At 43.9% G+C, this 66,909-nt stretch overlaps 2 protein-coding genes across 3 annotated transcripts; one reads left to right on the top strand and one right to left on the bottom strand.

The window, feature by feature from the left end:
* Positions 1–401: 401 nt before the first annotated feature.
* On the top strand, positions 402–10,914 carry LOC109889263 (anoctamin-10). Of its 2 annotated transcripts, none has more exons than XM_020480571.2 (13): positions 402–724; positions 1,288–1,541; positions 1,904–2,077; positions 2,322–2,462; positions 2,835–2,954; positions 3,047–3,682; positions 3,944–3,999; positions 4,986–5,060; positions 5,334–5,498; positions 5,695–5,886; positions 6,111–6,248; positions 7,358–7,474; positions 7,562–10,914. In XM_020480571.2, exons 2-13 carry the CDS (start codon positions 1,292–1,294, stop codon positions 7,568–7,570), a joined length of 2,073 nt encoding a protein of 690 aa, XP_020336160.1. In that variant the 5' UTR covers positions 402–724; positions 1,288–1,291; the 3' UTR covers positions 7,571–10,914. The 2 variants fall into 2 exon arrangements, with proteins under 2 accessions (XP_020336160.1, XP_020336159.1); XM_020480570.2 differs by having other exon boundaries at positions 403–535.
* Positions 10,915–12,599: 1,685 nt separating this feature from the next.
* On the bottom strand, positions 12,600–59,122 carry LOC109889264 (SNF-related serine/threonine-protein kinase). The gene is made up of 6 exons (XM_020480572.2): positions 58,635–59,122; positions 32,473–33,196; positions 23,152–23,293; positions 20,109–20,321; positions 19,753–19,890; positions 12,600–19,571 (listed from the first exon to the last, which is right to left on the bottom strand). Exons 2-6 carry the CDS (start codon positions 33,059–33,061, stop codon positions 18,347–18,349), a joined length of 2,307 nt encoding a protein of 768 aa, XP_020336161.1. The 5' UTR covers positions 33,062–33,196; positions 58,635–59,122; the 3' UTR covers positions 12,600–18,346.
* Positions 59,123–66,909: the final 7,787 nt, after the last annotated feature.

Raw genomic sequence — 66,909 nt, forward strand, 5'->3', positions numbered from 1 at the left:
GGTCAAACATGGTGGTAGTAGTGTGATGGTTTGGGGATGCTTTGCTACCTCAGGATCTGGGCGACTTGCCATCATTGAAGGAACCATGAATTCTGCTCTGTTTCAGAGAAAAATGTATTACTTACTAAACTAAATCTCTTTATCTGAGCAGATGTATTAGTATAAAATAATAGAATTTCCCAATTTTGGAGGGCATACAATATAGTATTGTATTTGAATGATTTATTTTATACAGTCATTTTTGCTAATCTTTATCAAGGGTGTCAATTTCAGACCCCACTGCATATGCAGCCTGCTGTGTGGGAGTAGTTCAGTACTGTGGCGGCTATGGTCTGTGACTCAGAGCTCTGTGGGACAGTAGGACCCAGGGCTGCAGACAGACAAAGGCAGACAGAGATGGGAGGTGCCTGTCAGGGAGGAAAAATAAACGCAGTGAGCAGAGCTCCACACCCTGAAGGGAAGGAGAAGTTTCACTGCATTCCTGTCCTGCAACTCAACTTTGAATCAACCATCTGCAAGGACAGATCCGTAGTGTGTAAGTGTGTGTGTTTAGGTCTGTGTTCAGGACCCCTGACCAGGCCCCACCTTTATTTCAGGACAACTGTGTGTGTATGTTCGTGTGTGTGTTGTCTGTGCTATTGTGTGTGTTCAAACATCACACTGGAGGGGGTGTGGGCCAGCTATCCACATACGCCTATTGACCTATACCTCAGCGCCCTGTCAGGTACCGTACACTCCTTCATACACTCATTATTCTTTACCTCCCTCCTTCCTCCTCTATCTAGCTTTCACTTTCTTCCTCTCGGCCTTGATGTTACATGTTATATATATCTCTGTTGTCAGAGGCAGAGCCCATAGGAAGTTGCTTATCTGCTCAGATGCTGCTACCACACTGCCGTTGCTCTCTGCGGTTCCTTCTTGACGCACAACATAATTAAAGAGACAGTGAGGTGAAGCACTTAGAGCCAAGCACAAAGAAGACTATGTACTGCAGCCGGCCTGGCCCCTTGTTTCTGTTGATAACGTCTATCTCTGGCTACTGCTGCCCTCCCATGTTGACTCAGTGTTCACAACTTCAGATCTCTGCCATCTGGTCATTCCTCTCTGTCCTCTCTATGTTTTACTGCTACCCTGTCCTCTCAGCATCACATGCAAATTGGCCTGCTCTCTAACCTGCAGCCACAACCTTCTATGGCCATTTGAACTCTCCATGTAAATGTGTGGATTACAGGGTGTATAAATATATCACAGATGATGAACCAGGTAACACACACTGCCTCTCTACAGGGAGATGATGACATCACTAGGTGATAAAGGTGAAGGCCACAGGGAGACAACGGCATTGCTGGGTAATGAAGATGAAGGCTCCGTCCAAACCCAGACGAAGGTCCTGAACCAGGGCTCCTGGACGCAGGTCAGCTGTCCCTGCTGTGTGTCTGAGCAGGTGGAGCCCCTGGTCCTCATTCAGCTTTCAGACAACATCCAGCCCGTCACCAAGAGGTGGCTCATCTCCCTGATCGAGGTGCCCGAGAGAGACGGAGGTGAGAGGTCAGGTCAGATAGGATCAGCAGCAGATCAGACGTCTTCAATCTTTGTTGTGTTTTGTTCCAGCTCAGTACTATTGAGTAATATTAGTTTATTAGTTGAGTCTCTTGTTACAAAGTAGTGTACGTACATCCAGTGACTGCTTTATTAACGTGGGTTAAGCCTGACGAAGACCTTTGAGTCAAAACGCTGCACATTACAACTGCGGGAGCATTCATCAGTATCTAAGTTTATTATCTTAATCAGGTGTCAGTCATTACCGGGCTGAAACTGAAGATTGTAGGACTACACCCTCAAAGAACACTGCAGTAGAGGCAATGATAATATGGTTGAACCTCTCTCTTCCTCCCTGGACTAGGCGCAGCGTTGCTGGCCCACCCTGGAGAGGATGAGTGTGGGGATGTGATCGTGGTGTCTGCTCCTCGCTGCACCCTCCTCAGAGCCACAGAGGACTTGGGTCTGTGTAAGAAATACCACAATGGAGACATGGTTGCTTTCTCCTACAATGACAGAGACAACTTCAGAAATGTTGGTAAGAATGTTGGTAATCAGCAGGGAAAGAGTAGAGGGATAGTTACGGTAATAACAGTTACTAACACGACTAGGCAAGTTGAAATTGAACTTGTTGTGTAGATATTCAGCACCCAATACACCTTCTGTTGGAATACAATCAACACATTCACTGTGGTAATAAACTGTAGTAATAAAGATCAAATACAATATGAAATGTAATATATATGACAGTCTTGGTTGACGCCTGTCCTCTGTGTTACCAGATGACATGCAGGAGTTCCTGACGCTAGCGGAGCGTCAGTACATAGTCAAGTATGAGCTGGACTTTCTAAGGGCCCAGAAGGGGCAGAAAATCCCTGGAGTCCCTGAGTCTCAGGGGGTCCTGAAGGCCAGGGAGAACATATGTGAGTCTCTACTCTCTCTGTGTGTGTGTGTGTGTGTGTGTGTGTGTGCGTGCGCTGTTTTAAATATTCTGTTTACCTCAGCATTTTCTGTTCTCTTTGTCATTATTTTGCTTAGCTAAGCTGCTCTGCAGCAGAGCAGAGCTCCATCTCTGGTTGATCATTTCTGTGCTCTCTCCTGTCCTCCCTTACTGATCTGAGAACTACAACACACTGTCCCTTACATATGCTGGATAGTGTTAACAGTGTAATGCATTTCTGCCGAGCTGCTGCCTATGTTACCTCCTCTTCCCTTTCTGTATGTGTAGTAATGGTAGTTGTATTGTACAGCTCTCTGTCCTGTCCAAGCCTATCCCTCTTGTCTCTATATTGTAGGTCAGAAGCTAGAGAAGGCGGGAGTGATAAAGGACATCTTCCCTCTGCATGACAAGCAGAGACTGACAGACCTGTGCAGAAACTGGTACTCTGGGAAGCAGATATGGGGACAGCCTCTTGGTAAACAACAATAACATGAATATAAACATAGACACACATACACAAACTTGTATTCCTTTATCCTACTAATGGTCTCTCTGTCCTTTATGCAGACTCTATCCAAGCCTACTTCGGAGGCACCGTGGGGTTTTACTTCAGCTTTCTGGACTTCTACACCTGGGCTCTGGTGCCCCCTGCTATCCTAGGCCTGGTGCTGACCTTTCTGCTGCCTGGTGGTGGATCAGGAGCTGGAGTTGTGAAGGAGCAGGCTGGGGGGGTGGTAGAGGTGGACGACAGCCCCTCGGTCAGCGGTCACATGGTACAGGCCGTGTTCAGCATGTTGTGGTCCACGCTGGTCATGGAGTTCTGGAAGCGACGCAGCTCCTCCCTCTCCCACCGCTGGGGCTTGCTGCACCTGGCCGAGCGCTTCGCTGAGCCCCGCCCTGGTTTCCACGGCACCCTGGGGATCAACCCTGTGACCGGGCGGCTGGAGCCCCTGTTCCCGGAGTGGCAGAGGCAGCTGCGTGTAGGCCTGGTGTCTGTGCCCCTGGTGGGGTTCTTCCTGGGGATGGTGGTGCTGGGTATGACAGGGTTCTACCACGGAGAGGCACTGGCACAGGGCTTCCATCAGGACAGCGGCTCCCTGTTCTCTGGAGCTCTGCTCTACCTGCCCTCTGTGGCTCACATCGTCTACACCAACATGCTGGGGAATGTGTACCGCACTGTGGCCATGCAACTCACCGAGTGGGGTGAGAAAGGGCACTGGGCGACGGAGAGGTAGATGGGTTAGATAGGGAGGAGGTGAAAAATAATCTGATTGAGAAGAGGGAGAGAGACAATAGGTTTGATGTTGATGAATAATTGTGGTGGGGGGAAAAATGTTTGGGAAAACAGAGCTAAGTTCACCGAAGGGCATAGGCTAATAGAATCATACAGTATGCAATTGGATACAAGGTGTCACAGATTGTTTGTCTGTAACACCTGAAAATCTGTTTATTTTCTTCTTGTAGAAAACCACAGAGAGGAGTCCTCCTTCCAGAACCATCATACCACCAAAGTCCTCCTGGTCAGTCCCACTCGTCCTTCCCCATCTGTCAGTTTATTCCTCTCCTCCTCCTCCTCTTCCTCTTCCTCCTTCCTCCTCCTCCTTCTCCTCCTCCTTCTCCTCCTCTTCCTCCTTCTTCCTCCTCCTCCTTCTCCTCCTCCTCCTCCTCCTCATCCTCCACCTGTCCCTCTGGTCCTCCCTCTCTCTCTGTTCCTACTGAATATCTAAATCTGTTGCATTAATCCCTGGTGCAGAGCTAAATGTATTCTGATACAGGTAGGTGTAGTGTGCAGATGGTATCATCTGTGTATGTATAAGCAGATGTGGGAGCCATTCCTTAGTCAGAGGCAAATCAGATACAGTAAAACAGGATATGTATTCAGTGTTTCTCACATATGCATGTGCTATTTTACCATCCCAAATCATTTTCAGTAAAATGTTTTCAGTGTGAACTTAAATGACTAGAACTAGATATAAAGTATGTAGAAAATATATTGGAGCAATATATTAAAAATTTAGATCACCTCTGGGAACTAACAATCACCAAAATAAAAATGTAGTCATGGCATGCGTCGCCCATTGATTTTGTTATAATGTTTGAGTCACCCAGATAGCATAAGAACATGGCATAAGCCATGGCAAAAATGTGTACTATTGCAGAAAGCTAGTTTTAAAACTGCAAATTGTCTCTCAGCCCCATGTCAAAATGTGTAAAATTGTAGGAAACTAGCTTTAAAACTTTAAAATGTTCTTTCCGCCCAATGACAAAATGTGTAGAATTGCAGGAAATTAGCTTTGAAACTGCCATTTTTCACTCAACCGTATGACAAATGTAAAGATTTGCAGGAAACTAGCTTTAAAACTGTTAAATGTTTTCTCAGCCCTATGGCAAAATAAGTAGAATTGCAGGAAACCAGCATTAAAACTGTAAAATCTTCTCAGCCCCATGGCAAAATGTTTAGCATTGGTGGAAATTAGCTTTGAAACTGTAAATGTCTATTTTTCAGTTTACTTTCTTCAACTACTTTGCTGTGCTATTTCACATTGCCTTCTACAAACAAGACCTTCCACTTCTAAGGAAGGTAAGAGATTTCAGCTGGGCAGCACTGTTTGTTTATGACTGGCCAGAGGAAATTATTTACAATGTAACAGTAAAAATCGCTAATGTAAATAAATGTTTCCTTGAGCTGTGCAACAGAACACATCATGATCTCTCTGTGTGCAGTATGTACTGCACCTAAAGTAGTTGATCACAGCGTGTGTGTGTGTGTGTGCATGTGCGGGTGCATGCATGAGTGCATTTGTATACAGCAGGTAACTATTTGTGTGTGTTAACCAACTGTCTGTGTACCCAGAGGCTTGCGTCTCTGCTAATCGTGACCCAACTGGTGAACCAGTGTACAGAGGTGGTGGTGCCGTTCATAGTGGACCGCTTCTTCAGTGCTCCTCAGAAGAAGCAGCAGGAGGATGACCCAAATGTGGACAAACTCAGAGCCCAGAGAAGCCTGCCCCCTTTTCCAGTAAGTCCATGTAAAATGTGTTTGTGTTTGAACGTTTTCCTCTGTTTCTCTTCATTGTGCTCTTGTCTGACTTTCTTTGTATCTGTGCCGTAGGGGGTTGAATTAAGGTTGGGTGTATTTGCACTGTATTTGTACTGTATGTGACTGAATGTTATGTTTTGGTGTGTAACTTATCGCATCTGTCGCTATGTTTCAGGGCCTATTTGCTGAGTACATTGAGTTGCTGGTGCAGTTTGGGTATTTGAGTCTGTTCTCCTGTGTGTACCCGCTCACCGCCGTCCTCCTGCTCCTCAACAACGTCACAGAGATCAGAGCAGATGCATACAAGATCTGTAAACTGTTCCGAAAACCCTTCTCAGCCCCTGTGTCCAACATAGGAGTGTGGCAGGTCAGGTGGTTTTTAAGAGAGGGAATGTGAAAATGTGAACAAACAGGGAGCGCATTTTACAGCAGATGGAAATGAGCTATGTAGCTAAATCTGGTGAATAAATAGATGTGGTTAATGTCATTTTCAAATTGGTGCCAATCCATGTTGCTGTACACGTGTCTGTCTTTGCTCCTGTCCTTCTATGTGCCTGTAACTATACTTATGTATGCCTTTGTATATTTCAGACAGCGTTTGAGGTTCTGGGGTTTGTTTCAGTTATGTCTAACTGCTGGCTGTTGCTACTGTCTCCTCGGGTCCGGGAGTTCTGTCTGGAGGGAGGGATTAGCGGCAGAAACATCATTCTCTTCGCCATTCTGGTCGAGGTACAGTATGATTATAGTACAGTTCAGTTTCTTGCTCATAACAGTTGTCTTATTCATAGCATATTACTCTGTCATTATCTACCCAACTGTTCATATGTTGTATGTACACTGAGTATACCAAACATTAGGAACAGCTTCCTAATATTGAGTTTCTCTGAAGTATTGCCTCAATTGATCTGTGCATGGACTCCACAACGTGCTGAAAGCGTTCCACAGGGATGCTAGGCCCATGTTGACTCCAATGCTTCCCACAGTTGTGTCAAGTTGGCTGGATGTCCTTTAGGTGGTGGACCATTCTTGATACACACAGAAAACTGTTGAGTGTGAAAAACCCAGCAGTGTTGTAGTTTTTGACACAAACCGGTGCGCCTGCCACCTACTAACATACCCTGTTCAAAGGTACTTACATTTTTTGCCTTTCCCAGTCACCCTCTGAATGACACATACACAACCCATGTCTCAATTGTATGAAGGCTTAAAAATACTCTCATCCCCTTCATCTACATCTAAGTGGATTTAACAAGTGACGTCAATTAGGGACCATGGCATTCACCTCGAGTCACCTGGTCAAATCAAATTAAATGTTATTTGTCACATGCGCCAAACACAACAGGTGTAGACCTTACAGTGAAATGCTTACTTACAAGTCCTTAACCAACAATGCAGTTTTAAGAAAATACCTAAAAAAAGTAAGAGATAAGAAAAACAAATGATTAAAGAGCAGCAGTAAATAACAATAGCGGGGCCATATACAGGGGGTACCAGTACAGAGTCAATGTGCAGGTGTATCTGTGTCGAGGTAATTGAGGTAATATGTACATGTAGGTAGAGTTATTAAAGTGACTATGCAAAGATAATAACAGAGGGGGGGGGGGGGCAATGCAAATTGTCTGGGTAGCCACTTGATGAGCTGTTCAGTAGTCTCATGCCTTGGAGGTAAAAGCAGTTTAGGAGCCTCTTGGACCTAGACTTGGCACTATAAGGTACCGCTTTCCGTGCAGTAGCAGAGAGAACAGTCTGTGACTAGGGTTGTCAGTCATGGAAAGAGCAGGTGTTCTTCATGTATTGTATACTAATACTTAGTGTATATGTGTGTGTTTGTTTGTCAGCATGTCCTGATCCTGGTCAAGATGATTCTTGCTTTTATGATCCCAGACGAACCAGACTGGGTCAGAATCAAGAGGGAACAGATTGAGTTTCACTCCATGCAAGCTCTTGGGCAGCAGGTGAGAGAATAATCATTATAGAAAAGCCCTGACCTTACCGTAACAATCAAGTGTCTGACAATCAAACATCTCCCTTTGACTTTACAGAAGCTCTAAAGGTTGTGGAACCCCCCAGTGGTGGAAAAGTACTCAATTGTCATGCTTGAGTAAAAGTAAAGATAACTTAACAGAAAATGGCTCAAGTAAAAGTGAAAGTTACCCAGTAAAGTACTACTTGAGTAAAAGTCTAAAAGTATTTGGTTTTAAATGTACTTAAGTACAGTGGTAGAAAAAGTACTACATTGTCATACTTGGGTAAAAGTACAAAGTAAAAGTAAATGCTGTACATAAAATTCCTTATATTAAGCAAACTAGTTGGCACTATTTTCGTGTTATTTTTAATTACGGACAGAAAGGGGCACACTCCAACACTCAGACATCATTTACAAAGACAGTAGTTGTGTTTTGTGAGTCCGCCAGATCAGAGGCAGTAAGGATGACAAAGTGTTATATTGATAGGTGCCATAATTCTGCTTGAGTATTCTAATTGTAACGAGTACTTTTGTGTGTTAGGGAAAATGTAAGGAGTAAAAAGTACATTCTTTTATTTTGGAATGTTGTGGAGTAAAAGTAAAAGTAGTCAAAAATATAAATAGTGAAGTACAGATACCCCAAAAAACTACTTAAGTAGTACTTAAAAGTATGTTTACTTAAGTACTTTACACCACTGGGAACCCCTGAGGGGAAGTCCATAATCTGTCTCCTGTTGCCCTTCAAATGTTGGTCTGGACCTGGGGGCTCATTAGAATCAGCTGCCATGGCGATGAGGGAGAGGAGGATCCAAAGAGATGTCTGTCTGACCTCTAAACCTAAATCCTGGAGCCTGCCAGAGTATGCCATGAGAAGCTCTGTCAGTCTCAGTATCTCACCCTGGAGGACTGCTCAAGTCATAACTAGAGAAGTCTCTCATGTCATGGGAGATGGCAGGGGTTTCAAACTAATTTTGGTCCGGGGGCCATTTGGTCTTCATCGAGGTCTGGAGAGCTGCACTGAAAATGTGCTATATTTCCTCACTGTCAAAAAGTGCAAAAAATACTTCTCTATTGTTTTTGAAAATGTTACTCCTTGTCTGTCTAGCTTTCATTTCTGTGATTTTTAGGATGCTGGACACACTCAAGAAACTGTAAGAATATAGGTCCATTAGCATTTCTACACAGTTTCAATGTTGTTTTAGTCATTTTAAAGTATAATGAGTTTGATTCCCACTTTAAAATGTATTATAATAATTTAAAAAATATATATATGTACAGTACCAGTCAAAAGTTTGGACAATAATATTTAAATAAATAATATATATATATATACAGTACCAGTCAAAAGTTTGGACACACCTACTCATTCAAGGGTTTTTCTATATTTTTACTCTTTTCTACATTGTAGAATAATTGTGAAGACATCAAAACTATGAAATAACACATGGAATAATGTAGTAACCAAATAAGCGTTAAACAAATTAAAACATATTTTATATTTGAGAATCTTCAAAGTGGCCACCATTTGCCTTGATGACAGCTTTCTTTCTACAATGATTAGAAAATAGTCAAAATAAAGAAAAACCCTTGAATGAGTAGGTGTGTCCAAACTTTTGACCGGTACTGTATATATATATATATATATATATACATACTGTATGTATACAGTGCATTTGAACGTATTCAGACCCCCTTTTGTTACGTTACAGCCTTATTATAAAATGGATTACATATTTTTTTTCCTCATCAACCTACACACATTACCCCATAATGACAAAGCAAAAACAGGTGTGTAGAAATTTTAGCACATTTATAAAAACTGTAAAACTGTAATATCACATTTACATAAGTATCCAGACTCTTTACTCAGTACGTTGTTGAAGCATCTTTGGCAGCGATTACAGTCTCGAGTCTTCTTGGGTATGATGCTACAAGCTTGGCACACCTTTATTTGGGGAGTTTCTCCCATTCCACTCTGCAGATCCTCTCAAGCTCTGTCAAGTTGGATGGGGAGCGTCTGACACCAATCAAGTTCTAGAAACCTCTCACGGATGGATGATCAATGGAAACAGGATGCACCTGAGCTCAATTTCGAGTCTCATAACATTTCTAAAAACCTGTTTTTGCTTTGTCATTATGGGGTATTATTACTGTAGATTGATGAGGAAAAACATGCAATTTAATCAATTTTAGAATAAGGCTGTAACGTAACAAAATGTGGAAAAAGTCAAGGCGTCTGAATACTTTCCAAATGCACTGTATATGTCAAACCCCCCCATCTATCTATCTATCTATCTATCTATCTATCTATCTATCTATCTATCTATCTATCTATCTATCTATCTATCTATCTATCTATCTATCTATCTATCTATCTATCTATCTATCTATCTATCTATCTATCTATCTATCTATCTATCTATCTATCTATCTATCTATCTATCTATCTATCTATCTATCTATCTATCTATCTATCTATCTATCTATCTATCTATCTATCTATCTATCTATCTATCTATCTATCTATCTATCTATCTATCTATCTATCTATCTATCTATCTATCTATCTATCTATCTATCTATCTATCTATCTATCTATCTATCTATCTATCTATCTATTTATTACTTAAACCACCTGCAGGCCGGATAGGAACCTTTCGCTGGTCGAATCCAGCCCGTGGGCCATATATTTGACATCCCTGTACTAGAGTGAGAGGCAAGGCACTGATGATGAAGGAAAACCAAAGAGCAAGAGCTAAGAGCTTTTGTGCGTTGTGTTAATGCAGCTTCAGCATAAGTGTGTTTGAGACTTCTTGAAATATTGGGTAGCTTTGGACTTTATTGTGTGTGTGAAACATACTATGCAAGTATTTCATTTGCTGTATAATCACACAGGTGCAAATATGCATATCATTTTGTACATTTTTCCCGGCAGTGTGTTCCACGTACACTTTTAGGAAGAAAGGTGCTATCTAGCCTAAAAGGGATCTTCGGCTGCCCCCATAGGAGAACCCTTTGAATAACTATTTTTGGTTCCAGGTAAAGGCCTTTTGGGTTCTACCTGGAACCAAAAAGGATTCTCCTAAGGGGACTTCCCGAAGAACCCTTTTTGAACTCTTTTTTCTAAGCATGTACTTTCACATTATGAGTGTTATGTTATACGCTTCAGGCACATTGCAACACCACTGAAAGCACTTGATATCACATATCTGTGTACTTTTATTTGAAGATGACTATATTTAAACATATGGATTGATGATGAGCTTGATGTTGGAATATGTTATGTTATTACATGTGCATTATCTGTATCTTTTAAAAAGGAAGATTTTTAGAACAGGTGCAGTGTTGGATGAATGTAAACAGCTGGGTTGATGGTTGTCTTTGACTAAATAAACTAAACATACCTAATCATCCAAAAAGGTACTGAAATTCCTTTTCATGCATTTGTATCATTTGACTGACTAAAAAAGAAAACCATGACTGCTTCAGAGGAATAATTATTGGTTGATCATCTCTACAGCACATACAGTTGAAGTCGGAAGTTTACATACACCTTAGCCAAATACATTTAAACTAGGTTTTTCACAATTCCTGACATGTAATCCTTGTAAAAATTCCTTGTATTTGGCTAAAGTCAGAAGTCTAAATAATAGTAGAGAGTGATTTATTTAAGCTTTTATTTCTTTCATCACATTCCCAGTGGGTCAGCAGTTTACATACACTCAATTAGTATTTGGTAGCATTGTCTTTAAATAGTTTAACTTGGGTCACGTTTTGGGTAGCCTTCCACAAGCTTCCCACAATATGTTGGGTGAATTTTGGCCCATTCCTCCTGACAGAGCTGGTGTAACTGAGTCAGGTTTGAAGGCCTACTTGCTCGCATACACCTTTTTGGTTCTGCCCACAAATGTTCTATAAGATTGAGGTCAGGGCTTTGTGATGGCCACTCCAATACCTTGACTTTGTGGTCCTTCAGCCATTTTGCCACAACTTTGGAAGTATGCTTGTGGTCATTGTCCATTTAGAAGACCCATTTGCAACCAAGCTTTAACTTCCTGACTGATGTCTTGAGATGTTGCTTCAATATATCCACATAATTTTCCTACCTCATGATGCCATCTATTTTGTGAAGTGCACCAGTCCCTCCTGCAGAAAAGCACCCCCACAACATGATGCTGTCACCCCCATGCTTCACTGTTGACATGGTGTTCTTCGACTTGCAAGCCTTCCCCTTTTTTCTCCAAACATAACGATGGTCATTATGTCCAAACAGCTCAATTTTTGTTCCATCAGAGGACATTTCTCCAAAAAGTATGATCTTTATCCCCATGTGCAGTTGCAAACCGTAGTGGGTTTTTTTATGTCGATATAGGCCTCATTTTTACTGTGGATATAGATACTTTGTACCTGTTTCCTCCAGCATCTTCACAAGGTCCTTTGCTGTTTTTCTGGGATTCATTTGCACTTTTCGCACCAAAGTACGTTCATCTCTAGGAGACAGAACGTGTCTCCTTCCTGAGCGGTATGCCGGCTGAGTGGTCCCATGGTGTTTATACTTGCGAACTATTGCTTGTACAGATGAACGTGGTACCTTCAGTCGTTTGGAAATTGCTCCCAAGGATGAACCAGACTTGTGGAGGTCTACAGTTTTTTTCCTGAGGTCTTGGCTGATTTCTTTTGATTTTCCCATGATGTCAAGCAAAGAGGCACTGAGTTTGAAGGTAGGCATTGAAATACATCCACAGGTACACCTCCAACTGACTCAAATTATGTCAATTAGCATAACAGAAGCTTCTTAAAGCCATGACATTACTTTCTGAAATTTTCCAAGTTGTTTAAAGGCACAGTCAATTTAGTGTATGTAAACTTCTGACCCACTGGAATTGTGATACAGTGAATTATAAGTGAAATAATCTGTCTGTAAAACAATTGTTGGAAAAATGACTTGTGTCATGCACAAAGCAGATGTCCTTACCGACTTGCCAAAACTATAGTTTGTTAACAAGAGATTTGTGGAGTGGTTGACAAACAAGTTTTAATGACTCCAACCTAAGTGTATGTAAACTTCCGACTTCAACTGTACCCCTTAAATCATCCACATCACAACACCGTGACTGGTTTAATCCACTTTAATAAATAAATACAAAAATAAATGAATCTCATCGAGACATAGTCATAGTTTAAATCAGGGTGAATGGGCCGACAGACAGATGGACACACCTCAGTCAGCTGATTTCAGGCCAGGTGTGGAGGTGGACCAGACAGCCGGTTGGTGGAATCTAAGGCCCACCCCCGTCCAATGACAGAAGAGGAAAGAAGACAGGGGAGGTGGAGTTGGCGTGTTCATATCATATATGTGCCAGCTAAGGTTAGTGCTCTGTGTCCATCACTACACTCTTCTCTTCCACAACGAGGGGGCTGAGACTACGCCATTCATTCTGGTCGCATTCAGTAGCATGGGATTTCCGTGTACCACTGTTCCATGGTTCCTCTGTGCATTCCACTGATGGAAAAGAACACAGCTTTCTGAAGACACTCGTACTGTAACACTCTCCAATAACATTTGTTCCTTGCATAATAGCTAGTTCCCATCTAGACTAGAGTAGGATTTCTGATTTGATCAAGCTGTATCTCTTACAGTAGTAGCAGTACGTTCTCTCAGAAAACACTAGACAGACAAAATGTATACACAAATCACAAGGCAAATCCAACAACATTTTACAGGTATCCTCCCCCATTCGAAAAAATATATACATTTCAATATATTTAACGTAACGTAAAATATATTTCAAATACATGTAGATACATTTGCATCTTTACTAAAATGCATGTAATGCCTGACAATATTCCCGGAAATGCATGGCTATGACATCTAGTCTAAAGGGTGTCAAAGTGGTTCCTAATTGAGAAAAACTTAGCCAAAACTTAGGCAGTTATATAATTTAAATTGTGATGGTGAGTACAAAAAAAAACATTTGATTTCACCTAATTATTTCATTCTGTCATAAATAGGACATGTTCAACTTCATAAAAAATTTGTTTTCCCCATAAAAAAACAAACAGACTTTTAGTAAGTGCCTCTCTTCAGCTTAATTCAATAATAAAACCATTGGGCACTAGGCAGTTTTTATTATTATAAAATGTTTTATCAATTCAAACAAAAACGATACATAATACAATGCTCCACAATATGTCAAAGTGTAGGTCTAGGTCTTGTGCTTCCAATGAGTGGTGTTATAGAGGCTCTACAGAGGATGGTTAGTGGTGTTATAGCGGCTCTACAGAGGATGGTTAGTTGTGTTATAGCGGCTCTACAGAGGATGGTTAGTGGTGTTATAGCGGCTCTACAGAGGATGGTTAGTGATGTTATAGCGGCTCTACAGAGGATGGTTAGTGGTGTTATAGCGGCTCTACAGAGGATGGTTAGTGGTGTTATAGCGGCTCTACAGAGGATGGTTAGTGGTGTTATAGCGGCTCTCCAGAGGATGGTTAGTGGTGTTATAGCGGCTCTACAGAGGATGGTTAATGGTGTTATAGCGGCTCTACAGAGGATGGTTAGTGGTGTTATAGCGGCTCTACAGAGGATGGTTAGTGGTGTTATAGCGGTTCTACAGAGGATGGTTAGTGGTGTTATAGCGGCTCTACAGAGGATGGTTAGTGGTGCTATAGCGGCTCTACAGAGGATGGTTAGTGGTGTTATAGCGGCTCTACAGAGGATGGTTAGTGGTGTTATAGCGGCTCTACAGAGGATGGTTAGTGGTGCTATAGCAGCTCTACAGAGGATGGTTAGTGGTGTTATAGCGGCTCTACAGAGGATGGTTAGTGGTGTTATAGCGGCTCTACAGAGTATGGTTAGTGGTGTTATAGCAGCTCTACAGAGGATGGTTAGTGGTGTTATGGTGCGTTCGTAACCAATTGGGAATTTACCAAATCTGTGAAAAACACACTTGAATGGCCCTCCAACTGGTAACTACTAGTTAAATCAGCCATAAATCCCCTTGTGACAGGGGGATTGGAAGCTTTATTCATATTGAAAATCAGATTTATTGAATTATCCTTGTGGTCTATATCAAAGGGCACTTAATTTCATATAACAGGCTTTCAAAATTCAATAGTGGTGTATAATTTCTACTTAACATATAAAAGGGACGCAAAAAGGCACTATTTTTGTGGAACGACCCAGCACACGTTAAATTCTGCCCGTTGGACATTGGTTGCAATTGCTCTCATCAAGCTTGTTTGTTTATTTGTCATATGCACATTCACTGACCGATAATGTATCATGTTTGTAGTTATTTTTGTAGTCATTTAAATGCATGTATTTTCATGTTAGTGCTTTTGGTATGTGTCAAGTACAATAAATGGATTTTGACAAGATAGATTGTGTAATAGTGGCAGCCTATTAGAAGACTTGGAGGTGTGGCTTGTTGGGGCGTGGCTAAGTCTTTTTAGCCTCTCATGTGACCAATTGACATGACACTTAATGTGTTATGTTGTGTTCTGTGCTTAAATGTTAAGCTTGTAGAATGACAGTTCTGCAGTCTTAATGAGACTCACAAAACTGCATGTGATACCAAAGAGCCTACTAAAGCTTCATTGTTAAGACAGTCACCATTTTTGCTGCAATATGATTTGGCATTTTTTTTTCATGTTTGCCATACATTTTAATAAAAAAATATATTTCATACAAATACATTTAAATGCATGTTGGAATATATTTAACAAAACACTTCCAAATACATGTCAAAATATATTCTAAAATACATCTTTAATGTATTTCAGAGTGCATTTTAAAATACATTAAATACATTTTCTGATGACCTTAACATATATTGTGATATACATTTTATACACATTGATATAAACCTTTTAAATATATTCTGTAATTTATGTTGGAATGTATTTAAAGTGTATTCAATAAATAAAAATGCATTATTTGGCCAATTAAAAAAAAAAAAATTCACATGTATCCTAAATTATTTATCAAAACAAAACATTTTTCAAAAAAAAAAAAAAACGTTATGATAAGAGTTCAATAGCATTTGTAAGAATAAAGTACATATACACAAACAATCTGGAAGACCTGCATTTACTTAGTTGATACCATATCATATATATACACTGCTCAAAAAAATAAAGGGAACACTAAAATAACACATCCTAGATCTGAATGAATGAAAGATTCTTATTAAATACTTTTTTCTTTACATAGTTGAATGTGCTGACAACAAAATCACACAAAAAATATCAATGGAAATCAAATGTATCAACTCATGGAGGTCTGGATTTGGAGTCACACTCAGAATTAAAGTGGAAACCACACTACAGGCTGATCCAACTTTGATGTAATGTCCTTAAAACAAGTCAAAATGAGGCTCAGTAGTGTGTGTGGCCTCCACGTGCCTGTATGACCACCCTACAACGCCTGGGCATGCTCCTGATGAGGTGGCGGATGGTCTCCTGAGGGATCTCCTCCCAGACCTGGACTAAAGCACCCGCCAACTCCTGGACAGTCTGTGGTGCAACGTGGTGTTGGTGGATGGAGCGAGACATGATGTCCCAGATGTGCTCAATTGGATACAGGTCTGGGGAACGGGCGGGCCAGGCCATAGCATCAATGCCTTCCTCTTGCAGGAACTGCTGACACACTCCAGCCACATGAGGTCTAGCATTGTCTTGCATTAGGAGGAACCCAGGGCCAACCGCACCAGCATATGGTCTCACAAGGGGTCTGAGGATCTCATCTTGGTACCTAATGGCAGTCAGGCTACCTCTGGCGAGCACATGGAGAGCTGTGCGGCCCCCCAAAGAAATGCCACCCAACACCATGACTGACCCACCGCCAAACCGGTCATGCTGGAGGATGTTGCAGGCAGCAGAACGTTCTCCACGGCGTCTCCAGACTCTGTCACGTCTGTCACATGTGCTCAGTGTGAACCTGCTTTCATCTGTGAAGAGCACAGGGCGCCAGTGGCGAATTTGCCAATCTTGGTGTTCTCTGGCAAATGCCAAACGTCCTGCACGGTGTTGGGCTGTAAGCACAACCCCCACCTGTGGACGTCGGGCCCTCATACCACCCTCATGGAGTCTGTTTCTGACCGTTTGAGCAGACACATGCACATTTGTGGCCTGCTGGAGGTCATTTTGCAGGGCTCTGGCAGTGCTCCTCCTGCTCCTCCTTGCACAAAGGCGGAGGTAGCGGTCCTGCTGCTGGGTTGTTGCCCTCCTAAGGCCTCCTCCACGTCTCCTGATGTACTGGCCTGTCTCCTGGTAGCACCTCCATGCTCTGGGCACTACGCTGACAGACACAGCAAACCTTCTTGCCACAGCTCGCATTGATGTGCCATCCTGGATGCGCTGCACTACCTGAGCCACTTGTGTGGGTTGTAGAGTCCGTCTCATTTAACCACTAGAGTGAAAGCACCACCAGCATTCAAAAGTGACCAAAACATCAGCCAGGAAGCATAGGAACTGAGAAGTGGTCTGTGGTCACCACCTGCAGAACCACTCCTTTATTGGGGGTGTCTTGCTAATTGCCTATAATTTCCACCTGTTGTCTATTCCATTTGCACAACAGCACGTGAAATGTATTGTCAATCAGTGTTGCTTCCTAAGTGGACAGTTTGATTTCACAGAAGTGTGATTGACTTGGAGATACATTGTGTTGTTTAAGTGTTAATTTTTTGAGCAGTGTATATTTTTAATTCTCCATTATGAAACTCTGTCCAAAAATGTTTATCCCCCTGGGTGTTGCTCTTACATTCAGTTTAGATCCCAAGCCTTGCTACTGTAACACACGTGATATGAACCATGGTCTCCCACGGGTCCCAACGCAGACCCTGATCACGTGACCATGAGCAACCAAGTCTGACAAGTCCACTACATTCACCCCCCTTTGACCTCCTCCCCCACGAGAGATCGCCTCACGTTGGGCGCCAATGTAACATACAGGATATCATTGCAGGTCTCCCTAGGGAGCAACCAGACCAGTAGACCAAGAGGAAATTCCCCCATGGTCCAAGGTCAGACACTGGTTTTGAAGTTCGCAAGCGGGGCTACTTCATCACGTGACCATGAGCAACGCTGCCCGACTCATCTCCTCTGCACTACTGTGTACCACTGAGATTCAACAATGCACCCACATTAGTGCACCAACAATGTCATTGACGTAAGTACCCCCCCGCATTAAATGATACCATGCTTCCAGCTACACTGTCTAGAGCATCATCACACCTTCCATCATGCTGCTAGCTGAGCTAACGAAGGATGGCGCCTGAGGCATGGAGTGTAGCTTTCACCTATACAGCATGCATCATCTTACACATTCCAATTATAGCACTGTACTAGCAGGCCTCAGAGTGACAACATACCATATGCTCAAATGGGCTCAGTTCTAGATAAGCTAGTACAAAATGAAAAGCTATGATACAAGGGCAAATAAAATAGCAATCATTTAAAAGCTACAGTATATAGTGATAGTCTAAGAAGACCACACAAAAAGCATTTTCTATAGTCCAGTACATAGCAGCACAATGAGGTCCAGTTTTTGTCTCACAAAGAAAGCAGCAGTAGACGGTAAGTATAAAGAGGTCAGGGTGGGGGCTACACAGTCTAACTACAATTGGCTGGAACGTGTCTGAGGTCACAGTATGATCATTCCGTTTAGGTTGGACGCAGACCGATAGTTCAGATAGGCTACATACTGTCTGCGCTGTGTTTTGTGTTGAAGTTGAAGTAGATGGAACAGTGACAGGGTCTGGGCCTGGTGTGAGGGTGTCTGGAGTGATGCCCATTCCTACCCCTTGGCTAGGGGACAGAGTGAGTAATGTGGGAGGTATAGGGTATCTACAGGTGGCCCTGCCTACAGTACATGGCAGCAGTTGTACTGGGCGAAGGGCAGGATTTTCTCCTTGGAGGTGGGCTGGATGTTGAAAGACAGGGCCTTCTCACAGAGAGGGAACTGCAGCAGGCGGTCTCTCAGGTTCACGTTCTTCCCCTTGCCAGGATCCAGTCTGAACGTAGGGTCGGTCCCCGTCTCCCTGGGCCCAAGGCGACCCTGTGTCGCATTGTGGGATCTCTCTAATTGAAGCTCCTCCGGAGTGTCCTCTTCAGACTCCCCACCAGGCACTCTCACCTTGCGGGTCGTCTCCACCCCGTCGGGGCCCAGGTCCACACAGTGGTTATGGGGCAGAGAGCGGGGTGAGGCGCCTGGGGTGGACCCCCCACCCTGCACCAGGAGCTTAGGCTTGGACTCTGTGGTGTTGTTATTTTTAAGAATAGCATCTTCCCCTTCTATGATGTCTGGGCTGGGAGTTTCCTGTTGCCCACAACAACACTGCACCCCCCCGAGGCGAGGCAGGAATGGAGGGTGAGCTTTAGGGCTGATCGAACTACCATTGATTGGCTGGTCTGAAGTCAAATGACTACCGAGCCTCAGTTGGTCACATGACATGTCTCCTTCCTCCATGGGCTTCTCCCCTGACTCCATCGTACCCTGTTCTTGTTCCTGTATGGCTGCCAGCTGGTCAGGCTCCATCTCTCTGCTGTCGCTAGAAACCCTGGCCTGCAGCTCCCTGTCCCACTCCCCCCTCTCTGTCTCCAGTGTCTCCTCCACTGAGGTGGCCAACAGGCCTGTTTCCTCTCCCTGAGCTGGGACTACTCTGACTGGGCTCTGTGGAGCCTCTGGAGCTGTGAGCATGGGACTAGACTGTTCTGTAGACACAGAGGTTGATACCAAGCCTATTATATGAGGCAGTGTTTGAATATTATGAAGTCCAACATGTGGTTTGCCTGTCTCTTCCGCCTCATCTTCCTCCTCCTCTTCCTCTTCACAGATGAGCTGCAGGGCTCCCAGGCTCTTGATCTGTGGAGGTTCGTCAGGGGGTGAAGGGCGCAGGGTGAGCCCCAGGCAGGGCTCTGTGCTGTACTCAGGGAAGGGGCTCTCTGTGCGACTTGGCTGTGGCTGAAGCAGCAGGGGCCTGTGGGTCAGGAAGTCCACAGCATCAGACACCCCTCGGCGGGGACAGCCAGCCAGTAGGCCATGGAGCCCCCTCTGCTCCAGATCCAGAGGCTCAGACCGCGGCCTCCTGCAGAAGAGAAAGATATATTAGAAATGAGTAGAGTCCATGATCAGCTAGTTGCATTTTTACTATGACTGACTGACTGCACTGTGTGCCTTTGTGAATCATTGTGACTGACTGACTGACTGCACTGTGTGCCTTTGTGAATCATTGTGACTGACTGTACTAAATGAATGCTGAGTCTTACTGGAGTTGTGATGGCTCGGCCCACGAACTGTCGACTTTCGGGATCTCGCTGGGCTGCTCCTGCTTGTCTCTCAGGATGCGCTCCCCCAGCAGGTAATACGTGGCTGTGATGTGGTTGTATTGATCCGCTTCTAGAGCCCTGGGTGTACCACAATGACACACAATTTTGTTTAAATTTAGAATAGAATATTTTAAAAACAACCACATTTCAGAACTGCATCCACAAATGCATTTCACCAAGTTATCTTGCTTGAAAAGCTTTCAGATCTGAGGTAGAGTACAAAGGAAGAGGATTGAGAGAAGGAGAATATGGGGAGAAGAGGAAGATATAGGGATATAAGATATAACAGTCCTCACTGTTGGATGGCATCGCGGTCAGCGATGTTGCCACTGGTCATGGCGTGGAGGATGATCTCGTGTTCCTCCTGGGACAGGCTGCGGTGGGAGGTGAGGGGGGCGGCACTGTGCCCTGTGGGTGAGGGGTTGACCCCCTGCAGCCAGGGGTGCTTCTCGATCTCCTCCAGGGAGGCACGACTAGACGGGTCCCTCTGCAGCATACGGGAGATCAAACTGGAAGAGCGAGAGAGACAGAAAGAAAGAGAGAGAGACACAGTTGAGAATTCACCTTCCATAGATCAGATACTATATATACACCTCTGTGGCCTCTTGTTTGTAACACCGGGACACGAGTGAAGTTCTCATGCATACTGATTCAGTTATTGACAGTCAAAGCACATAAACCCATTTATCTGCGATACGAGAGTGAATGAGATCAAACTGTCAATCTATTTCATCATCAATATTCATGAGCGCCTGCAGACATCAGACAGTCTTTAGGTGCATCCATGCAGGGCAGGTAATTTGATGAAAGGCATGGCTGAGAGGCATGGCACAGCCTGACTCTGTGCATCATCATGCAGGCTCTGATGCAGGATGGGGACTTTGTATTCCTCTCTATATGTCTGTGTGTGTGTGTGTGCAGAGAGGTATGCAAAGTCTGCATCAGACTAATCTATTTGTTATTGTGACTTTTTTAATGCACTGCAGTGAGGCTGAGAGCTGGCTCTAGTCTGGTGTAGAGGAACAAGTTCCTGTGAATGACCACCAGGGGATGCCACTGCTCCCTCCGTCTCACTGGTAGGCGTGTGTGTGTATGTGAATGTGTGTGTGTGTGTGTCATCTTGCTATTTTATCCTCGTGGGGACCTAAAATCTCCAAAAGTCCCCACAGGGATAGTAAAACAAGGAAAAATCTCCCTCGTGGGGCCATGGAATATGTTATTTTGAGTTTAGGGGTTAGGTTTAGGGTTACAATTAGGGTTAGGGTTGGAATTAGGGTTAGGGTAAGGGGTTATGTTTAGGGTTAAGGTTAGGTTTAGGGTTAAGGTTAGGGAAAATATAATTTTGAATGGAAATCAATTTTAGGTCCCCACGAGGATAGAAAAACAATTGTGTGTGTGTGCGTGTGTGTATGTTTGCACACACCTTTAAGTGGTTTAACCATGCAAGACCAGGATCACCATTCAGCCTAAAGGCTCTATCCTCCTTTAATAATGTCCTATTTTCCCTTATGTCCATTTACACTGTGCAAGTACCCATACTTCTCTGAACCTCCAATAATGCTCTTGTTGTTTGGTATATCCTATTCATACTACTGAAATATTAATACAAACAAATGATTTACACACTGTCTTCCTAACTGACCCATGCACATCTCACAACACTACTACGCAGTAAAGCAAAGCACTTAATACAAAGTAGGAGTAGGTAGGGAGAGAGAGAGAGAGAAAAAGAGCAACAGAGGGACAGCACGAGAGAAAGAGAGATAGCAGGAGAAAGAGAGATAGCAGGAGAGAGAGATAGAGATGGCAGGAGAAAGAGAGCAACAGAGGGGAGAGATAGCAGGAGAGAGTGAAAGAGGGTGAGAGAGAGAGAGCAACAGGGGGGAGAGAGAGATATCAGGAGAGAGAGGGAAAGAGAGGGGAGTGAGATAGTGAGAGAGAGATTGTAGGAGAGAGGTCTGCTTTCGCTCTGTTGATTGTGCCCACAGGACTGTTCTGTTTTGCAAGGAATCATCTTCCCATGAAAAGAGCTTTCATCAGGGCCTTGGTCATATGACCCAGGTTTTATGTTTGAAACTGTTCCTGAGCCAGTCAGTTAGATGTCTGAGGCTCAATCATCTGACTCAGAACCACAAGGTCTGGGAGGTCTGGACTGCGGTTCAGTGGCCGTAGGGGTGTTCTTGAGTCTCAAACACAAATAGCATTGGTACCAAGGGGCTTAGCTAATTCATCCCCTTTTAACACAAAGACAGTTATGTTCAGATTGAACTTTAATAGATACCAGAGCTGGGGTGAGATCTGGGGTGAGATGTAGAATGGAGTGACTAGGTATCCAGGGATTGATCCTAACCACGCAATGAATTACAGACAAGTGGCAGTCCAATACAGCACGGATCTGAACCAACTCACTCAGCAACTCTCACTTTCCTAGAACTCTCATCATTTTTGGAAATCCTGAGATAAACTTTCATTTCAGCCATCTCTTTATTCTACCCACTGGTTGGCTGGCCACCTCAAATCAACTTTCAATATTGTATTCCCTATTCAGTGATTGGCTTGCGCCCTCTGACAAAAACAGCCAAAGAGCACAGGGTAGACTGTGTCCAGAAGGCTGTTTGCACGAGGTTCTCAGTCAGGCGTGAGGTTCAGAGTTTGGGCGATAGGAGACATGGGTTTAATAAAATCTCACCCACCTCTTTGAAGTCATGTAGATCACATCAATACGCTCCACAAACGTCTGCCTTGCCTAACATCCCTGTTAAGATTTAAAATGACAGATGATCAAGCCCGCTGATGTCTAGAGAGTTAGGTAAATCAACCTGTCATTTTCTTGCACCTTACTTGTGGAATGATCAACAATTACAACTGGTGCCTCTAGGGCATTTCAGCCGTTTGTCAGGGGTCCTTTTTACTGACGAATGTGTCCGTTTTTTAGGATTGTTTTGCTTTTCATGTATTGTTGTGTATAATAACGTGTATTTTATTGTGCATATGAATGTGTAGTTTGATGTGTATTGTGGTGCTATACAGGGCTCATCTGGAAAACAGACCTTGGTCTCAGCACTGACTCCTTGTCAAAATAAAGGTTGGCTGGGGCTGACTGGGGTAGGGCAGGTTAGGGCCAGGCATTCAGAAACACACAGAGCCGACAACTGGCATCGTTGTTATTATGTGTCTGTATGTATCACTGTTGCATAACCACAGTCTATTTCTAGTGCATCTGAGAGAATTATAAAAACCATATGACATATTTAAACTGCATTGTATGACACCGTGTTGAGGTTACTGCATTGTGTGTGTGAGAGCTGGAGGCCCAAAGGAGAGGGTGATGCTACTCACTCTTTACAGTCTGCGGAGACATGGGCGGGGACGGTGTAGCGACAGTCCATAATCATGGTGAGCGTCTCACTGTCATTGGTCTCCTGGAATGGCGGCTGTCCACACACCAGCATGAAGAGGATCACCCCCAGTGACCAAATATCTGGAACACAAACACCATGCATACAGTCACCATAGATACATAAACACATTGTCAAACTTCGTAATGTGAGTATGCAGACACATACTATTTGATCACTAGGGCCCAGATATTTGTATGGTCAGGACTCCTGGCCCTAATAATCACTGGAACAAACATCTACAGTATAACTGTCCCTCAGTAGTCTGGTTCCAGTGGCTGAAATGAATGATGTTGTTTACAGATCCAGGTCTTTGTCCCAGACAGCTGGTGAGTACATACAGTATGTAACTCTCCCTCCCCCAGTCAGTGTGTCATTGGCAGGGTCTGGAGCCTGGAGCAAACACACAGGCCTTGAGACACTCCGGGCAAACCTCTCACCCACACTGTGAGTGGCCCTATGAGACAGAGAGAGCCAACCTCTCACCCACACTGACACTCCGTGTTCCTATGGCCCTGCCCAGAGCCTTCTATATATCCGGCTCTGGCTGTGCTCTTACTGACTGACATTCTGTTTTAGCATGCTAGCAGATACCCATAGACTTCCAGTCATTGAGCTAGCGCTAGTTAGCAATGGCTCGCAGAACTACTTCTAACTTCTGTCATACTGGACATAGAGACATAACAATGCTATCCACTGACTCTGGGGAAAGTATCCCTTCAAGGTTCAGTTAATGATGTGGGGCGGCAGGTAGCCTAGTGGTAAGAGCGTTGGACTAGTAACCGAAAGGTTGCAAGACTGAATCCCCGAGCTGACAAGGTAAATATCTGTTGTTCTGCCCCTGAACAGGCAGTTAACCCACTAGGCCGTCATTGTAAATAAGAATTTGTTCTTAACTGACTTGCCTAGTTAAATAAAAGTAAAATGTATGTGAGAAAGCCCTGTATGAGGATAGATTTTACCCATGTGGAATCCCAGTGATTATTCTCCTGTTCTGTTTCTGGGATCTCTCTCTATATACTGTATATACACTGAACAAAATATATAAACGCAACATGCGTTTTACTGAGTTACAGTTCCTATAATAAAATCAGTCAATGTAAATAAATAAATGAGGCCCAATGTAACGAGTGCGCTGAGAGTCGGGAAGCAAGTTCAGGGAGTGATTGTTTTAATAAATAAATAAAACAAGAAACACGTAACACAAACAACATGAAAACAGAGTCAATAACGCCTGAGGAAAGAACCAAGGGGAGTGACAGATATAGGGACGATAATCAAGGAGGTGATGGAGTGCAGGTGAGTGTCATGAGGCGCAGGTACACCAGACGATGGTGACAAGTGTGCAGGATAAACAGCAGCATGAGGTGAATGAATGGCATGACAATGGGCTTCAGGATCTCATCACGGTACCTCGTTGCATTCAAATTGCCATCAATAAAATGCAATTGTGTTTGTTGTCCATAGCTTATTCCTGCCCATACCATAACCCCACCGCCACCATGGGGCACACCACTCACCCACACAACGCCATACTCACTGTCTGCCTTCTGCCCAGTACAGTTGAAACCGGGATTCATCCGTGAAGAACACACCTCTCCAGCATACTAGTGGTCATCGAAGGTGAGAATGTGCCCAATGAAGCTGGTTACAATGCCGAAGTACAATCAGGTCAAGACCCTGTTGAGGATGATGAGCACACAGATGAGCTTCCCTGAGACGGTTTCTGACAGTTTATGCAGAAATTCTTCAGTTGTACAAACCCACAGTTTCATCAGCTGTGACTGGTCTCAGATGATCCCGCAGGTGAAGAAGCTGGATGTGGAGGTCCTGGGCTGGCGTGGTTAAACGTGGTCTGTGAGGCCGGTTGGACGTATTGCCAAATTCTCTAAAATGACGTTGGAGGCGGCTTATGGTAAAGAAATAAACATTACATTATCTGGAAACAGCTCTGGTGGACATTCCTGCAGTCAGCACGCCAATTACACACTCCTTCAAACCTTGAGGGATCTGTGGCCTATTGTTTGAAATTTTAGTGGCCATTTATTGTCCCCAGCACAAGGTGCACCCGTGTAATGATGATTTCATGCCGTCCCTAGGAGGGGTGCATCACTTGAGTGGGTTGAGTCACTGATGTGATCTTCCTGTCTGGGTTGGCGCCCCCCCTTGGGTTGTGCTGTGGTGGAGATCTTTGTGGGCTATACTTGGCCTTGTCTCAGGATGGTAAGTTGGTGGTTGAAGATATCCCTCTAGTGGTGTGGGGGCTGTGCTTTGGCAAAGTGGGTGGGGTTATATCCTTCCTGTTTGGCCCTGTCCGGGGGTATCATCGGATGGGGCCATAGTGTCTCCTGACCCCTCCTCTCTCAGCCTCCAGTATTTATGCTGCAGTAGTTTGTGTTGGGGGGCTAGGGTCAGTCTGTTATATCTGGAGTACTTTTCCTGTCTTATCCGGTGTCCTGTGTGAATTTAAGTATGCTCTCTCTAATTCTCTTTCTCTATTTCGTTCTCTCTCTCTCTCTCGGAGGACCTGAGCCCTAGGACCATGCCTCAGGACTACCTGGCATGAGGACTCTTTGCTGTCCTCAGTCCACCTAGCTGTGCTGCTGCTCCAGTTTCAACTGTTCTGCCTGTGATTATTATTATTTGACCATGCTGCTCATTTATGAACATTTGAACATCTTGGCCATGTTCTGTTATAATCTCCACCCCGCACAGCCAGAAGAGGACTGGCCACCCCTCATAGCCTGGTTCCTCTCTAGGTTTCTTCCTAGGTTTTGGCCTTTCTAGGGAGTTTTTCCTAGCCACCGTGCTTCTACACCTGCATTGCTTGCTGTTTGGGGTTTTAGGCTGGGTTTCTGTACAGCACTTTGAGATATCAGCTGATGTACGAAGGGCTACATAAATAAATTTGATTTGATGCTGTTTAATCAGCTTCTTGATATGCCACACCAGTCAGGTGGATGGATTATCTTGGCAAAGGAGAAATGCTCCCTATTAGGGATGTAAACACATTGTATTTTATTACAGCTCATGAAACATAGGATCAACACTTTACATGTTGTGGTTATATTTTTGTTCAATATATATTGTATACCTACCGAATGCTTTCACTCACTCACACTGTGTTTTTGTGTGTGTGCATTCGTTCAAGTGTGTGATTATGAGGATCATGTGCAGACAGACATACACAGAGCTCAATGCTGCTAATTATTGACCTGCCCACAGTCTGATGTGTGCAGGTCAATGGAGTGGGCGTCTGACGGCCAAATCTCTGTACTCTCTTTCTCTGCTCTCCCCCTCTCTCTACCTGTGCCCCCCCCCCCTCTCTCTCTCCCTGTACCCTTTCTCTCTACCTGTGCCCCCCCCCTCTCTCTCTCTCTCCCTGTGCCCTCCCCCCCTCTCTCTCTCCCTGTACCCTCTCTCTCTCTACCTGTGCCCCCCCCCCCTCTCTCCCTGTACCCTCTCTCTCTACCTGTGCCCCCTCCTCTCTCTCTCCCTGTGCCCTCTCTCTCTACCTGTGCCCTCCCCCCTCTCTCTACCTGTGCCCTCTCTCTACCTGTGCCCTCCGCCTCTCTCTCTCTGTGCCCTCTCTCTACCTGTGCCCTCTCTCTACCTGTGCCCTCCGCCTCTCTCTCTCTCTCTCTCTCTCTCTCTCTCTCTGTGCCCTCTCTCTACCTGCGCCCTTCTCCCCCCCCCCTTCTCTCTCTACCTGTGCACTCCCTCCCCCTCTCTCTCCCTGTGCCCTCTCTCTCCCCGCGCCCTCTCTCTCTGCACCCTCTCGCTCTCCCCCTTCTGTCCCTGCATCCTCTCCTTGTGCACTATCTTACTCTCCCCCTTCTCCCTCTTCAACTTCTCCCTGTTATCCCCCGTCCTCCTATCCCTGCGCCCCCTCTCCGCCCTCTCTCTCTAAATATCCCAGCAGATGGTGTTTGTCTCCAGAGGAAATCCGCTCCCTCACTCAGAGGAAAGACTTTGTTCTAGAGTACATAATGAGAGCTCTCTCCCATCTACATCTCTCCCTCCCTCTAAACCTCACCCCATCTGTTCATAACTCTTAGTACAAAACTCAAAACAGATCATCAAAAAGGCAGTGGTTTCAAAACTCTAAGCACATTTTACATTGACAAAGTACAACACAAAATCATAGTCACCTTTTCACCAAACTTAGTGTTTCATCTAGAAATACATGTATACAAATACATCAAATGTACTTGCTCTTTTGTTAAAATATATTACTTAATCCTACTGCTCTTAATTGACGATCACTTAAACCTAGAGGTTTGACATGTCAACTTGTTTGTCTACAAGAGATTTAGAGAAATACTGTCACATGAATGACGCTGGAGAGACGTTGCAGGTACGTGGAGTAAAACATTCAATAAATAACGGACATGGAACGAGACAGGAACAGCATCAGCAAACAGGTAACACAAACAAAAGACAATTAATGCATTAGCAGCAAACAGAGCTGGGAACTGACAAATATAGGGGAGGTAATAAACAGATGATGAGTGAGTCCAGGTGAGTCCAATATCGCTGAAGCGCGTGACGAGGGAAGGCAGGTGTGCGTAATAGATGATAGGAGTGAGTGATGCAGGGCAGCCTGGCGCTTGGGGGGGAAGAGCGGGAGCAGACGTGACAAATACATAATGAAAATGTCTGCCTGTGAAGTAGACTTGAATGTTAAGGCAGAACAGAGGTAGACAGACAAGTTGTAATGAAATATCCCAGGACACAAGACAAGACAGAGGGCCTGAGATGGTATCTGTCTGTTCTTCCCCACTCTGCTTGGTTTGGCTTATGTAACGTTAACAGCCATGTGTTAGACACAAAAAACAGACTCCCTCTCCGATCGCCCTGGGTCTGGGACGTACCCTGTGTGACTGCAAACACAGGCCTCTGATTGTCTCTGTCTCATCATATAACCACTGTGTTCAGACAGTCACACTGCTCTCATAATAACTAGTAGACAGACACTCAGTTCAATGACCCTGGAGGTCCATTCATAGCAGTATGCAGTACCCACCTATACAATATTCCATACAATATACAGTACACACTGTACAAATAGTCAATACATGATTCTACATGTGTGCGGGTGCGTGTGTTCGTGTATATGTGTGTGTATGTGTGTGTCTCTACAGCTCTTCTTCACCTGGCAGTTTGCTGCAGGGCCACGTTCTGCCCATTCAGCAGATGAAAGTCCAATCTTCCAGGTGTCATTTACCTTCAGAGTGGTTGGAAATTCAATTCACTTTCTGAATTGCCTGAATTGAAATGGAGTTGACCTCAACCCTGTGCTGTGTTTTGTTATGCTTTGCACTGTTGCGTTATCATTAGCAGGGCTGTATGGCAGTGTAGTGGCAGCAGGCCTCAGTGAGCGAGCTGCCTCTCTCAGCTGGCACTCTGTCACCGAGGCCTAATGTGTGGATTAAACCAGCACCTGATTAGTGGACCAAAATAATAGCATGCTGACCTAAAGAATATTCATTCAGAGTCAGTCATACTGTAACTGTACACCACCAGCTGGGGAACCTGTGGAAATACTACACCACTCTGACTCAGTCTCCATCCATGGAGTTTTCAGGCGTCACCTGAAGACTACTGAGTCACACAGACTAGACCATATAATGACATATATAATCCTGTAGTAATAGGATTCCCCCCCCCCCCCCACACCCACACTCGTCAGGCCTTGTCCCAGCTTGACTTCAACACAGCCTGTCAGATAACATCAGAGACAAGTTGACACTAGACAAAGGTATCTTCTGCCACATTGCTATGTGTGTGTTTCCCAGGTTCTGTTTAGACAGGGCACTAATCACTGGGTCATCATGACCGGGCTCAAACCAGGTTAATGCCAGAAACCTGTCCCGTGTCGTGTGTTGGTTGGGTAATGGGACCTTTTGCTGGTCAGTTCACACAGTCTCACACACAACGCTAAGGCCACCCACGTGCAATAGGCCCAAAAATGTGGGATTTTATTTTATAGCAGTGCCACTGCCGTGCAAGCCAATAAACATGTTTTGATTTTTGTGTGTGTCTGTCGCAGATGTGTTTGTGGATTAGCTGGTACATCAAGCGGATGTATTAACCAGAGGGAATGAAAGCATCCACTACAAATGTAGGTGAACACTGCCCAAACACACATTGACACACACAGGACTGATCAGAGAATATAGATCTAGGGATTCTGTCACAAATCTCCTGGGCTGGCTCGTGTAGTCTTTATTTAGGGGGCATGTTTGAGGTGTGTAGGTGCTCACGCCAGGTCCTGATTCTGCAGGTGAATAAGGTGGTTGTGGTTTTGGTTTCAGTGCACGTGCCTAAACCCCCTGCGGTCCCTCTGCAGTGGGCGGCCCCCTTGGCTCTGGTCACCTCGTAGGCTGGTCTGGGTCTGTGTCTCAGAGGAATCTGACCCAGTTAGGGGCTTTCAATCTGGCACACTCCCAGCACAGCACCACATACAGCCCTGTACTGTAGTATTACCAGTCCTGCTTGGGTCACACTGTGCTGAAATATCGACATCAAACCGTCTCAACTAGATTTTCTAGAGTATGTACCCATAGGGGATATACTTTACTTAGTGTAGTGCTGATCTTCATGATTTCACATGGCCAATCCCATCAGCAGCTATGACTAAGGAATGTATAGAACCACACTGTGTGGTGTGAGTCTAATTAGATTCCCTCTAAGCTGTAATCCTGTCCTCCTGTATATGTGTCATTGAACACTCAGCTGTTCCCTGGCCGGTGGCCATTACCTAGCAGATATAATAGGTTTACTGGATTCCACACTGCTAGGAACAGAAGGAATTACTCTACCTTCACTCACCTCTTTTACTGTCTCTCAGTGTTCTGTTAGGGTGATACTGGCACAGCACCATAACACGTTCCACGTGTGTGTGAGGACGTCATGGCGTTTTCACAATAACAGTCCATTGTCTTAGCAACGAGGTCAGGTGAATACGGTGCAGCCAGGTGTTCATATATCTGGGGCAGGATAGAAGTGTGTACTTGGGGAATGTTAAGGTCAGGAATTACTGCAGGTCTGGAGACCTAGTACATATCTTCATAGTTCATTCATTCTCCCTGCACTACTCTCCATTTGATTTAATTCGATTTAAATTGAAGAAAAAGCCCATATTACAACCCTGTCTGTCTGAGGTAAACAGACCAGATTAAAAACAACATCAGTGTGCGGACACACTGAACTGTAAGTGGCAACCCACAATTCTCCTATTCTGACACAGAGACAACTATCCCCCTGACTGTGGGCTTTAAGCCCAGCATCGGCACAGCTTCAACGTCCCTGGCCTAGATTAAAGCCGTGCGAGGATTGCTATGCCGCCTATCCATGCGCAAATTACATTTCCATTCCAGATTCTCTGCAGCCCAGAGACCATCTGTTCACGTTTGTGTGTTTGTATGTGTGTGTGTGTGTGTAGAAAGTCTACATCCCCTTTGAATTTCTTTTCACATTTTGCTGCTTTAAAATCTAAATAGGGATTCAATGAATATACACTTGTGTTGGGTGAGCTAGAGTAATGATTGCATCATGGACAGACCGACAGACAGTACCACAGATAAACCCATGTTCATTTCTCCAGCTTTATCATGGTCTCAGAGGATTTGTGGAAATTGTGTGGAGCTCCCAGGGTGCACGTTTTGGTTTCTGCCCTAGCGCTACACAGCTGATTCAAATGACCAACTCCTCACCAAGCTTTGATTATTTTAATCAGCTTTGTAGTGCTAGGGCAAAAACCAAAACGTGCACCCGGGGGGGGGGGGGGGGGGGGGGCACCCCCTACCCTGGCGTAGAGGGACCAGAATGTGGTCTGGACAGAATACATTTTAAAAATCTGTGAATCGTTTGTCTGTAAAATGGATCACACGCTGACTTTGTTTTCTATGGAGAATTATATAGAACTGTCTTTTCACATACAGGACCCCTTGACTTTTTCCACATCCTGTTACGTTACAGCTTACTTATTTTTGTTAGTTTTTGATACTACTACATTTGAAGCACCTTTGGCTGTGATTACAGCATAGAGTCTTCTTGGGTATGACATTACAAGCTTGGCACAGCTGCATATGGGGAGTTTCTCCAATTCTTCTCTGCAGATCCTCTCAAGCTCTGTCAGGTTGGATGGGGAGCACTGCTGCACAGCTATTTCCAGGTCTCCCCAGAGTTGCTTGATCAGGTTCAAGTCGGGGCTCTGGCTGGGACACTCAAGGACATTCAGAGACTTGTCCCGAATCCACTCCTGCATTGTCTTGGCTGTGTGCGTTGGGTCGTTGTCCTGTTGGAAGGTGAACCCTCGCCCCAGTCTGAGGTCCTGAGCGCTCTGGAGCAGGTTTTCATCAAGGATCTCTCTGTACTTTGCACCGTTCATCTTTCCCTCGATCCTGACTAGTCTACCAGTCCCTGCCGCTGAAATACATCCCCACAGCATGATGCTGCCACCACCATGCTTCACCATAGGGATGGTGCCAGGTTTCCTCCAGATGTGATGCTTGGCATTCAGGCCAAAAAATTCCATCTTGGTTTCGTCAGACCAGAGAATCTTGTTTCTCATGGTCTGAGAGTCCCCGATTGAGCAATCTCCCCCGATTGCGCAGTTTGGCCTGGTGGGCCACTCTAGGAAGAGTCTTGGTGGTTTCAAACTTCTTCCATTTAAGAATGATGGAGGCCACTGTGCTCTTGGGGACCTTCAATGCTGCAGAAATGTTTTGGTACCCATCCCCAGATCTGTGCCTCGACACAGTCATGTCTCGGAGCTCTACTGACAATTCCTTTGACCTCATGGCTTGGTTTTTGCTCTGACATGCACTGCCAACTGTGGGATCTTATACAGACATGTGTGTGCCTTTCCAAATCATGTCCAATCAATTTAATTGGACTCCAATCAAGCTGAAGAAACATCTCAAGGATGATCAATGGAAACAGGATGCACCTGAGCACAATTTTGACTCTCATAGCAAAGGGTCTGAATACTTATGTAAATAAGGTACTTCTGTAATTCAATTTTTAATAAATGAATATTTAATATTTAATAGAATATTTTCTGAAGACACTGTATATCTTTCTCTCATCTCTTGAGCCTTATGATAGAAAAAGCCATCCAGCCAGCCAGCAAGTCATCCATCCATCCAGAAAGCCAGACAGACAGAGAGAAAGTTAACCAGCCAGACATCCAGATGGACAGACAGACCCCCTGCTCATCCAGACACCCACTGTACAGGTCCCCCATGTGTCTTACCTACAGCCGGAGCGTCATACTCATCCCCCAGCAGGATCTCTGGGGCGGAGTAAGCCAGCGAACCACAGCTGGTCATCAGCATGGTCCCGGGCTTGAAGAGGTTGCTGAAGCCGAAGTCGGTCAGCTTGACTGTACCCTGCTGCCTGAAGAACACCACATTCTCTGGCTTGAGGTCTCGGTGCACCACATGGAGCCGGTGGCAGTAGGAGATGGACTGGACAATCTGGGCGAAGTGAACTTTAGCCGTGTCCTCGGCCACGCCACCCTCGTGGCGCAGGATATAGTCATACATGTCCCCTCCATCGCCCAGCTCCAGGATGAGGTAGAGCTTGGTGGCGGTGTCGATGACCTCATAGAGCCGCACCACGTTGGGGTGCTGCACCAGCTTCATACAGCGCACCTCCTGCAGCAGGTGGCCCGTTGCCATGGTGTCCAACTTGGTCTTGTCAATCACCTTGACCGCCACCAGCTGGCCTGTGAAGACGTGGCGGGCCAGCTTGACCACGGCGAAGTGGCCTTTCCCCAGCGTGCGATCCAGGTCGTAGAGGCCGGCGATCTTGCCCTCGTAGCCACCCTTAGAAGCAGCCATGTCTGGGTGGGGCGGGGCAAGGGCGGGGTGAGGGGAGTGGTGTGTTGGTGCTGGAGACAGTCTCAGTCTGGATGAGGGGTCTCGGTATGAAGAGAGGGAGGGTTGGGCTGGAGGCTCTCTCTACTGATGCATTACCTGGACAAATTAAGCAATGGGAAACACAGTCAGTACTTCATATCAAACAAGATGGAGGAGGGTTTTTATTATCCAGATTGTTATGGGAGATGTGGTGTTTGAAATACTATAAAAAACACTTCGATCCTAACAACATTGAAATGCACTGCAATTTCTTCAGCCCTGCAGTCTTTTGCAGGCAGCTGTGTTCCTTATTAGAGTTTGATTGCTCAGATTTTTTATTTTACCAGGCAAGTCAGTTAAGAACAAATCCTTATTTTCAATGACGGCCTACCCGAGACGTTGCTGGGCCAATAGTGCACCACCCTATGGGACTCCCAATCACAGCCGGTTGTGATACAGCATGGAATTGAACCAGGGTCTGTAGTGACGCCTCTTGCACTGAGATGCAGTGCCTTAGACCACTGCGCCACTCAGGAGCCCCCAAGTGGTACAGACAGAGTACTCAGTGGGTGGTCTGCCAAAAATAAAGGCTCCACGGACAGATTTACCATTACAGGGCTGCTATGGTGACAGCACACATTACACAACACACATTACACAACTTTAATTAAGCAATTCATTGTATCGGCCTTATGCCTATAGAACCCAAATACGGGTGATTCCAAGCCAGCTAAAAATATTTTGGGTATCTCAGATTGTTCTGGCAATTCTGAAATAGAAACTGAATTTACATCATATGCTCTTATCCGGAGTGACTTACAGTATTGAGTCCATACATTTTCATACTGGTCCCCCATGGGAATCAAACCCACAAACCTGGTGTTGTGCCATGCTCTACCAACTGAGCTACACATGAAGAAGGATGTTTGAAATGCTATTTACATTTGTATCACAAACCATTTTTTAACCTACTGTATACTGTATATACCTCCTGTAAGACCCTATGATCTGTGAAACGTACATGATACAGACAGCATCTTGGTGTCAGGATACTCCTTATAGTGTTCTCTCAAATATGGGGAATGTCTAGATTCTGAGATACACATTTTCACATGATTTTGGTCAACATTAAAAATATTTACATTGATATCTCAAAACTACCTTTTTAGATGTATCTTATTTTAGACATATTGTTGGTAACAACACACTCTTCAAACTAGATTTGTCACAATACCAGTATCGCGATACTACAATACCAGATTTTCCATGGCAAAAAAGAAAACATGAATTAGACTTAACTCTATCCCCATTGAGATCATTTCTGTGCCTTTGATCTAGATTGGGCAAAATTTCCTGTATATTGCCCGAACAGTGTAGTTATTCCCTCCGCAAGGCAATCAAAAAAGCAAAATGTCGGTATAGGGACAAAGTGGAGTCGCAATTCAATGGCTCAAACACGAGACGTATGTGGCAGGGTCTACAGACAATCACGGATTACAAAAAGAAAACCAGCCACGTCACGGACACTGACGTCTTGCTTCCAAGCAAACCAAACACCTTCTTTGCCGCTTTGAGGATAATACAGTTTCACCAACGCGGTCCGCTCCCAAGGACTGCGGGTCCCCCTCTCCTTCTCCGTGGCTGAGATGATTAAGACATTTAAACGTGTTAACCCTCGCAAGGCTGCTGACCCAGACGGCATCCCTAACCGCGTCCTCAGAGCATGCGCAGAGCAGCTGGCTGGTGTGTTTACGGACATGCACAATTGCTCCCTATCCCAGTCTGCTGTCCACACATGCTTCAAGATGGCCACCATTGTTCCTGTACCAAAGAAGGAAAAGATAACTGAACTAAATGGCTATCGCCCCGTAGCACTCACTTCTGTCATCATGAAGGGCTTTGAGAGACTAGTCAAGGAACATATCACCACCACCTTACCTGCCACCCTGCCATCATCAACTCAGTGGGTTTTGTCTCTGGACCTACACATTGTCACGGTCATACCCTGGATCATACCTTTGTCCCGTGGAATAAATATTGTGAATCTTAATGTTTTTCCTCATAATCCTGGACTATCGGACTGAGTACTGAGACTGCACTCGTGAATGTGGTAAATTACCTGTTAATGGCGTCGGACCAAAGCATCTGTCCTTGTGCTTCTAGACCGCATTTGACACCATCGATCGCCATATTCTTTTGGAGAGATTGGAATCCCTAATTGGTCTACGCGGACAAGTTCTTGCCTGGTTTAGATCTTATCGCTCGGAAAGATAACAGTTCATCTCTGAGGATGGTTTGTCCTCTGTCAAATCAATTGTAAGTTTCTGTGTTCCTCAAGGTTCTGTTTTAGGACCACCATTATTGTTTTCACTATATATACACTAACTCTTGCTGATGGCATTCGGAAACACAATGTCAACATTCACTGCTATGCAGACGAAACACAGCTGTACATTTCAATGAAACATGGTGAAGCCCCAAAATTGCCTACCCTGGAAGCCTGTGTTTCAGACATAAGGAAGCGAATGGGGACAAATTTACTTTTAAACTCAGACAAAACAGAGATGCTTGTTCTAGGTCCCAAGAAACAAAGAGATCTTCTGTTGAATCTGACAATTAATCTTGATGGTTGTACAGTCGTCTCAAATAAAACTGTGAAGGACCTTGGTGTTACTCTGGACCCGTATCTCTTTTGATGAACATAGCAATAATATTTCATGGGCAGCTTTTTTCCATCTTTGTAACATTTAAAAAAATCAGAAACTTTTGTCCAAAAATAATGCAGAAAATCTAATCCGTGCTTTTGTCACTTCTAGAGTAGACTACTGCAATGTTCTACTCTCCGGCTATCTTAGGACCATCAATAGTCCTAAATAAACTTCAGTTAGTGCTAAATACGGCTGCTAGAATCATGACTAGAACCAAAGAATCATATTACACCAGTACTAGCCTCTCGACACTGGCTTTCTGTTAAGGCTGGGGCTGATTTCAAGGTTGACGCTAACCTACAGATAATTACATGGACTTGCTCCTACCTGCCGTACATACCTACACATAGGCTATGGTCACAAGACACAGGCCTCCTAATTCTCCCTAGAATTTCTAAGAAAACAGCTGAAGGCAGGGCTTTCTCCCATTGAGCTCAATTTTATGCCTCTGACCCTATTACGGGGGCTGAGTCACTGTCTTACTAGTGTTCTTCAATGCCGTCCCTAGGAGGGATGCGTCATGTCATGCCAGGCGTTTTTGCTCTATACTCAACTTGAGTGTGTTGAGTCACTGACGTGATCTTCCTGTCTGTTCTTGTGCTTGTGTGGTGGAGGAGATCTTTGTGGGCTATACTCAGCTTTGTCTCAGGGTAGTAAGTTGGTGGTCTGTTGATATCCCTCTAGTGGTGTGGGGGCTGTGCTTTGGCAAAGTGGTGTCATACGGGGCCACAGTGTCCCCCGACCCCGCCTTTCTTAGCCTCCAGTATATATGCTGCAATGGTCTATGTTTTCGGGGGGCTCGGGTCAGTCTGTTTTATCTGGTGTAATTCTCCTGTTTTATCTAGTGTCCTGTGTGAATTTAAGTATGCTCCCTCTAATTCTCTCTCTCCCTCCCCTTCCAGAGGACCTGAGCCTTGGGACCATGCCTCCAGACTACCTAGACCGATGCCTCCTGGCTGTCCACCTGGTCGTGCTGCTCCAGTTTCAACTGTTCTGCCTGCAGCTATGGAACCCTGACCTGTTCACCAGACATGCTACCTTGTCACGGACTTGCTGTTTTTGACTCTCCCTCCCCCTCGCTCTACCGCACCTACTGTCTCGACCGCTGAATGCCCAGCTATGAAAAGCCAAATGACACCCAAAAAAGTACCCAAATGAGAACCAAAAAGGGGTTCATGAAAGGGTTTTCCTATGGGGACAGCCAAAGAACCATTTTATGCTGAACAAAAAATATAAACGCAACATGTAAAATGTTTCATGAGCTGAAATAAAAAATCCCAGAAATGTTCAATACGCACAAAAAGCTTATTTGCCTAAAATGTTGTCCACGCTGGCGTGGAATCGCCCATATAATACTAGCAGAATCACCCTTTACAATCTTTAAACTCATTTTAGTAGTCATAGTGGCCATAGTCACCATATATGCAATAGAGACATTTAGCTTCAGAACTGTTGCCAAAATTTCCTGGCTGCATTTCATTCTCATTTCCAGTTTCTCACACAGACACAGGCTGGCATTGAACCCACGCAGAGGGAGTGTGTGTGTGTGTGTGCATTCAGTACATCGTGACCTGACAGACAGGTTAGGGAAGTGTTCCTTCCTATAAACATAAGGGACTGGAAGCAGGAGCCAGGTGGCCTCATCGACCTCTGTCTAACAAACACAGCCAGTTGAACAACATAAACTTGAAAAAACTACAACAACAAAAAAGCCTTTTTTTTGGTAATAAATGACATAAAACAATCTCAAATCCCTTAATGGCACCATAAACATTCCAGCATAAACAGCAGAGGTTATAACCCACTGGGCATAAACTGGTTGAATCAATGTTGTTTCCACGTCAATAAAAACTAAAAATGTGATGACATTGAATCAATGTGAAAAACTGATTGGATTTGAAAAAGTCATCACCTTAAGGGCATTTAGTCTTTTTTTCACCCAACTTTGAACCTCAATCCAATGACATGGTGACATTTTTGTTGATGTCATGTTGAATTCCCCTTAGTTACCAACTCAACTACATGTAAATCAAAACTAGATGTTGAACTGACTTCTGTGACCAGTGTGAACAGTCCAAGAATCCCAGAGGACTATCGAAGGAAACAGGAAGGGAGGCAGAAAGAACAACAGAACAGGCGTCACCATAGGTGTGGATACACGTAACTGTGAGAGGATAATGGACAGGAGAGAGGAAGGGCTAGAATAAACGGAGGTTGGTGGGGAAGGACTAAATGGAGAAGGGTGGCAGATACAGACAGGGTTGGTAGGAATAAAGGCTATGGATGTTGAGTGCGTTCATGCAAAAATGGTATGGATCGATATCTGTCATGAGATATTATCATTTGTTTGTGTGGGTGTGTGTATCAGTGTGTGTGTGTGTGCTGCTGCCATGCAAGTGTGTCTGTGTCTGCGCTCAAGTGTGTGTTTGTGCGAGTGCTGTAACTGAATGGTTAATGTGCCAAAGAAGCAGAAGGGATGGGGAGAGAGCAGGCCTTCTCACATGTGTCTGAGTGCTGAGTCCTATGAGGAGCATGTGCTGACAGACAGACATAGAGCTCTGTTTATCTGCAGGAATCAATTCTGTGAATTATTGACCTGCCCACAGTCTGATGTGTACAGGTCAAAGGAGTGGGCATCTGACGGCTAAGTCTCTGTACTCTCTCTGTGCTCTCCTTCTCTCTGTACTCTCTCTGTGCTCTCCTTCTCTCTGTACTCTCTCTGTGCTCTCCTTCTCTCTGTACTCTCTCTGTGCTCTCCTTCTCTCTGTACTCTCTCTGTGCTCTCCTTCTCTCTGCACTCTCTCTGTGCTCTCTTTCTCTCTGTACTCTCTCTGTGCTCTCTTTCTCTCTGTACTCTCTCTGTGCTCTCTCTGTGCTCTCCTTCTCTCTGTACTCTCTCTGTGCTCTCTCTGTGCTCTCTTTCTCTCTGTACTCTCTCTGTGCTCTCTTTCTCTCTGCACTCTCTCTGTACTCTCTCTGTACTCTCTCTGTGCTCTCTCTGTGCTCTCTCTGTGCTCTCCTTTTCTCTGTACTCTCTCTGTGCTCTCTCTGTGCTCTCTTTCTCTCTGTACTCTCTCTGTGCTCTCTTTCTCTCTGTACTCTCTCTGCACTCTCTCTGTGCTCTCCTTCTCTCTGTACTCTCTCTGTGCTCTCTTTCTCTCTGTACTCTCTCTGCACTCTCTCTGTGCTCTCTTTCTCTCTGTACTCTCTCTGTGCTCTCCTTCTCTCTGCACTCTCTCTGTGCTCTCTTTCTCTCTGTACTCTCTCTGCACTCTCTCTGTGCTCTCTTTCTCTCTGTACTCTCTCTGTGCTCTCTTTCTCTCTGTACTCTCTCTGTGCTCTCTTTCTCTCTGTACTCTCTCTGCACTCTCTCTGTGCTCTCTTTCTCTCTGTACTCTCTCTGTGCTCTCCTTCTCTCTGTACTCTCTCTGTGCTCTCCTTCTCTCTGTACTCTCTCTGCACTCTCTCTGTGCCCTCTTTCGATCTGTACTCTCTCTGTGCTCTCTTTCTCTCTGTACTCTCTCTGTGCTCTCTTTCTCTCTGTACTCTCTCTGCACTCTCTCTGTGCTCTCTTTCTCTCTGTACTCTCTCTGTGCTCTCTTTCTCTCTGTGCTCTCCTTCTCTCTGTACTCTCTCTGTGCTCTCTTTCTCTCTGTACTCTCTCTGCACTCTCTCTGTGCTCTCCTTCTCTCTGTACTCTCTCTGTGCTCTCTTTCTCTCTGTACTCTCTCTGTACTCTCTCTGTGCTCTCCTTCTCTCTGTGCTCTCTTTCTCTCTGTACTCTCTCTGTACTCTCTCTGTGCTCTCCTTCTCTCTGTACTCTCTCTGTGCTCTCTTTCTCTCTGTACTCTCTCTGTGCTCTCTTTCTCTCTGTACTCTCTCTGTGCTCTCTTTCTCTCTGTACTCTCTCTGTGCTCTCCTTCTCTCTGTACTCTCTCTGTGCTCTCTTTCTCTCTGTACTCTCTCTGTGCTCTCTTTGTCTCTGTACTCTCTCTGCACTCTCTCTGTGCTCTCTTTCTCTCTGTACTCTCTCTGTGCTCTCTTTCTCTCTGTGCTCTCCTTCTCTCTGTACTCTCTCTGTGCTCTCTTTCTCTCTGTACTCTCTCTGCACTCTCTCTGTGCTCTCCTTCTCTCTGTACTCTCTCTGTGCGCTCTTTCTCTCTGTACTCTCTCTGTACTCTCTCTGTGCTCTCCTTCTCTCTGTGCTCTCTTTCTCTCTGTACTCTCTCTGTGCTCTCCTTCTCTCTGTACTCTCTCTGTGCTCTCTTTCTCTCTGTACTCTCTCTGTGCTCTCTTTCTCTCTGTACTCTCTCTGTGCTCTCTTTCTCTCTGTACTCTCTCTGTGCTCTCCTTCTCTCTGTACTCTCTCTGTGCTCTCTTTCTCTCTGTACTCTCTCTGTGCTCTCCTTCTCTCTGTACTCTCTCTGTGCTCTCCTTCTCTCTGTACTCTCTCTGTGCTCTCCTTCTCTCTGTACTCTATCTGTGCTCTCCTTCTCTCTGTACTCTCTCTGTGCTCTCTTTCTCTCTGTGCTCTCCTTCTCTCTGTACTCTCTCTGTGCTCTCTTTCTCTCTGTACTCTCTCTGTGCTCTCTTTCTCTCTGTACTCTCTTTCTCTCTGTACTCTCTCTGTGCTCTCTTTCTCTCTGTACTCTCTCTGTACTCTCTCTGTGCTCTCCTTCTCTCTGTACTCTCTCTGTGCTCTCCTTCTCTCTGTACTCTCTCTGTGCTCTCTTTCTCTCTGTACTCTCTCTGTGCTCTCCTTCTCTCTGTACTCTCTCTGTGCTCTCCTTCTCTCTGTACTCTCTCTGTGCTCTCTTTCTCTCTGCACTCTCTCTGTGCTCTCCTTCTCTCTGTACTCTCTCTGTGCTCTCTTTCTCTCTGTACTCTCTCTGTGCTCTCCTTCTCTCTGTACTCTCTCTGTGCTCTCCTTCTCTCTGTACTCTCTCTGTGCTCTCCTTCTCTCTGTACTCTCTCTGTGCTCTCTTTCTCTCTGCACTCTCTCTGTGCTCTCTTTCTCTCTGTACTCTCTCTGTGCTCTCCTTCTCTCTGTACTCTCTCTGTGCTCTCTTTCTCTCTGTACTCTCTCTGTGCTCTCCTTCTCTCTGTGCTCTCCTTCTCTCTGTACTCTCTCTGTGCTCTCCTTCTCTCTGTACTCTCTCTGTGCTCTCTTTCTCTCTGTACTCTCTCTGTGCTCTCTTTCTCTCTGTACTCTCTCTGTGCTCTCTTTCTCTCTGCACTCTCTCTGTGCTCTCTTTCTCTCTGCACTCTCTCTGTGCTCTCTTTCTCTCTGCACTCTCTCTGTGCTCTCTTTCTCTCTGTACTCTCTCTGTGCTCTCTTTCTCTCTGCACTCTCTCTGTGCTCTCTTTCTCTCTGCACACTCTTTCTGAGCTCAAGTGGAATGTTTACAAAACACTGTAAAGCTGGACAACCAAGGTTATAGCTAATTAAAAAACAAAAAACAAACGTTTTAAGTGAAGCTGAAAAAGAAAGGAAATTCAAGAGCACCACAATGCCTACTCAATCCATGCTCTACCAAGGCTTTCCAGCACACAGCTTTGACCTACTACAGTAGCTATGTTGTTATATTGTATTTGAAACAATGTGTATGCAGGTTGCTTAGGATTCAAACCTTCTCAAACAGCCTAGTTCATACTCTTAGAGGTGCTCCCACAATAATGGGCTTCGTACCGCATACAAGTTCAATCGTTCTTCACACACCACACTAATCCCATTCCTCTACCAATTCAAGCTTTTTTTATTATATGAAAGCAAGCTTTGCTTTTATAATTACAAGACCATAATGCTTGATTGAGCCAGCTGTTTTGTCTTGTAGAAATGTGGTGCCTGCCTGTATTTCCTTAAATCTTTATTTTAGCTATACATGTCATTGAGAATTTTACAAATATTTAATAACATATTTTTTTGTTCAGTATGTCACCATCATAACAACAGGTGGTGGTCTGTTGGACACAGTTTCTCATATACAGTAGAGGTCTATAGGACCTGTCTCTATTCCTGATTTCTGTAATTGTGTAATACTGACATAAGCTCAGAAACACTTGTTTTTTTAAACATGGTCCTGTTTTATCAATTGCTGTGCTGATCAATGGGCAGTTCATTACCTCTATCAAATTAATATGCAGCTTAAAGTCATTTGTGTATTTGCGTTTATTTTTGCAATGAAGAAGGTGACGCCACAATAATACACATTTACAATAGGCCTACAGTACCTTCGGAAAGTATTCAGACCGCTTGACATTTTCTACATTTTCTTACGTTACAGCCTTATTTAAATAAAAAAAATCTGCAATCTAATACCTTGTATTGTCCATAGAAATTGTCCATAGAGCTCCGAAGCAGGATTGTGTTGAGGCACAGATCTGGGGAAGGGTACCAAAAGATTTCTGCAGCATTGAAGGTCCCCAAGAGAACAGTGGCCTCCATCATTCTTAAATGGAAGAAGTTTGAAAAGTCACATGACAACTCACTTGGAGTTTGCCAAAGGGCACGCAAAGACTCTCAGACCACGAGAAACAAGATTATCTGGTCTGATGAAACCAACATTCAACTCTTTGGCCTGAATGCAAAGCGTCACGTCTGGAGGAAACCTAGCACTATCCTTATGTTGAAACATGGTGTTGGCAGCATCATGCTGTGGGGATGTTTTTCAGCGGCAGGGACTGGGAGACTTGTCAGGATCGAGGCAAAGATGAACGGAGCAAAGTACAGAGAGATCCTTGATGAAAACCTGCTCCAGAGCACTCAGGACCACAGACTGGGGTGAAGGTTCACCTTCCAACAGGCCAATGACCCTAAGCACACAGCCAAGACAATGCAGGAGTGGATTCGGGACAAGTCTCTGAATGTCCTTGAGTGTCCCCGCCAGAGCCCGGACTTGGATCCAGTCGACCATCTCTGGAAAGACCTGAAAATAGCTGTGCAGCGACGCTCCCCATCCAACCTGACAGAGTTTGAGATAATCTGCAGAGAAGAATGGGAGAAACTCCCCAAATACAGCTGTGCCAAGCTTGTAGTGTCATACCCAAGAAGACTCAAGGCCGTAACACCTGGCTAAGGTGATTCAACAAAGTACTGAGTAAAGGGTCTGAATACTTATGCACAGTAAATGTAATATATATATTTTTAATATAAATTAGCTAATACAATTTCTCATAAAACTGTTTTTGGGGTATTGTCTGTAGATTGATGAGGGAAAAAACTATTGGATCCATTTTAGAATAAGGCTGTAAACTAAAAAGAAATTGTAAAAAATTCAAGGGATCTGAATACTTTCCGAAGGCACTGTACATCAAAAATGACATACAGCCTAATGATAGATATATAAACTGACTATACCAAACATTAGTAACACTTTCGCCCTCGGAACAGACTCCAGTGATCGGGGCATGGACTCCACAAGGTGTCCAAAGCGTTTCACAGGGATGCCAGCCCATGTTTACTCCAATGCTTCCCACAAGCTGGATGTCCTTTGGGGTGGAGGACCATTCTTGATACACATTGGAAACTGTTGAGCGTAAAAAAAACAGCAGCGTTGCAGTTCTTGACACAAAACAGTGCACCTGGCACCTACTACCATACCCCGTTCAAAGACACTCCTGACACCTACTACCATACCCCGTTCAAAGACACTCCTGACACCTACTACCATACCCCGTTCAAAGACACTCCTGACACCTACTACCATACCCCGTTCAAAGACACTCCTGACACCTACTACCATACCCGGTTCAAAGACACTCCTGACACCTACTACCATACCCCGTTCAAAGACACTCCTGACACCTACTACCATACCCCGTTCAAAGACACTCCTGACACCTACTACCATACCCCGTTCAAAGACACTCCTGACACCTACTACCATACCCCGTTCAAAGACTCCTGACACCTACTACCATACCCCGTTCAAAGACACTTAAATATTTAGTCTTGCTCATTCACCCTCTGAACGGCACACATACACAATCCATGTCTCAATTGTCTCAAAGCTTAAAAATCCTTATTCAACCTGTCTCCTCCCCTTCCTCTACTCTGAGACAACCATTTTCAAGTCTTGCCATAGAATTTCAAGCAAATTGAAAATTCAAGCAAATTGAAGTCAACCCTGTAACTCGGCCACTCAGGAACATTCACTGTCTTCTTAGTAGGCAACTACAGTGTAGATCTGGCCTTGTGTTTTCGGTTATTGTCCTGCTGAAAGCTGAATTAGTCTCCCAGCGTCTTCATTTAGCCTAGGCCTATATCCTAGCAGTCTCTATATCTTCCCCTTAAAACGTTTGTGAATTGATATGATAGACTACATTGATTTAGCATTATCCTATTATCCTATAATGTAGACACATTTTTGATATCGTACAGAAAGGATTTGAAGCTAAGGCAAGGTTTTTAATAAGTTTTTGGGGAAAGGAGAAATATGATTTGCTTGTGTGTCTGAGTGAGATTTACAGCAGGCGGCTTTGACTGATGGGTCCTTTTCGGTGGGTGGGTGGGTGTATGGAACCTGTCTGGAACTGTAGGCAGCAAGCGTCATGATGGTCAGCATGTGCGATCAAGGAATGACGACAGGTGCTTGTTTTGCATTTCCTCTCTTATTAAATAGGTGTAAAGAATGAAACGTAGACAAGCTCTTTTCATGATTCAATCCTGTAGGATGATAATACTAATATTTTCAGGAGATTATTATTTTTCTCTCATTACTGTGTCATCTCTAGTCACTTTGTACAACATAGCCTATTGCCAGTGGGAATGGACGCAGCAGCCTATAGCCTACTTTGTGAGAGCCTGACAGCTGACAGATTAGATTTTTAAAAACATTTTATTTTATCACAAGATTTAGGGCAACTTGCAAAGAAAAGACTAATAGTAATAAACCAATAGTGTCATTATAGAACGCTAGTGGATTTATATTAAAAAGCATAGTGAAAACAGCATTGTTGTCATCAACATTGTTTTTTAAATTTAAATTTGTTATTTTATTTCACCTTTATTTAACCAAGTAGGCTAGTTGAGAACAAGTTCTCATTTGCAACTGCGACCTGGCCAAGATAAAGCAAAGCAGTTCGACACATACAACAACAGAGTTACACATGGAATAAACAAACATACAGTCAATAATACAGTAGAAAAAGTCTATATACAGTGTGCAAATGAGGTAGGATAAGGGAGGTAAGGCAATAAATAGGCCATGGTGGCGAAGTATTATAATATAGCAATTAAACACTGGAATGGTAGATGTGCAGAAGATGAATGTGCAAGTAGAGATACTGGGGTGCAAAGGAGCAAGATAAATAAATACAGTATGGGGATGAGGTAATTGGAAGGGCTATTTACAGGTGCAGTGATCTGTGAGCTGCTCTGACAGCTGGTGCTTAAAGCTAATGAGGGAGATATGAGTCTCCAGATTCAGTGATTTTTGCAGTTCATTCCAGTCATTGGCAGCAGAGAACTGTAAGGAAAGGCGGCCAAAGGAAGAATTGGCTCTGGGGGTGACCAGTGAGAGATACCTGCTGGAGCGCGTGCTACGGGTGGGTGCTGCTATGGTGACCAGTGAGCTGAGATAAGGCAGGGCTTTACCTAACAGAGACTTGTAGATGACCTGGAGCCAGTGGGTTTGGCGGCGAGTATGAAGCGAGGGCCAGCCAACGAGAGCGTACAGGTCGCAGTGGTGGGTAGTATATGGGGCTTTGGTGACAAAACGGATGGCACTGTGATAGACTGAATCCAATTTGTTGAGTAGAGTGTTGGAGGCTAATTTCTAAATGACATCGCCGAAGTCGAAGATCGGTAGGATGGTCAGTTTTACGAAGGTATGTTTGGCAGCATGAGTGAAGGATGCTTTGTTGCGAAATAGGAAGCCGATTCTAGATTTAATTTTGGATTGGAGATGCTTAATGTGAGCCTGGAAGGAGAGTTTACAGTCTAGCCAGACACCTAGGTATTTGTAGTTGTCCACATATTCTAAGTCAGAACCATCCAGAATAGTGATGCTGGACAGGCGGGCAGGTTCGGGCAGCGATCGGTTAAAGAGCATGCATTTAGTTCTACTTGCATTTTAGAGCAGTTGGAGGCCACGGAAAGAGTTGTATGGCATTGAAGCTTGTCTGGAGGTTAGTTAACACAGTGTCCAATGAAGGGCCAGAGAATGGTGTCGTCTGCATAGAGGTGAATCAGAGAATCACCAGCAGCAAGAGCAACATCATTGATGTATACAGAGAAGAGAGTCGGCCTGAGAATTGAACCCTGTGGCACCCCCGTAGAGACTGCCTGAGGTCCGGACAACAGGCCCTCCTATTTGACACACTGAACTCTACCAGAGAAGTAGTTGGTGATCAGGCGAGGCAATCATTTGAGAAACCAAGGCTATTGAGTATGCCAATAAGAATGTGGTGATTGACAGAGTCGAAAGCCTTGGCCAGGTTGATGAACACGGCTGCACAGTAATGTCTCTTATCGTTGGCGGTTATTTTGTATTTATTTATTTTACCTTTATTTAACCAGGCAAGTCAGTTAAGAACAAATTCTTATTTTCAATGACGGCCTAGGAACAGTGGGTTAACTGCCTGTTCAGAGGCAGAACGACAGATTTGTACCATGTCAGCTCGGGGGTTTGAACTTGCAACCTTCTGGTTACTAGTCCAACGCTTTAACCACTAGGCTACTCTGCCGCCCCAGAGTCAGGAGTGTCTTTTTCAGCGGTTATGATATCGTTTAGGACCTTGAGCGTGGCTGAGGTGCACCCATGACCAGCTCTGAAACCAGATTGCATAGCGGAGAAGGTACGGTGGGATTCAAAATGGTCAGTAATATGTTTGTTCACTTGGCATCCGAAGACCTTAGAAAGGCAGGGTAGGATAGATATAGGTCTGTAGCAGTTTGGTCTAGGGTGTCTCCCCCCTTTGAAGAGGGGGACGACCGTGGCAGCTTTCCAATCTTTGAGAATCTCAGACGATACGAAAGAGAGATTAAACAGGCTAATAATAGGTGTTGCAACAATTTGGCAGATCATTTTAGAAAGAGAGGGTCCAGATTGTATAGCCCGGCTGATTTGTTGGGGTCCAGATTTTGCAGCTCTTTCAGAACATCAGCTATATGGATTTGGGTGAAGGAGAAATGGGGTAGGCTTGGGCGAGTTGCTGTGGGGGGTGCAGAGTTGTCGATCCGGGGTAGCCAGGTGGAAAGCATGGCCAGCCGTAGAGAAATGCTTAATTCTCAATTATAGTGGATTTATCAGTGGTGACAGTATTTCCTAGCCTCAGTGCAGTGGGCAGCTGGGAGGAGGTGCTCTTATTCTCCATGGGCTTTACAGTGTCCCAGACCTTTTTTGAGTTTGTGCTACAGGATGCAAACTTTTGCTTGAAAAAGCTAGCCTTAGCTTACTTAACTGCCTGTGTATATTTTTTCCTAACTTCCCTGAAAAGTTGCATATCATGGGGGCTATTCGATACTAATGTAGAACACCACAGGATGTTTTTGTGCTGGTCAAGTACAGTCAGGTCTGGAGAGAACCAAGGGCTATATCTGTTCCAGGTTCTAGATTTTTTGAATGGGGCATGCTTATTTAAGATGGTGAGGAAGGCACTTTTAAAGAATAACCAGGCATCCTCTACTGACAGGATGAGGTCAATATCCTTCCAGGATAACCGTGCCAGATCGATTAGAAAGGCCTGCTCGCTGAAGTGTTTTATGGAACGTTTGACAGTGATGAGGGCTGCTCGTATGACCGCAGACCCATTACGGATGAAGGCAATGAGGCAGTCATCGCTGAGATCTTGTTTGAAAACAGCAGAGGTGTATTTGGAGGGCAAGTTGGTTAGGATGATATCTATGAGGGTGCCCGTGTTTACAGATTTGGGGTTGTACCTGGAAGTTAATTGATAATCTGTGTGAGATTGAGGGCATCAAGTTTAGATTGTAGGATGGCCTGGATGTTAAGCATGTCCCAGTTTAGGTCAGCTAGCAGCACAAGCTCTGAAGATAAATGGGGGTGCAATCAATTCACATATGGTGTCCAGGGCACAGCTGGGGGCAGAGGGTGGTCTATAGCAAGCGGGAACGGTGAGAGACTTGTTTCTGGAAAGGTGGATTTTTAAAAGTAGAAGCTCGAATTGTTTGGGCACAGACCTGGATAGTAAACAGAACTCTGCAGACTATCTCTGCAGTAGATTGCAACACCGCCCCCTTTGGCAGTTCTATCTTGTCGGAAGATGTTATAGTTCGGGATGGAAATTTCTGGGTTTTTGGTGGTCTTCCTAAGCCAGGATTCAGACACGGCTAGGACATCCGGATTGGCAGAGTGTGCTAAAGCAGTGAATAAAACAAACTTAGGTAGGAAGCTTCTAAGGTTAAAACCAAGGCTTTACGGTTACAGAAGTCAACAAATGAGAGCGTCTGGGGAGTAGGAGTGGAGCTAGGCACTTCAGGCCCTGGATTAACCTCTATCACCAGAGGGACAGAGGAAGAGTAGGATAAGGGTAAGGCTAAAGGCTATCAGAACTGGTCATCTAGTACGTTCGGAACAGAGAGTAAAAGGACCAGGTTTCTGGGCATGAGAGAATAAATTCAAGGCATAATGTACAGACAAAGGTATGGTAGGATGTGAGTACATTGGAGGTAAACCTAGGCATTGAGTAATGATGAGAGAGATATTGTCTCTAGAGACGTTTAAACCAGGTGATGTCACCGCATATGTGGGAGGTGGAACTAAATGGTTGGTTAAGGCATATTGAGCAGGGCTAGGGGCTCTACAGTGAAATAAGACAATAATAACTAACCAGGACAGTAATGGACAAGGCAGATTGATATTAGGGAGAGGCATGCGTAGCCGAGTCATCATGCGGTGACTTCGATAGACCAGTCATGATGTATTAATAGGGTTCAGAGTAGCAGAGGGGTCCAAGTCCAATTGGCAAAATAGGTATAGTGGCCCAAGAAATTGGCCGATGGATCTGTTCAGCTAACAGTCCAATATGCTCTAGACAGCTAGCGGGCAGCGGCTAGCAGCTAGTGGGCCACAGCTAGCAGATGGGCATTCAGGGGACGTCGCGGCGTAGGGACCAGTTGAGTGTTCTCTCGAGCAGGTTACGTTGGTAGTCCAGTCGTGAAGGATCGGCCGGGTTCCATGCCCGGTACCGGCAGTAGAAGGGGTCCGGGTATTGTAGCCCAGGAGTGGCTGATGGGCCTCTTCAGCTAGCCGGGAGAATGGGCCTAGCATGGGCTAGCTCCAGGCTAATTGGTGCTTGCTTCAGGACAGACGTTAGCCAGGAGTAGTCACTTGGATTGCAGCTAGCTAGCTGCAATGATCCAGGTGAAAAGGTTCAGAGCTTGCAGTAGGAATCTGGGGATATGGAGAGAAAATAGGTCCGGTATGCTCTGGTTTGAGTCGCGTTGTACAAACTGGCGAGAGCTTTCCGAGCTAAAGGTTAGCTGATGGCCGCTAGCAGTGGTTAGCTGACTACTAGCTAGTAGCTAGTGAGCTGGCTAGCTACTGTTGGGGGATTCCGGTTCTGAGGTAAATAAAAATACTTTAGAAAAAACAGATCCACACCATTTTGATTTTGAAGTTGAGGTTTAGAAAAATATGAAAAAGATATGCGAAGAAAAAAGGTATAAAAAGATTATATATATACACATGGAACACGACAAGAGGAAGGACAAAGACGTCTGACTGCTACGCCATCTTGGATATTGAATTGCATGTGCTGCATAGACCATGCAGACTGAACGCAAATGTCTCGCAAATGTCTCGTGGTTGAGGAACATCAAATGCGTTCCTTGAGTGAAAGGGGCGTGGCTAGGTCTGTGTGGAAAGTGGCACGGAGAGAAAGAGCGGAGAGAGATGAATCAAGTAAAAATTTACATTACACATGGCGTATCACATTCAACAAACCAAAACATTCAAAAACTGGTATAGAAGGTAAAGTAAAAACCCAAACCAGTCCCTGCATCAATACCGGTATATCATAAAATACAGTATACCATGCAGCCCTAATAAGACGTAGGCGTCAGGCAGACGTTATGCAGGCGGTGGTATCACGACATGTCAGTCAATTGTAGGTGACAGACAGTAGCTAATTTGGCTCATGATTGGCTCTTTTCACCAGCGATAATTGAGTTTAAACCAATTCATACTGGCATGACTACTTACTGACTGTATTGTCCCCATGGAGAAATTTTGTTGCAGTATCATGTACAGGTTTAAAGTGGTGTTTAAATACAGTAGAAAACAAATTGTCAATACAACATTCATAACAGTTACATACCAATAAAAAGAGCCTAGCCTGCTGACCTTACTGGGTTGATAGGAACATTAGACCGAGCTGTTAAGGAGGGATATCACACCTGGCACAAATTAGTTCAAAGTCCAGGTACAGGGGTTGGCTTGGGTCCAAAATAATTTTGTGAGCCTTGCTGAGGGCCCTGACCTTAAAGATCTCATCCAGGCCTGTCTGTTTGACTCCAAGTACCTTGCTTGCTGTGGTGATAATCCTTCTCAGCATATTTTTCTGGCTGACAGTGGTTTTGCCAAACCAACAAACAATACAAAAAGTTAAAATACTCTAATGAAAGATTTGTAAACAGAATCAGTATAATACAGTCAACATTAAAAGACCCCAGCTTTTTGAGAAAATGCAGTCTCTGTTCACTCTTTTTGTAGGTCAGGTCTATACTCCACTGAAGCTTATTGTCCACACACAGATATTTGTATTCCTTTACAATCTCTATGTTCTGACATAGATGATAGGTGGATATTGCAGAGGTAGGTGTTGTTCGCACCTATGCACATCTCTTTGGTCTTGTTGCTATTGAGGACCAAGTGTGATTCATCACACCACTCTACAAAGTCATTTAGGACCGGGACACGGTGTTCCTCATCATATAACACAAATACAAATAGAAAGAACAAAAAAAAGGGAAAAAATAATCACATTGCAGTGAATCAGAAAAAGAAGACAGGGAAAAAAGCCTTGAACGGTACATCAAGGCTGTACAGGAGAGGGGACAAAACACATCCCTGTGGGGAGCCTGTGTTGGTGGTGCATATGTCCGACACGTAGGGACCCACCTTGACCCGCTGTGACCTGTGGCTCAGGAAGTCCAACAGCCACAAAACCAGCCCCCCATCTAAGGAGAAGTTCATTATGAGTCTCTGTGCTTTAATGTAAGGCTGGATTATGTTGAAGGCAGAAGAATAGTCAACAAACAGAAACCTCACATGGGATTTAGCGGCCTCTAGATGTCTATAGACCATGTTGAGGAGCATAAGAATGGCATCATCAACTCCTCTGCTGGGCTGATAGGCAAGCTGAAATGGGTCGAGGAGCTTCTGGGTGGCGCTGACTTTTCACAATTTTCATTACTAAGGATGTCAGGCAACAGGGCAGTTGTCATTCAGCACAGAGGGATTAGACGCTTTAGTAATGGGTAGAATTATTGCGTTTTTCCACAATACTGGCACGTTTTGCTGGTCTGGCAAGGATTGTAAAATGTCTGTAAAAACACCAGCTAATTGTTCAGCACAGTGCGTCAACTCATGTCCACTTATTTTGTCTGGGCCTGGGCTTTGTCTGGGCCTCAGCCTATTAACAAGTTGTTCAGGTGATGTAATGCACACAATCTACCTGAAACATTCTGGGAATCAATCATTGTTAGTTGAACTATGTATACATACCCTAGTAGTATATACACAGAAAGTCTAACTCACACTTGTGCATTCAAATGCACACAGTCACACACACATGTTTTGTGTGTAGGACTTTCCTCAGGATCTGTTCTTGTGATAGAGCTTTTATGTTTCCATTTGAGAGAAACAGCAGCAGTTATGCTAAACAAGGTTCAGTGCACAAGCTGTGCTGTGGTAGACTGTAAAATAGAAGGGAGATGTGAGAAAGAGATAGACAGTGGGGAGAGATGAGAAAGGGAAAGAGAACAGAGACTGAGAGACTGAAAGAGAATGCCACCCTCCTATTCACTGTGGCTTTCACTGCCTCTCTTGTCAGCTACCAAAGCAGAACAGGCCTAAAACAGCACAGTGTGAGACCGCTGCGTCCTACAGGGAGCAGGGAGGAAACAACCCTGTTTCCTTCTGATAGTGTTCAAACAGGGACCAGGCTTCCGCTGGGGAGATGACTTTCACTGTTATAAACACACAGACACACACAACTGACAACTAACACATACTGTATATTTCTCTCATGCACATACACACACACTCACATGCACACAAACATTAATAAACAATGCTAAAGCATCAGGATTTCAGCAAACTTAGCATGTTTGTTTGCAAACATCTTGAGAAAATGAGTGAGAATATCCATTCTTCTGGTGCCTGGTGCTAGCTGAGCAGAAAGGCTGAGAACACATTGTACCTAGATGAACATACCAGACAAACAAGCAATAGAGGTACTGCACTTAACACAAGGACCAGAGTGGATATGGACAAATCCACTGCCACACACGCACGAGCAAACATGCACACACGAGACATGGCGCTTGATTGGATAGCGGTTGTTTTACGTGCTCCTTATCAATTCTGCTATTTTGGGTGTTTCTTTTGCATTGATCGTAACTATTTTTCTACATATTGTTTCCACCATTATTTCTTATGACCGAATAGAGCTTCTGGACATTCTAACAACGATCTTTGGGTGAAGATTTCTACATCAATGAGTCGGAAGTGCAGGACATACTGCTCACCCCGGACTAGGTCCTTAATCTCCAAAACTCAGAGAAGAAAGAACCAGCGTACAGTAAGTGAAGCCGAAGTGCGTGCACTCTGGAGAAACTACGTTGGCGAGGGAATTAACCGCCTCTACCCTGCATTCTATTGGCGTACATACAACCACTGGAGAATAAACTGGACAGGCTCCGTTCAAGACTATCCTATCAACGGGACCGGAAGAACTGTAATATCCTATGTTACTCGGAATCGTGGCTGAACAAGGACATGGATGATATACAGTGCCTCAGGAAGTCTTCACACCCATCATTTTCTTCTTCACATTTTGTTACAAAGTGGGATTGAAATGGATGTAATTGTCCTTCTTTGTCAACGATCTACACAACATTAACTGCAATGTCAAAGTGGGAGAAAAAAATCTAACATCTGTAAAAAATATTTTTAAAAAGACATGAAAAAGAAAACACTAATATGTCTTGACCTTTGGCAGAAATTGCAGCTGTGATTCTTTCTGGGTAAGTCTCTAAGAGCTTTGCATGCCTGGATTGTACAAAATGTGCACATTATTCTTAAAACATTCTTAAAGTTGGCTGTTGATCATTGCTAGACAGACATTTTCAAGTCTTGCCATAGATTTTCAAGCCGACCAACTCAAGTGTGTATTTGGCTTTGTGTTTTAGGTTTTGTCCTGCTGAAAGGTGAATTTGTCTCCCAGTGTCTGTTGGAAAGCAGACAGAACTAGGTTTTCCTCAAGGATTGTACCTGTGCTTAGTGCTATTCCTTTTCTTTTTATTATAACAAAACTCCCAAGTCCTTGCCGATGACAAGCATACCCATAACATGATGCAGCCACCACCATGCTTGAACGTGGTCTGCGGTTGTGAGGTCAGAGGACGTACTACCAAATTCTCTAAAACAACGTTGGAGGCGGCTTATGGTAGAGAAATTAACATTAAATTATCTGGCAACAGCTCTGGTGTACATTCCTGTAGTCAGAATGGCAATTGCACACTCTCTCAAAACTTGAAACAATTGTGGCATTGCGTTGTGTGACAAAACTGCACATTGTAGAGTGTGAGAGCCACAGACAGAAGTGTGTACGGCCCAGTACATCACTGGGGCCAAGCTCCGTGCCATCCAGGACCTCTCTACCAGGTGGTGTCAGAGGAAGGCTCAAAAAATTGTCAAAGACCTAACCCCCCAAGTCATAGAAATAATCTCTGCTACTGCACAGCATGCGGTACCAATGCACCAAGTCTGGAACCAACAGGACCCTGAACAGCTTCTACCCAGATGGACGTCTGTTTTGTCTTGTCCCGTGTATACATTTTTTTCTTCGTAAATATTTTCAATATAATTTTTATATTTTTAATCTCAATTTCCATCTATGGATTGAACATACTCTTCTGCAACCCGCCCCACCCAACAGGCTCTTCTGTTGCGACGTCCCCCAGATGCCCATCTGCTAGCCTGCTAGCCCCAGCCCGCTAGCTGTCTGATTCGCTGTGTCCAGCTTGCCTAGCTACTCACTGGACCCTATGATCACTCGGCTACACATGCCTCTCCCAAATGTCAATATGCTTTGTCTATTGCTGTTTTGGTTAGTGATTACTGTCTTATTCCACTGTAGAGCCTCCAGCCCTGCTCAATATGCCTTAGCTAGCCCTTTTGTTCCACCCCCCACACATGCGGTGACCTCACCTAGCTTAAATGGTGCCTCGAGAGACAAAACCTCTCTCATCGTCACTCAATGCCTAGGTTTACCTCCAATGTACTCACATCCTACCATACCCTTGTCTGTACATTATGCCTTGTATCTATTCTTCGGCGCCCAGAAATCTGCTCCTTTTACTCTCTGTTCCAAACGCACTAGATGACCAGTTCTTATAGCATTTATCCGTACCCTTATCCTACTCCTCCTCTGTCCCTCTGGTGATGTAGAGGTTAACCCAGGCCCTGCAGCCCCCAGCACCTCTCCCATTCCCCAGGCGCTCTAATTAAGCATTTTTCTACGGCTGGCCATGCTTTCCACCTGGCTACCCCTACCCCGATCAACAGCCCTGCAACCCCCACAGCAACTCGCCCAAGCCTACCCCATTTCTCCTTCACCCAAATCCAGATAGCTGATGTTCTGAAAGAGCTGCAAAATCTGTACCCCGACAAATCAGCCGGGCTAGACAATCTGGAACCCCTCTTTCTAAAATTATCTGCCAAAATTGTTGCAACACCTATTATTAGCCTGTTTAATCTTTATTTCGTATCATCTGAGATTCTCAAAGATTGGAAAGCTGCCACGGTCGTCCCCCTCTTCAAAGGGGGAGACACCCTAGACCAAACTGCTACAGACCTATATCTATCCTACCCTGCCTTTCTAAGGTCTTTGAATGCCAAGTGAACAAACATATTACTGACCATTTCGACCTTCTCCGCTATGCAATCTGGTTTCAGAGCTGGTCATGGGTGCACCTCAGCCACTCTCAAGGTCCTAAACGATATCATAACCGCCAACGATAAGAGACATTACTGTGCAGCCGTGTTCATCAACCTGGCCAAGGCTTTCGACTCTGTCAATCACCACATTCTTATCGGCAGACTCAATAGCCTTGGCTTCTCAAACGACTGCCTCGCCTGGTCCACCAACTACTTCTCTGATAGAGTTCAGTGTGTCAAATAGGAGGGCCTGTTGTCCAACCCTCAGGCAGTCTCTATGGGGATGCCACAGGGTTCAATTCTTAGGCCGACTCTTTTCTCTGTATATATCAATCATGTCGCTCTTGCTGCTGGTGATTCTATGGTCTACCTCTATGCAGATGACACCAATCTGTATACATCTGGCCCTTCATTGGACACTGTGCTAACAAACCTCCAAACTAGCTTCAATGCCATACAACACCCCTTCCGTGCCCTCCAACTGCTTTTAAAAGCAAGTAAAACTAAGTGCATGCTCTTCAACCGATTGCTGCCCGCACCCTCCCGCCCGACTAGCATCACTACTCTGGAGGGTTCTGACTTAGAATATGTGGAAAACTACAAATACTTAGGTGTCTGGTTAGACTGTAAACTCTCCTTCAAGACTCACATTAAGCATTTCCAATCCAAAATTAAATCTAGAATCGGCTTCCTATTTCGCAACAAAGCATCCTTTACTCATGCTGCCAAACATACCCTTGTAAAACTGACTATCCTACCGATCCTCGACTTCAGCGATGTCATTTACAAAATAGCCTCCAACACTCTACTCACCAAACTGGATGTAGTCTATCACAGTGCCATCTGTTTTGTCACCAAAGCCCCATATACTACCCACCACTGCGACCTGTATGCTCTCGTTGCCTGGCCCTCACTACATATTCGTCGCCAAACCCACTGGCTTCAGGTCATCTATAAGTCTTTGCAAGGTAAAGTCCCACCTTATCTCAGCTCACTGGTCACCATAGCAACACCCACCCGTAACACGTGCTCCAGCAGGTATATTTCACTGGTCATCCCCAAAGCCAACACTTCCTTTGGCCGCCTTTCCTTCCAGTTATCTGCTGCCAATGAATGGAATGAATTGCAAAAATCACTGAAGTTGGAGTCTTATATCTCCCTCTCTAACTTTAAGTATCAGCTGTCAGAGCTGTACACAGCCAATCTATAAATAGCACACCCAACTACCTCATCCCCATATTGTTACTTATCCTCTTGCTCTTTTGCACCACAGTATCTCTACTTGCACATCATCATCTGCACATCTATCACTCCAGTGTTAATGCTAAATTGTAATTATTTCACCTCTATGGCCTATTTATTGTCTTTACCTCTCTACTCTTCTACATTTGCACACACTATACATAGATTTTTCTATTGTGTTACTGACTGTACGTTTGTTTATGTGTAACTCTGTGTTGTTGTTTTTGTCGCACTGCTTTGCTTTATCTTGGACAGGTCGCAGTTGTAAATGAGAACTTGCTCTCAACTGGCCTACCTGGTTAAATAAAGGTGAAATAAATACATTTATTTTAAAAAATGACTCCAAGCTGAATCACATCCGGCCGTGATTGGGAGTCCCATAGGGCGGCGCACAATTGGCCCAGCGTCGTCCGGGTTTGGCCGTGGTAGACCGTCATTGTAAATAAGAATTTGTTCTTAACTGACTTGCCTAGTTAAATAGAGGTTAAATAAAATATATCAAATAAAATAAATAAATAACAATTCTGTCTCTTATCAAAGGAGAGTAGATCGGGATGGATGGAGGAAAGGGGAGGGAGGAGGGTAATGGAATGAGAATAGTGATGGGGAAAGAGGAGGGAGGGGTTATGGGTGATGGAGGAACGGAGTGGGGTTTCCTTATGTAGGATCTCATCTCACTTGTTCCCATCATGCAATATTCAAAATGGTGAGGTCACCGTGAGAATAGGGGAGCAGAGAGACTTGAGAGAGCACTCTCTCTTCTGAATTCTTAATTCAGTCATTATCACACAGAGAATTCAATTCCACACTCATTTCCAGCATTTAAACTCTTATCACATATTTAACTTCTCCATTTCTTCTGTCGCTCTCTTTGTATGGAACAGCATGTTAATATTAATAGGAATTGAAATAGAATTGTAATTCTATTGGAGGAGAAGTACAAGGTTGAGTGAGTTGTGTCTGTAGCTGCATGCTTCTCCTGTGATCTGCCTGCTCTCCTCTCTGACCCAGGGGACACTGTCCCGTCCTGCTCAGAATAAAGTATGGAGAGTTACAAGCAGTCACATGTACACACGTATGCATTGTGTCACACACACTCACATGCACGCTGGCTATATATACACACGCACTCTGTTAGTTCACTTTGACTTTTCTCTGCTATTCAATCACCCCATCTGTATTCTCCTCCACCCTTTCCATCTCTCTCCCTCTCTCCTCTCCCCCTTGCTCTCTATCTTCCTATCTGGTTGGCAGTCCTGTGATGACTCAGAGTTGGCCCGTGCTCCCTGGGGATGGCAAGGCAATAGAAAGACAAGGTGCAGGCCAGGAACCAGATCTTTTGTTACAGTAATGAACAATAGGTTACAGAGTTATGAGAGATGGGGAGTGATCACACACTGCACTGTGAGATGCCACCAAACTTGCTACTCCCTAACAAAGGGCAACACACACAGAACAAATGGGTAAACTTAGACTTGGTCTCACAATCATTTTACTCATCATCCCCTGTACTACAATCATTATCATCATGTCCCTTTCATGGCCCAGTGCAGTCAAAAACGTGATTTTGTGTGTTGTATATATATTGTAATGAAACGGGCAGGGAGCAGGTCTTGAATTCTCAACCTTCTAATCGAAAGTCCAGAGCGCTATCGGTTGTGCCCCAAAAGTATGCTCGAGCTGCAGAGTCGATATCCGCGCTTATAAACCCAGGGTCGATACAATATATATATTTCCACACTACAAGGTTGGAATTATCCTGTGAAATTGTGAAAATTGTGAAATGTCTGTTTTGGTGGGATGGAGTATTGGCTAGCCCGGTGACATCACCAGGCGGTATATGAATGAATAGACCAATAAGAAAGCTATTTTTGTGTCTTTTCGATCATTTTAATTGAAAAGAATCACAGTAAGATAGTTAACTGTTAACCATAAATGTTATAATATTGCAATGAAAACGGCTGCATTGGACCTTTAATGAATTAAGATATACTTACCAAACAGTTACACAAATATATATCATTAAGATAAACATATCTTTAAATGTATTTTAAAGCATTGTGAAAGTTTTGTATGACCGAGGTATTGGAGGGGATGGATCATAAGTTAGTTGGTATAATTTTATGTCAAAGCTGTCAGCGCATATATCTAGTTATCAAAGAACAAATTATGATCATTCTAGTCTCCACGTGGACATGAATACCAGCAGTAGGCTATAACAGCCCATCGTAAACACTTGCTTTAATTTCGACTGGTAACGTTAAACTTCCACTCCGCAATCAGTCCTGAGTTCGCAGTCCCGAGTTCGTAAAATACACATATACTGACTACGCATCTAATGAAATGCATAAACATAGACTTGTCGTTCACATCTGGCACCGAAATCTGACAATAACATTATAGCCAAAATAGATCATTCTTAAATTGCTAAGAGTGGGAATATAGTTAGCTTAAAGATTTAAAAAAAGAAATACTTACCATTGTTAGGAAAATGCGTTATCCTTGAGGCTAGTGGAGCGACACACCACTGTAAACAGCAAATACACTTCTTTCTATACCAAGAATACTAGCCTACTTGATGTGTTAAAATCTTAATAACGCTATTACACAATATTTTCCCCTCGCCCTGTTGTATTGACTGTGCCAGGTGCGTAGTGTTTGCGTGCCCCGATGTCTCCGCAAATGACGAGGCAACAGGGATGCTCGATGTGAGTGCGTCTCTCTCTCTCTGCAGTAGGCTAGCCTATTCGTGCATTCACCTCCGTCTGATCGGCTCTGAGCGCTGGCCTGGGTTGGCCTGCTACTGACGTCAAAGCATTCCAGCTAACTCCGGTCTTATTCGGAGGATGTTCTCTCCTATGGCGCGCTAGGGCTGAGGCAGGCGGAAAGGCCTAGAGGAAAATGTCTGTTCTGAAGTCGAGAGAGCAGAAAACTATTATGGCCTATGCAATTGAACAGCCAGCGTGTCTATAATTAGGTATGCGGAGGAGATGAAGGAGTATAATGGGGAGAATACATTCTTCACATATTTATATATGGGTGAGGCATAGCGGTCTATAGGGGAGGCCTTTCCAACCACATCACATTAGGCCAATTGTAGCGTTGACTATGATTCACAACTCCAAAGACAATGCTTTTTACAAATGTGAATTATTTAGAAGGCCTTTGGAGGGAAATAGTAAAACACATTCTCTTTAGTCAGTATGGACACAGAGTTCAACCGTGCTTATGTACAAAATACACCACAAAAGCAGGCATTTATAAAAATGTAACTTGACGTGAGAATGTGCTGACCTCCCCGCAAACTTTAGACCATGCATAGGCACATTTTCTAGTGCTTGAAAATTGTATTGCAAGCTGGCAAGTAAGTATTTTGTACAAATGGGACATATGATGAAAAGGTTATTCACAAGAATGCAACCATTTGCCATTAGTGAGAAGAGCGAAAATCTATGTGTTTTATTTTTAGAATCTAAAATAGACATCGGAATCGTATCATTAGAAATAGGAATCTTTTTACTATTTTATTTTCATAACCATTCCAGAATATATTCCTCCTCTTTTCTGGCTGTGATGGTTTCATATTCCCGAAGGAGCCATACAACAAATTACCAAGCGAATCTCTCATTTAATTGGACCTAATAGCCTAGTAAATACACTGAACAAAAATATAAACACAACATGCAACAGTTTAAAAAAAATGTACAGTTCATATAAGGAAATCAGTCAATAAAAAAATAATATTATGCCATTATCTATGGAGTTCACGTGACTGGGAATACAGATATGCATCTGCTGGTCACAGATACCTTTAAAAGGTAGGTGTGTGGATCAGAAAATGTGTCAGTATCTGGTGTGGCCACCATTTGCCTCATGCAGCGCAACACATCTCCTTCGCATAGAGTTGATCAGGCTGTTCATTGTGTCCTGTGAAATTACATCCCACTCCTCATCAATGACTGTGTGATGTTGGATATTGGAGGGAACTGGATCTGGATGTTGGATGAGTGTGCAGGCAATGGAAGAACTGGGACATTTTCAGCTTCCAGGAATTGTGTACAGATCCTGTAACATGGGGCTGTGCATTATCATGCTGAAACAGGAGATGATGGTGGCGGATGAATGGCACGAGAATGGGCCTTAGGACCTGTATCTCTGTGCATTCAAATTGTCCATGCCTGCCTTCCCATACCATAACCCCGCCGCCACCGCAACCCTGTTCACAACATTGCTATCAGCAAACCGCTCGCTCACACAACGCCATACACATGGTCTGCGGTTGTGAGGCCAGTTTGACGTACTACCAAATTCTCTAAAACAACATTGGAGGTGGCTTATGGTGGACAAATTAACATTAAATTCTCTGGCACCTGCTTTGGTGGACATTCCTGCATTCAGCAGGTCGATTGCATGCTCCCTCAAAACATGAGACATCTGTGGCATTATGTTGGGTGACCTGCGTGGTTTTGGTACTGGTTTCAACCCACATTTTTGCTTATAATTTGATCTGTGGACACCGTAGATCGAAGTGCCTTGCATTGAGCAATAGCCCAGGTTTCCAGCGACACAGTTGTATATTTTCTGAGTCTGTGTGATGTAGGATGTGAAATCTGAAATGACGTGAAGCTGGAATGTCCCTCCTACCATTTAATTTGCTCTTACGACTGTCCATCAATTCCTGGCTGAACCCTACATCACAGCCACTGACAAAGCACATGCCTGCAATCTTTACCATGTAGCACAGCAGTTAGCACATTCAGAAATCAATTTTTAGCCATTCATCTAAAACAATTCATAGAATTTAAACAAAAAACACTTTCTGTTTGTCATAGACACCCAAGTCTAAGGCACTGCATCTCAGTGCTAGAGGCGTCACTACAGACCCTGGTTTGATCCCAGGCTGTATCAGAACCGGCCCTGATCATGAGTCCCATAGGGAGGCACACATTTGGCCTAGCATTGTCCGAGTTATTACGGGAGGGTTTGGCTGGGGTAGGCCGTCATTGTAAAATAAGAATTTGTTCATAACTGACTTGAGTAGGTAAATAACAAAAAAATAGCCGGACAAGAGTAATATGAGATGAAAGAAGAGTTCAGGAAGCCAAGCTACAGCTCTGTGAGACGTTCACAGCAATGGGGGCAGACGTTTTGATCAGAAAATATGCACATTTTCTCTAACACTAAACATACAAATATTTATTTTACAGTTATATATAAGGTGAAATCTTCTAGTTAGAATAATCAATTTATACAATGACTATCTTAAGATAGCATACAAGTCATTTCAAGCCTTATTCATACAGTGTTGTTGAATAGGAAATAAATCATATGCAGTATAATATTTCATATTTTCATATATGCATCATGTTTTTACTGTGCACTTGAGCTTGTGTCCTCAAAAGTCACTACACCTCCCTCAGCAATGTATTACACTTTCTTACCATAAAGATGATATTTGAACCTTTCTTGGAGTATACAGCATTACTAGTTATTGTTTATGACCATCTCATGATTAACATTTCTTTTAAATAAAGCAATTAAAACAATTTATTTTGGGGATTAAGTAGATTACATTTTCGATTACATGTAGGTACATTTAACTGCTACTGATATAGCCAATCTTGACTTTGTAGTTGTGGTAACTCGTGGAAACTGAGGTTTGGGGTTTAGAAGTCAATGAGATAAGTGAAAAATGATTCCTTAACTTTCTTGAGATCTAAAGGCACAACCGAATTTCTAGCCAATGTCTTAAGTAGTTGAACATCTTATTACTCCAACCTCGTGAAACTAACACGTTTTCATTTTAGTCAAAAGCAATTTTATATAGGGTGTCCAATCAAAAACGCATATTTTCTTTTTCTTCGGTAGCATGGCGTTCGCACATTTTGTTTGTGCATGCCGCCACCTACTGTGCGGTAGTGTGTAGTCAATTACGTTCTATTTCGTGATACAAAAATGTTAAAGGACCGGGGGAAAACATTGCAACACCAACTAACCATACGCCTATATACCACTATTTAATTCAAATTAATATCACCAGTACTTTTCTGCAGTAAAGGGTCTGAATACTTATTTAAATGTTATATTTCTGTATTTTTATTTCTTAAAACCTGTTTTTGTTTTGTCATTATGGGGTATTGTGTGTAGATTGATTTAAATCAAGTTTAGAATAGGCTGTAACCTAATAAAATGTGGAAAAAGTCAAGGGTTCTGAAAACTTTCCGAAGGCACTGTAAATCACTTGGTGCTGATTTCCTAGTGTTTTTACAGTCTTTTATGTCCAACAAAGAACACAAAAAATATATATAAGTTTAATAATAATAATAATATTTTGCTCAGGAAACTGGATGGGCCAAATAAAACCGCCTTCGGGCCGCTAGTTGGGGAACTGATGTCCATGTATATGTTTGTGTGCACAGTAGTGTCTTACGGCTTCTTTCTCTCCTGAGGTCTGATTGTGGGTTATGTTGGAGATGGAAACGTCCACTGTATAATGGTCATGTACCCCTAATGACCAGGATGAGGTCACTACAGTTCACTGAGAGACTGGCCAGGTACTGTAGGTTGCCCTTTCCTCTATATTTTCTCCCTAGTTTTTCCTACCTCGTCATTGATCGGCCCCTTGTACCTCACCATGGAACTCATTCTCTCTTATCCCTGTCTTCATATTTCTCTGTTTCTCTCTCACTCTGTAGAAAAGATGTGGCACTGGACGGGACATGCACATGGAAGCACGGGGTGGGCCTGGGAGACGAGTGTTGCTTCGTGAGGAGATGGGACCCCTTGCCATGGAGGTCATGCAGGGCCTCAAGTCCACTTTGGACCCCAATAACCTAATGAATCCTGGGAAGGTACTGTAACTGAAGGTACTGAAGCTATCACCTTATCACAGAGCACTGAATAAATGAATGAAGTGTACAGTACTACTTAAGGATGCAATACCTCTGTCTGCCACCGGGTGTCAGATGTTTGGTATACTTGTTTTTGTAGCGTGAGTGACTGACTAGTCCCAAGGGCAAATTGTGTATTATTGTCTGTCCTCTGTTTATCCTCTTATTAAGTTCCTCAGAATTAAATGCTTCTATAGATTTTACTACAATATAACTGTATGGCTTGAAATTATTTATTGACTACTTGTAATTAACTAAATCCATCGGTTTCATTTGGTTTCTGCTCTATTTTGTGCCGTTGATATGTGCATACTGTACTTAAACTGTAAATGGCACCTTCTGATAGAGAGTTAACTATTTATTTATATTGCAATGGTGAAGTTGCTCATGTCTCTAAAGATTTCTTCTTACAATCTTATTTGCTCAGTGGTGACATGTGTTGAGACAAGCCAATGAGACTAGAGAAAAACAACCCAGGCTTTATGCAACAGAACAATAACACCTGTAAGTAGTCACAGGAGTGATCCCAGTTTTCTCCTCAAGAGAATCCATCAATCTATTCAGGACAGAAGAGAACACAGCTTTTGCTTTTTAACATTACCTGATGGGTCAACAAAGTAGCTTAAGCATTAGCACACCATTATTTATTGAGTAGATTTGTTAAACTTAACATTTAAGCCTGAATCTAGTTAAGGAAATTACATGAAAAAGCATGTTTATTTTGTCATTTATTTATTATTATTATATATATATATATATTTATATACAGTACCAGTCAAACGTTTGGACACACCTACTCATTCCAGCATTTTTCTTTATTTTACACATTTTCTACATTGTAGAATAATAGTGAAGACATCAAAACTATGAAATAACACATATGGAATCATGTAGTAACCAAAAAAGTAGCCACCCTTTTCCTTGATGGTAGTATTGCACGCTCGTGGCATTCTCTCAACCAGTTTTTCTTAATGTTTTTTTTTAATTGAACCTTTATTTAACTAGGCAAGTCAGTTACAAACAAACTCTTATTTACAATGACGGCTTACCCCGGCCTAACCCAGACGACGCTGGGCCAATTGTGCGCCGCCCTATGGGACTCCCAATCATGGCCAGATGTGATACAGCCTAGAATCGAACCAGGGACTGTAGTGACGCCTCTTGCACTGAGATGAATTGCCTTAGACAGCTGGGCTGGAGCCCGAGCTTCATGAGGTAGTCACCTGGAATGCATTTCAATTAACAGCTGTGGAATTTCAATCCTTCTTAATGAGTTTGAGCCAATCAGTTGTGTTGCGACAAGGTAGGGGTGGTGTACAGAAGATAGCCCTATTTGGTAAAATACCAAGTTCATATTATAGCAAGAACAGCTCAAATAAGCAAAGAGAAACGACAGTACATCATTACTTTAAGACATGAAGGTCAGTCAATCCGGAACATTTCAAGAACTTCAAGTTTAAAAACCATCAAGCATCAAATGCTTCACAGAGTTCAAGTAACAGACACATCTCAACATGAACTGTTCAGAGGAGACTGCGTGAATCAGGCCTTCATGGTCAAATTGCTGCAAAGAAACCATTACTAAAGGACACAAATAATAATAAGAGACTTGCTTGGGCCAAGAAATATGAGCAATGGACATTGGACCAGTGGAAATCTGTCCTTTGGTTTGATGAGTCCAAATGTTTGATTTTTGGTTCCAACCGCCGTGTATTTGTGAGATGCAGAGTAGGTGAACGGATGATCTCTGCAGGTGTGGTTCCCACTGTGAAGCATGGAGGAGGAGGTGTGATGGTGTGGGGGGGCTTTGCTGGTGACACTATCCGTGATATATTTAGAATTCAAGGCACACTTAACCAGCATGGTTTACACAGCATTCTGCAGCGATAAGCCATCCCATCTGGTTTGTGCTTAGTGGGACTATTATTTGTTTTTCAGCTGGACAATGACCCAACACACCTGCAGCCTGTAAGGGCTATTTGATCAAGAAGGAGAGTGATGGAGTGCAAAGCTGTCATCAAGGCAATGGGTGGCTATTTTGAAGAATCTAAAATATAAAACATATATTGATTTATTTAACACTTTTTTGGTTACTGCATGATTCCATATGTGGTATTTGAAGGTTTTGACGTCTTCACTATTATTCTACAGTGTAGAAAATAGCACAAATAAAGAAAAACCCTTGAAGGAGTTGCTGTGTCCAAACTTTTGACTGATACTGTGTATACATCATTATCAGTATTCATCCCACAGATTGCACATCAAAATCATCAAACAATTAGTTGGTACCTCCAAAACAGGCACCCATTCACATCCTTGGAAAAAAAGTCATCTCAAAACATTAAATGAAATCAAGGTATATGGCCCTTTAGCAGAGTCGGGCAGGGATACAGTTAGCAGGAGACATGAATATGTATAGTATACTCTATCATAACTGACTAGTAGTCTGTCTTCCCTGTGTTCCTTGTTCAGTTGAAGCATGGTTGTCTGCTTGCTAATTAATTGTTTATAGTGGCCTCACAGGTACTATATTCTCTACATTTTCACCCTACAGAAATTGAAAAAATATTCACCCATTTGTTGAGCTATGTTCGTTTTTTTCTTCCAGAATCATCATTCTGTTATTCTTTATACACTAGAGGCATTCTGAAGAGTAATGTATGTTTTCTGACAGATTTGCGAAAACAAATCTTGTTAAATGTGAATAAATAAGTTATAACCCCGGAATAGCTCCACGATGTGACTGTCATTTTTGGGTTGATAGGTCTTTAATATGTCCATTACATTAAGTCACATCAGCCAACACAACCAGAGAGGACCTGACCTATTTCATCAGAAAACATGTGGGGCACAGACAGTAGCTTAGACCAAGAGGCATCACACATACACACACATGAACACACTCAAGGCCCTTACAGGGAAATGACTAATTCTGGTCAGCGTTTCCCCATCGCAGCAAAAACCTGGTGGACAAAAACAAGGAGAAAGAGTGTGTATGTCATGTCCATTTTATGTAACTGTAAACATTAGCAAAATAAAGGGAGCGATACCACATTCACACAGGGAAAATGGACATCTAAATTGTAAACATTTCAAACACAGACCAACACTTAGTATTGTCTCAGACTTCTATTAGACCCTTTAGCAAATCAGGCTCTCACACTACAGAGATGGCTGCATCATCACCCCAACCTCAACCACACCACATGTATGCTTACGGACGTCATCCTCACAGCCCCAGAACATAGAAAAACATAAACCAACGACCCCCAACAGTCCCCCATGACACATAAGCGCACTCACACACATTCACCCACCACCAAGCATAAACGATGTACCCCTCCACACACTAACGCACACAGAACAAGTGTAGTCTGACTGATATTTTCACTGCCCCGACACATATAGAAGCATTATCTACACCCCTCCACACACACACACACACACACACACACACACACACACACACACACACACACACACACACACACACACACACACACACACACACACACACACACACACACACACACACACACATAACCCAAACAGAAACCTACATAGACAGACCCTGCCTGCCACACCAATGCTGCACTTCACACATCGCTGCTCCACCTCAAAGTAAAGACTAAGACAAGCGCATGTCTCTTCAACTAATGATTAGGTGGGTGGGTGTTGTAACTCTGGGGATTGGGGGAAAGCATTTTGTTGCATTACCAGACAACGTCCTGGGAGTCGACCCTGCCCTGGCACACAGGGTTCATCCAGCCCTATTCTTCATCTGTTTCTTTATCTTCATTATCCTCCTCTGTCTCTTCCTGAAGAAGGCCATGAGATGGCTGGATCCAGATGAGTGATATGGA

The sequence above is a fragment of the Oncorhynchus kisutch genome, linkage group LG4 (genome assembly GCF_002021735.2).
Source record: "Oncorhynchus kisutch isolate 150728-3 linkage group LG4, Okis_V2, whole genome shotgun sequence".
NCBI lineage: Eukaryota > Metazoa > Chordata > Actinopteri > Salmoniformes > Salmonidae > Oncorhynchus > Oncorhynchus kisutch.

What these genes read in the sequence shown, in the direction of transcription:
- LOC109889263 (XM_020480571.2), top strand. Translation starts at nt 1,292, where the DNA reads ATGATGACATCACTAGGTGATAAAGGTGAAGGCCACAGGGAGACAACG. An exon ending in ATACCACCAAAGTCCTCCTG is followed by an intron (nt 4,000 to 4,985) that starts GTCAGTCCCACT and finishes TCTATTTTTCAG; the next exon opens with TTTACTTTCTTCAACTACTT. An exon ending in ACCTTCCACTTCTAAGGAAG is followed by an intron (nt 5,061 to 5,333) that starts GTAAGAGATTTC and finishes CTGTGTACCCAG; the next exon opens with AGGCTTGCGTCTCTGCTAAT.
- LOC109889264 (XM_020480572.2), bottom strand. Translation starts at nt 33,061, where the DNA reads ATGGCTGCTTCTAAGGGTGGCTACGAGGGCAAGATCGCCGGCCTCTAC. An exon ending in GACCGCGATGCCATCCAACA is followed by an intron (nt 19,891 to 20,108) that starts GTGAGGACTGTT and finishes TGGTACACCCAG; the next exon opens with GGCTCTAGAAGCGGATCAAT. An exon ending in GCCGAGCCATCACAACTCCA is followed by an intron (nt 19,572 to 19,752) that starts GTAAGACTCAGC and finishes TCTCTTCTGCAG; the next exon opens with GAGGCCGCGGTCTGAGCCTC.